General features: G+C 42.3%; 1 protein-coding gene and 1 non-coding gene across 2 annotated transcripts; one reads left to right on the top strand and one right to left on the bottom strand.

Annotated features, from left to right (window-relative positions):
• Positions 1 to 26,081: 26,081 nt before the first annotated feature.
• Positions 26,082 to 48,222, top strand: LOC124722621. The gene is made up of 2 exons (XM_047247756.1): positions 26,082 to 27,389; positions 48,124 to 48,222. Exons 1-2 carry the CDS (start codon positions 26,082 to 26,084, stop codon positions 48,220 to 48,222), a joined length of 1,407 nt encoding a protein of 468 aa, XP_047103712.1.
• Positions 48,223 to 70,804: 22,582 nt separating this feature from the next.
• On the bottom strand, positions 70,805 to 70,878 carry Trnat-ugu. Its single transcript has one exon. It is a non-coding gene; the product is annotated as a tRNA-Thr (tRNA).
• Between the last annotated feature and the right edge of the window lie 1,211 nt (positions 70,879 to 72,089).

Genomic DNA, 72,089 nt, shown 5'->3' with positions numbered 1-72,089 from the left:
ATTCATCCCTTGGTCTCCCTCTACGATTTTTACCCTCCACGCTGCTCTCCAATACTAAATTGGTGATCCCTTGATGCCTCAGAACATGTCCTACCAACCGATCCCTTCTTCTTGTCAAGTTGTGCCACAAACTCCTCTTATCCTCAATTCTATTCAATACCTCCTCATTAGTTATATGATCTACCCATCTAATCTTCAGCATTCTTCTGTAGCACAACATTTCGAAAGCTTATATTCTCTTCTTGTCGAAACGATTTATCGTCCATGTTTCCCTTACATACATGGCTACACTCCATACAAATACTTTCAGAAACGACTTCCTGACACTTAAATCTATACTCGATGTTAACAAATTTCTCTTCTTCAGAAATGCTTTCTTTGCCATTGCCAGTCTACATTTTATATCCTCTCTACTTCGACCATCATCAGTTATTTTGCTCCCCAAATAGCAAAACTCCTTTACTACTTTAAGTGTCTCATTTCCTAATCTAATTCCCTCAGCATCTCCCGAGTTAACTCGACGACATTCCATTATCCTCGTTTTGCTTTTGTTGATGTTCATCCTATATCCTCCTTTCAAGACACTGTCCATTCCGTTCAACTGCTCTTGCAAATCCTTTACTGTCTCTGACAGAATTACAACGTCATCGGCGAACCTCACAGTTTTTATTTCCTCTCCATGGATTTTAATACCTACTCCGAATTTTTCTTTTGTTTCCTTTACTGCTTGCTCAATATACAGATTGAATAACATCGGGGAGAGGCTACAACCCTGTCTCACTCCCTTCCCAACCACCGCTTCCCTTTCGTGCCCCTCGACTCTTATAACTGCCATCTGGTTTCTGTACAAATTGTAAATAGCCTTTCGCTCCCTGTATTTTACTCCTGCCAACTTTTCTTGTTATGTTTCTACAATTTTGGAGGAAAATGTGTGATTTAGGAACATACAAGGCGCGAAATTTCCAGCAGCGACAGTGGCTTGGATTAGATTAGATTAGATTAATTATTCATTCCATAGACCCGCAAAAGAGGGGATCATCCTGGGTGTGGAACATGTCAGATAAACACATTGCAAAAATGTAATTAGAAAAACTTGAATTTCATTATTTTTAATGATCCTCGTGCAATAAACAGTAAAATTATGTACATGAATTAAAATTAAACTTCTAATATTTACAGGTTTAATACTTACATCTGCTTTCATTAAATCTATCATTCACACGGTTGCTAGTTACTTGGCTATTACAAACAAGTATCGTCAAAAAATAAAGTAAATTATTCATATTAATGATCCTCAATTAAGAACAGTCAAATTATGTACAAGGTTTAAAATTAAACTTTCACTATTTACAGACTTAAAACTTACATCTGCTTTCCATACATCCATCATTCTACACCGGCTGGGCATAAAGTAGAACTCAGCGAAGATGTCGTCGTGCAGTGCTGTTTCAGCTCTGTGCCAGAAACCATCAGTCGTAGTGGTCAGTAGCTGGTGGCGCTCCAGACTTTTGGCAACCCATTACCAAAAGCTTTCAGTGGATGAACCTGGCCTGGGCAAGGTCGAGCACTCTCTGTGTCGAGCAAGGTATCTTGTTTACAGATAACGCCACTGAGACCTAGAATATAGAACACAGTCGATGCCGTTAATACATCAGAAATGTGATTCTCAAATTACAGGCTATTCGAATCAGAGATGACTGTCTTGTATCCCAATGGCACCTCATATCAACAGTCCAGGTGCTGGTCCCGTATGATGATGAGTGACGCAGCCTGGCAACCTTGGTTCTCCTCGGAACCTCCACACACAGGTATGTCCATTGTGATGCATCATCTCTGATTCGAATAACCTGTAAATTGAGAATCACATTTGTGATGTATGAACGGCATCGACTGTGTTGTATATTCTAGGCCTCCGTGGCGTTATATGTAAACAAGATAACCTAAGATACCTTGCTCGACAATGCAGAATCAGTATTAGTCCGAGAAAACGACATGCTGCCACCCTCAGCTTTCATTATTGTCGTTGGGAGCACCACCAGCGGCGCGGGTCTCGTTGCTAATTCGTCAAGGAAAGCAGTAACAGTGGTCGCCGTAATGACAGTCTGTGATCCACACGTCGTCGCCCTGTCCGTGTGGATTCCTGTCTGCCGCAAACAAGACGGTTTCCTGACTCAAGGTATGTGAAGTGGCTGTACGATATATCACGATCAAGCGAATAATACAGGGTGCGGCAATATGACCTCCCGTATTTGGAGAGGCCTCTGTGTGAGCTGTGGCGAGGATACAGAGATGGTGGGAGTATCGATCGACAGCGGTGTACATGCCATATTCATTAGTTGTAATGACTTGGTTAGGTGAGCATAGTATTTTTGTTGTGAAGGAGTATATTTATAATGACGGTTCTGTGATTACTACTCAGAGAGAATTTCGCATTCGGTTCGAACTTGGCCGACATGATACTGTTCCTGATAGAAAAACTGGTAGAGTTTGGGTATCAGACTTTAGAGCACTAGGTTCATCTCTATAAAGAAAATCTGTTGACAGAACTCGGACTGTAACAACGTCGGAGAACGTGGCGCTTGTTAGAGCGCCCGTCCAGCAATCTCCAAAGCGTTCAGCACACAAACATCCAGCTGCCCTGGGATCATCTGGTAAGAGTGTAAGAATAATCCTGCACGGAGATCTTCATATAGACCCACAAAAAATTATGGTTACCCAAGAATTAAGTGAGATATATTTTGAATCTCGCAGAGATTTGTGTGAGGAAATACTTCAGAACGTTCCCCTTGACGCAGTATTGATTTCTTCTGATGAGGTCCATTTGCACTTGTCATATACATTCATGGGATAAAAGTCATCGGGTACCACCTAATATCGTGTCAGACCTCTTTCTGCCAGACGTAGTTTAGCAACACGACGTGGCATGGACTCAACAACTCGTTGGAAGTCCCCTGTGGAGCCATGCTGCCTCTGCAGCCGTCAATAATTGTGAAAGTGTTGCCTGTACAGAACGTTATGCACGAACTGAAGTCTCGATTACGTCCCATAAATGTTCGACGGGATTCATGTGCTCGAATTGTCCAGAATGTTCTTCAAACCAGTCGCGAACAATTGTAACCCAGTGACATGATAACGTTGGTTGGCAATATCAAGTCCACGAATGGCTGCAAATGGTCTTCAAGCGGCCTTAATTAACCATTTCCAGTCAGTGATCGGTTCAGTTGGACGAGAGGACCCAGTTAATTTAATGTAAACACCGCTCACACAATTATGGAGCACCCATGAGCTTGCAGTGACTTGTTGACATATTGGGTCCGTGGCTTCGTGGAGTCTCCGCCACACTCGAACCCTACCATCAGCTCTCACCAACTGAAAGCAGGGCTCGTCTGACCATGCCACGGTTTTAAAGTCGTCTAGGGCCCAACCGATATGGTTACGGGCCCAGGAGAGGGGCCCAGGAGAGTCGCTGAAGGTGGTGCCGTACTGTTAGCAAACGTACGCGTGCCGGTCGTCGTCTGCTACCATAGGCCATTATCGCCAAACTTCGCCGCACTGTCCTAACGGATACTTTCGTCGTACATCCCACAGTGATTTCTGCGGTTACTTCATGCAGTGTTGCTTGTCTGTTAGCACTGACAACTCTACGCAAATGCCGCGTCTCTCGGTCGTCAAGAGAAGGCCGTTGGCCACAGCGTTGTCCGTGGTGAAAGGTAATGCCTGAAATTTGGTATTCTTGCCACACTATTGACATTGTGGATCTCGAAATATTGGATTCCCCACCGATTTCCGAAATGGAATTTCCATGCGTCTAGCTCCAGCTACCATTCCAAGTTCAAAGTCTGTTAGTTCCCGTCGTGTCGCCATAATCACGTCGGACGTCTTTTCAATTGAATCACCTGAGTACAAATGACAGTTCCGCCAACTCACTGCTACTTTATACCTTTTGTATGCGATAATACCGCCATCTGTATATGTGCATATCACTAGCCCCTTACTTTTGTCACCTCAGTGAACTGTAAATAAAAAAAAAATCTGCTACTGAGCAGCAGAAAACGTTAGAAACCTCATCAACGACCACTTCACAGGCACCATGTGACAGTTTGGTGTGTCGTTGCTGTATTTGGTGTGTGGGGTCCACATTTTTTCGAGGAAGGTGGCGTAACAGTTAATTATAATCGGTACTGTCGTAATATACAGACCTTCCACGACCTAAAATAAACCAGTTTGTTGGGAATCATGAAGACGGAGAACTGTGGTTCCAACAACACGGAGTCACAGCTCACATTTTTCAGCGTACCCTAGAAATTTTGAGACAGTTGTTTCGTGCATATCTACTCTCTTCCCTAGGAGAAATCTTCCGGTCCCAAGGTCACCCGATTTATCACTTTGTGATTTTTTTCTGTACGGTCACTTCAAGGCTCAAGTGACCAAATATGGCCCTGCAAGCACTTAAGGAGGCGATTGCCAGGAAATGGCTGCCATTTCACGGCAATTATACGAAGAACAATGGACACCTTCCGGAAAAGCTTTGTCAATTTGTCAACATTGGAGGACGCCTTATAACAGACATAATTTTTAAAACCAGGCAATGTAAGATGGCGTAGTACCTGTTGTTCACAAATCAAAGTTTTTCTCTGTACCTTTGTTTGCTTATTTGTTTCTAACTACGTTTTGAAATATGGGAGGTCTTTTTGCCAGACACTGTATAATCGCCCTTCGGACTCTAGTCCCTTAGGGCCACTGATATCCTGCACTGTGTTCAGTATGGCATTCCTCAGCCCATTCCTATTATCGTCGTGGGATACCACCCAACGTGAGCGACAATATATTAACTTCAGTCTCGATAGATCAAGTTATACCCACTGTCCAATTCTGACACGTTTCTCCTTTTTATATGAGGCATAACACTGTCTTCTAACAATCACATCCGAATGCTGTTTCTGAACGAGAAACCCCTGTATAGTTTTTCCTTATATGCAGAATGTTTATCTGCATCAATATCTACATGATTATTCTGTAACTATTCCACCATTCTACTCTAGAATACTTCGCCAAAATAAAGGACTATCTAATTCCAGAATGAGATTTTCACTCTGCAGCGGAGTGTGCGCTGATATGAAACTTCCTGACAGATTAAAACTGTGTGCCGGACTGAGACTCGAACTCGGGACCTTGCCCGCGAAAGGCAAAGGTCCCGAGTTCGAGTCTCGGCCCGGCACACAGTTTTAATCTACCAGGAAGTTAGAATATCTAATTCTTTCTCTGAGAGCTCTGATTTATCTTATCATTTCTTCCTACGTAGGTAGGCATTTAGAACAAACATTGATGACAGAAAGTCATGGAGAGACCTCATCTGCATTGTTTTATTGATTGCCATCGTAACTCTCTTATCGTACCCATAACTCCCTCTCCCTTTTTCGTGATAGTACAAAACGAGCTGTCCTTCTCTGAACTTTCTCCGTCAGTCCTATCTGGAGATGTTTCCATTGCATGCTGAAGAAGAAATGTAGCATTGTCTTTACTACAATTGTTGCACTTTTTGAGTGGTCCACCAATAAAAAATTTGTTGCATGCAGCCTTCAAGTTGTTTCAATTTAATGACCAGCAGTGTAAATTAATATTCACTAGAAAAATTTAGAGGGGAGAGAGAGGATAGATGTAAGGTACTTACGTGGTGCTTGCGGTGAGAAGGAACTGTGACGTGGCGTGATGAAAGAAGTAATGGATGTCCATCAGGAAGACATAGGGCATCCAGTGTTTGAGTCATAGGAAAAAAAATTTAAATGGCTCTGAGTACTATGCGACTTAACGTCTGAGGTCATCAGTCGGCTAGAACTTAGAACTATTAACCCTAACTAACCTAAAGACATCACACACATCCATACCCGAGGTAGGATTCGAACCTGCAACCGTAGCGGTCGCTCGGCTCCAGACTGTAGCGCCTAGAACCGCACGGCCACTCCGGCCGGCTGAGTCATAGGAAGACAAAGCTTTACAGCCTTATAAGTCCTATGATCATAAAAGACAGTAGGCATAAATTACATTCATACTGGCTTTCTAAAGTCAATGGGGAAAGTTGCAACCGAAGGATTATTCATTTAAGCGTATAGAAGCGTAAGAAAGTAAGTTACATGTGTCGTCCTACACAAAGACCTTTGCACATCAACAGTGACGCATTCTCAGAAGAAGGTACATTTTCGAGGTTTCCTGCAGACAAATTTCTGCTGAGGTATGGATAACAAATGCACCACAGTGTGCGAGTGAAATGGCGCACGACTAGAAACATATTACAGAGTTGAAGTACACAAGACAGTACGATTCTTGTGGAAAAAACGTCTAAAGTCCACACAGATTCACGGTGAAATTCTGGTGGTATATGGACCAAATTCAGTGTATTGCCTCGTCGTAGTAAAATGGTTTCAATAATTTGACCAAGACCGCATGTGTGTGGGTGATGCTGACCAAAGACGACAATGTGTATGCAACCTGGAAGAACATCTCAGAGGAAGGAGATTTTCCAACGATGACAAGGTGCAAACAGCCGTTCTCGAATGTCTCCGTGACAAGGAGCGGGTTTCTATCGACGAGGAATTGAGTGACTGGTAAAACATTCCAATTTTTTATACAGTCATGGCGACTATGATGGAAAATACTTTAAAGTCTAACACAACATTCAATACAACTTACTTGGCCTAACATAATAGTGTTTAACTTACTTTTTGAAGTCCACTTGTGTGAGGCAGGAGACATACCATTGGACTTTCGAAAGAATGTCCTTCACACAACGCATGAGTCTGTAACCAATCTCGTGTTTCTTTCTCCTGTTTTCTCTGCACACTTAATCAATCAGTAAGATAGGTCTAATTAATCAATGCACATGCAAAAGATCGGTATTATCTGTGGCAGTTGCTGATGATTGTAGAGGGTTTCCTTTAGCTTCTCTTAATTCTAAAGCGCATGCTGAATTCATTCTGGCAGTTAGTGGGAAGTGAAAACATGGTCCTCACAGTCCCCGCTCGCCATGGCCTGCCTTCAGCGATGCAGCGGACTGCTCGCATGCTGGGGGGTTAACGCAGGCTACCTAGGCTGGTGTGCGGTCACCCGCTGTCGCATTCACCGCGGCAGAGGGTGGCGTACATCTTTGTCAAAATTAGCCACCCTAGGGATAGAATATATCTGTGTCCTGAGTACAGAAAACTCGCCCTGTCCTCGCCGGTAGGCGAATATGAAGACGGAGGTTCCTCCGAGCGACAGACCACCCACGAAAATGGAGTGGCCCATGAGATAACATCACAGTATTGTGAAATAGCCAAGGGGGCACTCCACAGGTGATTCCTTTGTCTAATGCTGACGGGCCACTGACACCTTGAGCATAAGCATTCAGAAGAGAAAGTTACAGAAGGCCTTTTGTGAGACGCCGTTTGATAGGTCGGAATTCGGAATCTTTGGGAAACATACTCGCAAGTTGTTGGAAAGAGGAGTTCGGATAGTTTGGCGTTTGGAATCTTCCAAAAAATTGACGCCGAGCTTTCCCGAACAGAATTGTTAGGGGTTTTTGGATTGCTAAAATAAAATACGTGGTGAAAATCACCGTTTTGGCAGGCTCTCACCAAGGTGGAGCAAGAGAGAAAAGTATCAGACACTTCGTCACAGCGAGCCAGTGTAAACTCCTCTTCGGCAGGAATCACAGAAAACAGTTCCTTGCTGGGAGCCATGCACATTGGTTCAGATTCATCACTCAGTCAATGTGTGGTGACTTTTCATGCATGATTTTACTCTTTGGAGTTCTATTTCTCTATAGTCACTAACCTTCCAATGCAATCATCAACACTTCAGTTTCGCGATTATATTTCGGTTAACACGATTTCACTCTCAACGGGTTGTTATAAGAGGATACCACCAGTTCGAGGACTCTTTGCTCCATCATCTTCAATATTTCATCACATACCTGGTTCTTTTATTCCAATAGAGTCGATGTGGGTTGTACAAAGTATTTGGTAAGACGCTTCACCATAAAATTATTTTGAAAATTGTGCAAGATATCTACCTTGGGTGAAAATGCATACACATTGTAGTTTAGAATATTTTCTAAATCTGTTTTGGTGCACGCACCACCTCCTGTATCAATTTCATGTTTTCTGCGGTTTGTATTTTAATTTCATCCTCTATTTTCCACAGGTGAGGTCAAAAATGCTCTTCTTCCTCTCAACATCATCTGCTGTATCCTATTACACTCCTGGAAATGGAAAAAAGAACACAATGACACCGGTGTGTCAGACCCACCATACTTGCTCCGGACACTGCGAGAGGGCTGTACAAGCAATGATCACACGCACGGCACAGCGGACACACCAGGAACCGCGGTGTTGGCCGTCGAATGGCGCTAGCTGCGCAGCATTTGTGCACCGCCGCCGTCAGTGTCAGCCAGTTTGCCGTGGCATACGGAGCTCCATCGCAGTCTTTAACACTGGTAGCATGCCGCGACAGCATGGACGTGAACCGTATGTGCAGTTGACGGACTTTGAGCGAGGGCGTATAGTGGGCATGCGGGAGGCCGGGTGGACGTACCGCCGAATTGCTCAACACGTGGGGCGTGAGGTCTCCACAGTACATCGATGTTGTCGCCAGTGGTCGGCGGAAGGTGCACGTGCCCATCGACCTGGGACCGGACCGCAGCGACGCACGGATGCACGCGAAGACCGTAGGATCCTACGCAGTGCCGTAGGGGACCGCACCGCCACTTCCCAGCAAATTAGGGACACTGTTGCTCCTGGGGTATCGGCGAGGACCATTCGCAACCGTCTCCATGAAGCTGGGCTACGGTCCCGCACACCGTTAGGCCGTCTTCCGCTCACGCCCCAACATCGTGCAGCCCGCCTCCAGTGGTGTCGCGACAGGCGTGAATGGAGGGACGAATGGAGACGTGTAGTCTTCAGCGATGAGAGTCGCTTCTGCCTTGGTGCCAATGATGGTCGTATGCGTGTTTGGCGCCGTGCAGGCGAGCGCCACAATCAGGACTGCATACGACCGAGGCACACAGGGCCAACACCCGGCATCATGGTGTGGGGAGCGATCTCCTACACTGGCCGTACGCCACTGGTGATCGTCGAGGGGACACTGAATAGTGCACGGTACATCCAAACCGTCATCGAACCCATCGTTCTACCATTCCTAGACCGGCAAGGGAACTTGCTGTTCTAACAGGACAATGCACGTCCGCATGTATCTCGTGCCACCCAACGTGCTCTAGAAGGTGTAAGTCAACTACCCTGGCCAGCAAGATCTCCGGATCTGTCCCTCATTGAGCATGTTTGGGACTGGATGAAGCGGTGTCTCACGCGGTCTGCACGTCCAGCACGAACGCTGGTCCAACTGAGGCGCCAGGTGGAAATGGCATGGCAAGCCGTTCCACAGGACTACATCCAGCATCTCTACGATCGTCTCCATGGGAGAATAGCAGCCTGCATTGCTGCGAAAGGTGGATATACACTGTACTAGTGCCGACATTGTGCATGCTCTGTTGCCTGTGTCTATGTGCCTGTGGTTCTGTCAGTGTGATCATGTGATGTATCTGACCCCAGGAATGTGTCAATAAAGTTTCCCCTTCCTGGGACAATGAATTCACGGTGTTCTTATTTCAATTTCCAGGAGTGTACTTGGTCGTCTAACTCAACATACAGATTCAAACAGTTGAATAGTTGCTCCCATACTGCGTGCTCTTCAAAAGGTATACATATTTTATTATCTTTCTGTAAAATAATCCCACATCTACCTAAGTCCATCACCATGTGACATGTTTGCATAAAGTCCATACTTAAAGCCTTTGGTATGGACAGGTTCAGTACAGTCAAGAAATCCCACTGCAGGGTATCGCTAGAAACTTAAACTCCAACTGAACATGGTACCGCACATCTGTGCTTTTTCCTGTTAACACTCCTTCTACTTTCGTCTTGTGTAATCTTAGCATTTGAAATACGTTTCCTTGCATATATCTTTGAAATACTATCAGAATATTGCTGCTTCTGTTGAGAACACTTCCAAAACCCTATTCATCTACTAATGTATTTCCTACCAGGTGCATATTTGGCGTCTGTGTAGTCTATTTCTCCTCTCATACTATTTCCTTTAAATCTTCGTGATTGATATAGCCGAAAGTTAGGAGTGTGTTCACAGGACTCATATGCCTTCTGCTTGTGAAGATTTGACCTCACTCTTGCTATAACGGCCCCACAATCTGCTTCTTACGCGGGTAAAGGCTTCGTAATTCAATAATTTCTCCCACTTGTCGAGGCTGCTCCTGATGATTCTTCTCTTGTTAATATTCCTGTTACTACTGTGACTACGGTAACCATTCCCTCTCTTGGCCACGTGAATTACTCCTTCCTCCACAGTTCCGTTGGTAAGGCCTGAAATGACGGCGTCTTTTGGGATGTGACTGATTATTCCTCCACTCACAGTAGCTGTATAAAGTAATGTACTTAAGCCACTTGTAGATTCGGTCTGTGATTGCCACAATAAACAAATTCAGTTTACTGCAGCAGGTTCTTAAATTCATTTACGTAATTACTGCAGCATCCAATTAGAATATGTTGTTATTTTTGGAGTATTGTTTTGGAACAAAACCTAACCATCTCCTCTGTGCTGTACGGTATATTCAAGAACTGGTTCTTTCTCAGCATGTTTTAGAAAAAATGTCGCCAAACTATGCAGTCCTGCCCCTTCAAAGTCATGTCTCATAATAATCTCGTTTTTAACTCATGCTTGCTTCTGTTTGGACCAGCAGTCGGCCGAAAACGCCTCCTTGAACTCTCAAATCGATGTGCACTTCAACGCTACCAGCTGCGTCTCTGCGTCTTCACAGCAGGTTCTCCCTCTAATAAACTGCAAACATATTGAAGTTTGTGCATCAGTGACCATGATGGTAAATTTAAATTATCGAACTGCTCAATCCAAGCCTTGGGGTGGAACATGTTCCCTCTCCCATTGAGCACATGGTATTTACATACCGACATGTAGTGCTTTTAATCAAAAGGCTCGAGCCCGCATCGCTCTGTCTGGCTGAATGATTCCATGCTGCACGCTTCACTGTTTACTCGGTACTCCAACACGCTCACTCTTCCCATGTTTTCCAAAGCTTTATCGCAGCTGTCTTCATAATCGGCAGCTCTTGTAAGTGGTACACAGCTGTTGATCCACCCTGTAATGCCACCTGTAGCTTTCAACCCATCATGCTGTTGTGCTAATTGCTCTACTTGTGTCTGTTTTGTCTTGTTAATGCTCTCCTGCTTCTCTTTAAATTCCAGTACCAGCCCTACTTCCTGTGTCTCATCTACTGGAACCAGGGTTGTGTCCTCTGATTCTACATGCTCATTTCATATTTATTGCCGGATAATATTTATATTCTATATACACAAATTATCCATGGTCTTAACAACTGCAGTTCAATATATCCTTTGACTGCCTATTCGGTCGTCTATCATATATGCGTCTTTCTGCCTCTTCTGTCTTCTTTTCCTGTTTGTTCTGCCTTTCCTCTACTGCATTGTGATAGTAAGGATAGTTAGTATCTTAAACAACAGCTCCATCTTACCTACACATTCATTCTGCTTCTTTATTAGATCCTGCATTCCTTCTGCATTTCACTATGCTCTCTTCTAGTTTTTTTATGCCTTGTTTCTGTTTCCTTTTGTCTTTTTCTATCCAACTGTTCCTTTTTCTCTCTTCTTTTGAAACTCGGCTTTCTCCTCATTCATGATCCCCAAGATTCCTCCAATAACAGTCATGAATTCAAACATGACTGGTTCATTTCCGTCTTCCGTCTTTCTGGTTGACATGCCCAGTACGGTCAACTGACTCTCTATTCTTCCATTTACTCTCTCTCCCATGCATTTGTTAATTTCCGAATTAGTAAAATAAACGCTCATGTTGCCGAAATTACTTTCATTTTCCCTCGCATTATCATCTTGTTGAAGACGCCAATTCTCTGTTTCCGTCCTTGCCTCCGTATTCACTTTGTCTCCGATGTTCTTTATGTTTCCTGCAAAAAGATACTATGTTGTATATCTCTGTTTCTACTGTCGTATCTCCCACTACATCCAGTTTTTCTGTTGAATCGTCTATGGCTGCAGTTTTGAACATACACATCTGACGTCTTGTTCTCATTCATCGTATAATTCGTCGCCTGAATTTTATTGACTTTTTCTCACTGTGGCTGTCTAATTCTTATGATATGCCCTCCAGATACTACTGCTTACTCCACACATCTGTTAGTATACCCTTCCCATATACGACAACACTGGTCAACGCCATGTTCAAATCGACAGATGGTGATGCCACCACAACCAGTCATAGATGTAAACACACAATGGAATAAAAGCTGAAAAGAAATACATGAGTTATTCATTTCGCGCTTGCTGTCTTATACTGAAGTTGAAAAAACCTTATTAATTACTCTTAGCCTCTGCTGTCTACATAAACCAAATCCTTGCATATCTATCCACGTTATTTTCTAAATTTTTCACTTGGATCAGAGGGCACAAAATGATATCTAACCCTGAGCAGGGGCCGCCAAAATTCCAAGATTCCACGAGTTTTACACCTGACTAACATGACTAATACAGTTATTGTGACAGATCACATCTCAAGAGACAGTTGTGATTAATTAAGTTACTCAACAGAATTGTTGCACCCTGGAACAGTGCCACAGACTAACACAACAAATTTGTTAAAGTTCTTCACTGGCTCCACCAGAAGTCAATCCACCTCATCAGTAACTGACAAACTGCAAGCTAGGAGTAAATGCTGAGTGGGATGAGATGAAAACAGAATCGACTGCGACACGAGAGATGGGCCGAGCACCCCAGCCTGCAAGTGAACACACAGATATCGTCATACTGGTGAAAGAACACAGTGTCACAAGAAAGCCCAGTTATAACGCAACAGTTACTATTCTACCACTGATTAGGCAGAAAAGAGAGTTGAACAACGAAGTTACGGAAGTCTGAAGCCACTGTAGAATCTGACCACATAAGAGAACTATTACTCGTGATGCCACTGCTGCCCGCGCCTCGGAAGAGTGCACAAAAAGCGCCAGCAAAAATATTATGCCTTTCTTAATCGCATTCTCAACTGTAGCAGTCCCTTGTTAAAGGGCAGGCTATGTCAGTCGACGCTCTGTGCGCCTAACTGCCTGCAGTCATCTGTGGAGCTGCAAATCTCGCTGGAGAGACTCTGTCACTGCAAGCAGCAGCACCAACCTCCGAGTAATGACTGATGGTGTGCAGAGTCCGCCATCAGTCTGCTGGCCTACTGGACGCTTGACCCGCAGGACTGGAAGCTGTACACCATCAGGCATCATGTGGGGGAGTCACTACTGCTGTTCGCCCCATTTCTGGTCGCAACACTAATTCTGCCAGCCTCTGTGTCCTAACAGGAGGCTGCGGACCAGACTCTACACGACGACAGGTACTTCAGGCAGGGATGGAGGAGCAACGCGTAGTTGCTTGTGCTGACTGGGTCCACACTCCATTGGCCTAACGAAGCTGCCAGTGCCTGGGAAAAACGATCCTGTACTTCTGACTAATAAATGTTTTGTTGTCAATAATACTCGTATTTTCTTGGCGCTCTTTAGCACTGTACCGTGTTTCACTGAACTTCCTATTCCTCTTATATACAGACATGGGATTCATTGACTATGAAAGTGGAAGCATTATGTATATTTATAATTTATTTCAAAATTGGCATAGTAAATCTTGAAGGGATTAAACATTCATTGCTAACAGTATAATTTCGAGTGATACATAGATGGTCGCATTATTGATAGTAAATAGCTGCTGGCAACGTTCTGGACAGGGACAGTAATTTGGCTATGATAATCCACTACCACTGACATTAAATCACAAAGTTATATGAGAGGTATACAGTGGCTGCAATGCATGAGAATGACAGCAAATGGAGACAAGCACCTTACTGGGGAAGTGCGACCAACAGAGGGTTCACCACTTCTATGCAAATTAACAAGTTATCACGTTTATCCATCCCTGTCATGCTGGTGCTGCAATGTATACTTAAAGTAAGCTGTGGTGGTCAGCGTCGAAATGTAGTGGCGTAACTTGAGGGGTCCTCCGTCTCTGCCAGTCAAGCGTGCGCTCCTCTGAATTTGTCCATCTCCAAATCTTCAGGTCCGAAAGTGTGACCCCGATTGTATCTTGTTCCGGAAATCGAGATCGAGCATATGCGACTGTCATGTTCTGCACTCTATGTCCGGATGTTCGAGAAAATCCAAAAACGCACTCCTCCATGCCATGCGACAGTTTTTTGCTTGCCTAAAATTTCCGGACAGTCATCCGATTAGCCACCAATATTGATCAATGGTATAGTTTTGTTATATCTTTCATCCTCCCTCCAGCCTGCACGAAGCCCCATTCCGCTTTCCACCAGCTGTTGGTTCACTGTCCAGCTCGTAGAAGGACACCACCTCCTATGTCCCAGGAGAACGACGCCCGTGACGATCCTTCGCTTTCCCTAGCCCTTGCCCGCCCCTGACAGCACAGTGTTTGCCTATACACAACTTTATACGGCATACATGAAATCCCATCAGAATAGAAAGTCACAGAGTTAGTACTGCCCTTAAATCACTGTCATTCCCCCCTTCAGATTCAAAGTGCAATTTTCACATTTCATTCTTATTAACATTCCAATCCGTTCCATCAACGCTTACATCGATGAGATGTGTCTACCAGGAAAAGTTACCCACCTCTGGAAAAAAAAATTCTGCTACCGTGGGAGTATGACGCATGACGGACGAAGCAAGGACGATATAAAAAGTAGACCATCACAGTCGAAGAGGACATTCTTCGTAAAAGAAGTTTCACAGTATCAAATATAAAGCTTAATATGAAGAAATAATTTATAAGAATGAACAACTGTAGCACGGAAATTAATTTTGGACTGGGAAAAAGCGGAAAAGTGATTGTCTGAGTATGAAGTGCGACTTTACGGAAGGGCGCTGCAAATCATGTGGACTGAAAATATTATAAATGTGGAAATCCTATGCAGAATTGGTGAGTAACGGAATATGTGGAAATCACTGATTAGAAGAAGGCACAGCATGACAGGAGTTACATTAAGACATTAGGAGACAACTTCCATGGCACTAGAAGGAGCTGTAGAGGACAAAAACCGTGAGGTGTGACAGAGTTTTCAATATATTCAATAAATACGTGAGAACGTTGGATGTAATTGCAATCCTGAGATGAAAAGGTTGATAAAAAGCGTTGTATAGACACACATTGTCGTGCAGGAGGAGTAACCCGGTGAATTTCGTGGCAATTGTGTTAGTAGTGGTGCATCCAGTGCAAGAACTACATCAGTCGATCAGATCTCAGTGTTTGGTCTACTTGTTGCTCAACCCGATCTGCCTGGATACTAGGACTATCACTCTGCTCTTCCCCGTACACATTTGTACAGTTTCTTTTAAAGGCTCGATAGTGTTGCCTCACGTTTCCTTCACGCATTACTGTAGGTCTGTAAACTAGGCGCACCTCCTGATGAATTTAGGTAGCTTTAAATCTTCGTGCACACATATATCTATTTACAGCAAGCACCTCGTGAGAGCAGCGATTTTCGAAGCCATTGTCATTTGTTTTCATCAAAAGTTAAAGGACGTCTGACTCAAAATGATGACTTCTCTGACACTGTAAAGAATCAATACATGTCGCTGCATTCACGCAACATGGTTCAACATATCAACATCCAAATATAAGCAAATGACCCTTAATTTTCAAATATGCCCCATAGATTGCGATGCGACTTTAAACAGAAGTAACCATGAACTTGTATCGGGGGTGGCGTTAAAGCGTTGACTCTTTGATTCTTTAGCAAGGAAGTAAAAACCATAATTTACATAAACTGCACTGGAACCATGAGTCTTGGCTATGACAAGTCAAATATTCTATTCGCAGTCACATTAACATTGGACTTACAGAGCTACATTGCGGGCACGTGTACGGAACGACTTAAGGTGCAGTGACCACATGAAACAAGTTGTAGGAAAAGCGGAAGTGAGATGCGTTAGAAGAATTCTAGTGAAGTGTAATTCACCCATATAGGAGATAGCTAACAGATTCTTCTTTCAGCTGGTTCTTGAGTACTAGTCGTCATTTGGGGACCCACATCAGGAAAGATAAATATAGGAGATAGGAAAGAGCCAAAGAAGAGACTCCCGTTTTGTAGTGAATTGTATTGTCCGACACGTAGGCGTCACAGACTTTTTTATTCAACCACAGCGATGAACGCTACAACAAAGATATTGCGCATCACTGAGAAGTTTATTGTTAAAATTCTGAAACACACGTTACAAGAATAGTCAAGGAACTTGACTGCAAAATTAGCGAAATTCTAGCTTATGCCGTGGCTTACCGACAGTCATTGTTCCTGTAGAGCAATCGTGAATGTAACAAGAAGGACATCAGTATCCAGTGGTAAGCAATGTGACTTCACTCACACACCGTAACGTAGCAGGACGTATGCGTATATGCCTTCCGTGCAGTCTGAAACATGCCGCACAATTATTTAGACATTTCAGGGTGACCTCTCCCGCTTTGCAAGATCTACTGTGAGTAGCCCAGAAAGGCGCAGGATTTGGGGTAAGCCACTAGACATTATTTAGTTACGTTTTATCATTTCAGCTTACTATAATCTTAGATTTATGGCTGGAAACATTGACTTGAAGGAAATGAAATGGGATAGTTCCAAGTTACTGACAACCTGCGACGCAGGAATTTATCCATTGTTCCCGAGTACCTATTGTTATTTGCGGATTGAGCAGCTAACATCACGGAGTCGTAGCTAAGGTCAAAAAAATTGGTAATTGTCACAGAAGCTCGTCTGCAAAATTTAGCAGCGAGAATTTTGTAAATAGCGCTCATCTGGAACTAGCCAGGACTTGCAAAATTCATCCAACTACCTCATCATGTGACATGAATCGACAATCATGATGCTCCTCCACAGTTCTAGAAGCCAAGGGCAGAAGTGTTTACCTTCCTGCTATATGAATCATTCGCTGCAGTTTGCCTTGGTCAAAAATCCACTGACCAGTCAACGAACGATGAGAGTACTTGCAGCATATTCAACTACCAGGATCGTGACCAAGGATTCTGATTAAACTTGCAGGTTTTACATCAATAAACACAGAAGGCTTCGATGGTGACAATCTGTCAACTATGTCGGATTCTCTAATCGAGGTTGCGTTTTGTTTTGGGACTAAAGTATTCGCAAGAGTATGTAATACACATGTCCGCTAGATTGCTTGACGAGCATCCCATTTCCCTTTGTTAATTTTCGCATATTTCTATACAAAGGGCGAACCCGCATTACAGACAAAACTACGAAGGTTCTTCAGGGATATTTTCTCAGTATTTTTGTACAAGGTACCAGTGGTACGCCGGCCGGTGTGGCCGAGCGGTTCTAGGCGCTTCAGTCCGGAACCGAGCTGCTGCTACGGTCGCAGGTTCGAATCCTGCCTCGAGCATGGATGTTTGTGATGACCTTAGGTTAGTTAGGTTTAATTAGTTCTAAGTTCTAAGGGCCTGATGATCGCAGCTGTTAAGTCCCATAGTGCTCAGAACCACTTGAACCAGTGGTATGCGATCGATAGTAACAGAGTAATTTCGCTTCGTTGGATTTCTTACCCTCATTTACTATTGTATTTGTACTGGCTTGCAAATATTTACACAATAATGCAAAATTCGACAGATTTGTTTGAAAATGAACTTGTTGTATTCACTCATGGTACTTGCTAGCGACAACAGTAATGCCCACTATACTCTTCGTCGTCGATTTTGCATTCAGTACTGCTCGTATCTGTTTAACGTGGCTGGCTCGGTCACCAAACATTACACCAATGGAGTTTATCTTTCTGACGAATGTGGAGAGCCTGTTTTACGACACACTGCTCGATATTCACCTTGATCTGGTTGCGAGTAAAATTTGATAGTCACAGTAGTAGTGCACCGAACTCTCGGGATTCTTGAGCGTGTAATATTGTTGAGAGTGAGTCGCTGTACACTCTGCCGTGACAATGGCGGTCAATATTTTGAATAACACTCAATATACCACGCTGAGACGCCATATTTGCCTGGAACACTGGCGAAACACAGCAACAGTAATGACCCATGATGTCGTAGTCCAGCTGAAATAATAATGTACTGAGCATGAAAACTCCGCATCATGTGTATATGAGTTGCAGGAAAAGGAGTCATTGGTTTCAATCGTGGTTCTTAACTTAATAATCTGAATAGATATGACACGACGAAATTCGCCAAATCACCTGGATTTCAATGAAGCCGAGCGCTTGGGAGTCTCGAAGTCTCGATTCTCCCTCTGGAGAAGTGCGCAGCATGTTGGACACGTTTTGCCGGTGGTCCAAGGGAGTTTCGCATACTCTCCATTCTAGTTCCGGCCTGTGAAGGCACACACCTTCACACGGCTGCGTCAGACGAGCAGGTGTTTCTCATACGATCACAGCTCCAATCAGACGTAATGAGGCACCCAGAGGATGAACTGGGACCATCAGAAACTGTTCGCTGGGTGCTCAGCTACGACCACTTTTGCTAGTCGCCAAGTTCTTCATTGTGCAGCGCTCTTTTGCTGGCGTAGTGAATGAGAAATTTTGACACAAACGGCGTTGTGCTGTATTGAGACATGGGATGGCCGACACTTGCACTACTTAGTGTAATTCATAGCAGATCTGTTTAAATGTTGATGAATGTGAGATAATACCTATAATAAGGAGAAAGGGCCTTATAGTACCAGCTTACAAGATAAGACGTGAAAACCTTGAAGACGTTACATTGTATGAGAATTAAGGGCAATACTAAAAAGCGATATGAAATGAGAGAGACCAGTTCAAATCCGTATTAAAGAAGAAACTTACAAGGTAATGGTCCAATCCGACGTGTCGACACCCGCCCTGGAATTTTTCACACGGTAAGAACACACCAAACGAAATCCACTATCAAAAGCTAAGGAGCACTGCAAGCATGTTTTAAAAATGTTAAAGTTACTCACTTTTGCCGAACGAACGCTTATAATAGCGGTTTTACGTGGTCTGCGCGGCCGGTCCACATGTTTTCAAAACAGTCGTGAAACACGTGTTGTATGTTGATTATTCGATAAACTGGCTTGGAGTGGTTTATCCCACGACTCACGCTGCTAAAGATAGTGTCTGTTTCATGAAGAAAACCGGTGAGGTGAATTCGATGTAGACAGGCTTGAAGCGAGAAACAGAGAGAAAGTGGAACAGTTTGTTTAGAATGCTACAGTACGTAGTAAGGCAATGCGAAAAAATCATGGAACAGCTTCCGGAGAGAGGCATCTCTGAAAAACTTACTGGTTACGACAGCAACACTGCAAAAGAACTCATGACATTTTTAGAGCCATTCGAAGATGCGATGAGAATGCTGGAAGTCGACAAGTTTTCAACTGTTCAGTTTGTTTTGTTATGGGTACACAAACTGAAAAGTCATTGTAATACAGAGACCAAAGATACAGGGGTACATGCGTTTAAATTACTGTCGTTGTCTCCGTCTCGCAAATGAGAAAGTCGAAATTCTTTTTGCACAGAATAATAGCCGGCCGCTGTGGCCGAGCGGTTCTAGGCTCTTCAGTCGGTAAACGCGCTGCTGCTACGGTCACAGGTTCGAATCCTGCCTCGGGCATGCATGTGTGTGATGTCCTTAAGTTAGGTTTAAGTAATTCTAAGTGTAGGGGACTGATGACCTCCGATGCGAAGTCCCATAGTGCTTAGAGCCATTTGAACCATTTGAACAGAATAGTAATAATTATGTGGTCGTCCTTCTGATTACTGGAATTGATATCTGCATCTGATAGAGATGAGACGTTAAACACCGTGCGTCAAATCTGTGATGATATATCAGTTTCTGATAAGCTACAACAAAATTATAATGTAAACGTCATAGCTGGAAATATTTATTTGTGACCGTTGAGAGAATGTCAGCCACACACAGCTGCCAAAATATTAAGTTTCTGTTTTCGGATTGACTACACTGTGGGCCACGTCACACTCAATCTACAGACGACATTGACCACTATTTAACCCGAGTGCATAATCGTGACGACGAAGATCCGCTTGAGAGGCGAAAGCGTAACCTTAGCCCCTTTGCCATATCAAATTTAGCGAGAAGAATATTTTGCGTTCCAGCCTCAAATGTGAATAGCGAAAGAAACTTCAGTCCGGTTTGGAACGTTATTTCGGATGGACAAAGCAAACTTGATCCGAAACGAGTTGATACATCATAATTACCCCACCAAGATCGTTAGACTTCTAATTTTGTTAGGTGGTCATGTTCACACATGTACATTTGAATCAATAAAGCAGGCGGTGTTATAAAAGAACAGCAATGAGATTTTCATTATGAGACCGACGAAACTGGTAGTTACATAATTTTCCTGTGAAACTCTACAAATTGTGAACAAATTTTTGTTATTTTCTCTTATGGATCGTAACGGTGTCGCTATTAGACACTATCACTCGGGAATATACGCCTACAGAACAACTAAAGTGATATGAGTGTAAGTCCATCAGATGGTGGGAGTACGTCAGAAGCGACACCAGCCCGCAGGCACACAGAGCTGCTAATGACGGCGGCTACAGCAGCCAGACCAGGCGGCCTCTGCCCTACCCTGCCCTCCCCACGCTCCTCCTTCGACCACAACCTGCCCGCTTCGAGCGTTCGTAATCGGGCAAGCCGCAACCGAGCGCGGTGGGCTTGAGCCATTATGAACGAGCGAAATGCCCCATTTGCAGATCTTTTTGTACAGCCCTTCTTCCTTAGCGTGGAATCGGCCGCGTATTGTGAAGTTCAAAGTGCACACATGCGAATTTTAAGAACGTTAAACACACCAAAGAAAAGCTCATATCATTAATTTTTGAAGACTTGCAGTTCATATCGACAGCAAAACTATTGCAGATGTAATTGTAACACAATTAACTAGCGGAGGAAAGAAAATCACTTGGCCGTTGTGGCCGAGCGATTCTAGGCGCTTCAGTCTGGAACCACGCGACCGCTACGGTCGCAGGTTCGAATCCTGCCTCGGGTATGGATGTGTGTGATGTCCTTAGGTTAGTTAGGTTTAAGTAGTTCTAAGTTCTAGGGGACTGATAACCTCAAATCTTAAGTTCCACAGTGCTCAGAGACTTTTTTTTTTTTTTTAAAGAAAATCGGGACATGCACGACGTTACACGACAGACGACCACCACAATCAGGACTTATCATTTGTTGACGATAGACATTTTATAACGATTCCTGTAGCAACGTTCTCACGGCAACTTTCGTATAATGGATATTTTGCTGACTTCTTTATTCCATAGTCTTCAGAGAAATGTGAAGTGGCTGTTCGACGATGAAAAGTAACATTTTTCCACGTCAACAAATTAAAAATCCTGACTGTGGTGGTCGTCTGTCGTGCAATGTCGTGCACTGCCCCGATTTTCTTTCAAAAGAAAGAAAAAGGCTCTGAGCAGTTTGGGACTTAACATCTGAGGTCATCAGTCCCCTAGAACTTAGAACTACTTAAACCTAACTAACCTAAGGGCATCACAAACATTCATGCCCGAGGCAGGATTCCAGCCTGCGCCGTAGCGGTCGCGCGGTTCCAGACTGAAGCGCCTAGAACCTCTGGGCCACGACGGCCAGCTGATTTTCTTTCCTCTGCTAGTTAATTGTGTAACAATTACATCTGCAATAGTTTAGCTGTACACCAAGTACACCTGTTACAGGAAAAATTAGTGCATTCAGATACTTAAACAGTAATTACTAGTTTTATTTAGACAGAATTGGGATGGGGTAAGAAATGTTGCTCTGCGTGCTGTGCTTCGTACCAGGCATACTTGATCAAATTCATAAAATATTGTGATGGAAACTGACAATACATAAATGACTGAAGTTTAACACTACTGTCCTGCTGATAAACATTCAGCGAAAAATAGCTATCAGAAATTATACAGACAGTTTTCTGGATAATGTTTTACACTACTGAAAAGTTTTTTCTATAAAGAAGCTGAACTACACTACTAGTTCCGGTTGGTATCTGAATTATATTATCAGTCTTTTCGTCGTTCTCTTAAAGACAGGGGTGTCGGGTGTCGTTATGTCCAGATCAAGAGTCCAGCAAAAGCAATGAATTAATTAGTGCACCTGATAATAAGCCGTATCGAATGTAGTACATAAAATTACTTTCTCCAATTTTCCCAGATTTTTCTACGTCGATTACAAGATTTTTGCAATTAAACGTCTCTTTTTTTTTGACCTAATTTACCTCGAGGTTCCTGAAGATATATATAAAGCTCGCTTGTGCTTCAAACTCACTTGAAATGATAAAGTTCGGTTTGCATGCAGTTCTTGAGCGAAACCTGACTGACTTGCTTCATGCACAGCATTTTAGGGGATAACAAGGAACTTAGTCTACACATCAGCTACAAGTTTATCTATAGTATTACGTATTAAAGACGTGTTCTGTATACGTTTACTGCAAGTAAACTTCGTAATTTTGCGGCTGCCTTTTCCGTGTAGATTTCCAAATCGGTTTAACCAGGTCTAAGAAGCATGGAAATCAGTAATGTTCATCTTGCTTACCATTCAGAGGGCCCTGTCTCCCTTCATAACGGTGCACTGAGTCTCACGAGCAGTTGTAAATCATTCGAGTTACGAATTTCATTTTGGGGCATATTTCATTCTTTGTGAATATCTTTCTTCCGTTCATACAACTTACGTTCAGATTTTACGAAATGAAACCTGTTTTGCACATTGTTTAACTTTAAGCGTTTTCTCCCTCCTTTGTTTAACCAAAAACTTTTTAGCCTCTTCTTTGTTACTGAAAACTAATTCTGTACATAATTTCTTCTGGCTGGGAACGCGCTGTATTTTTGTTTCTGGACTCAAAGTAGAGCACCAATCATCGTTTGAAACACAATTTACGGAATTATTTCCTGTTTCTTCTAATCCTTATTCCAGAATTTCTAAAGAAAAGTGTTTGTTATGACTCGATTGAATGTCAAAGAAAAAAATAACACATTTGTAGGGCTTTAGGATTAGTAGGTGATTTCGGTTACATACCACATTTTTCATACTTCATCTTTGCAATGTTGAAAACGTTAACTGGATTCCATATTACTGCGAAACTCTGTAACTTCCACAAAGACAGTTGCTATTATCAAGAATTTACGAAAGAAACACACAGAAAATTGTGTTTTATCACCATTGTTAACATTTAGCAATAAAGCGAAGGCCACTGCATATTATTATGGATATTAAATGAGTTGCATATTCAAGCAAATACATTTTGTCAGAGAAACCGTAAACAGAAACTGAGAATCACTTTACAAATTACGATTGCATTGTGCTATGTAGTCTGTCTACTAGTACACCATCAACCAAAGCTAGGTGCCTGCCGTGTTTCTTGTGCACTGTCTGCTACAGCTACGGCAGGGATGTATATTTCACAAGACATCTGGAGAGCTATGAATTTGACAATTTTCAACATTTTTTTTTAATTACATGTCGTACGTCTTAGCAGCTAAAATTCTGGCATTGTGGTTCTTTCGGTGTATTCAACACGAATTTAAAAAATCGGAGCAAGTTTACACATGTAGGATTGGACCATTCCCTAGTTACATTTGTTGGAAGGATTCTGGAAATGCAGAGCATCTGTAAAGAGAATCGTTAGCAAGATACTAGTACGACGAATTCTAGAGTATCGTTTCAGTGTTTGGGGACCTGATGAGGTACCAATGGCAACAGGCATCGAACACACTCAGAAACATACTGACAGGAAAGTAACAGATTGGTAAAGCCCACATAAAAGTTTAAAAAATGCTAGGGGAACTTGAATATGAATTTTTAGAAGAAAGACGACATTGTCCTTTTAAGTTCTGTTGGGTGAATTTGGAAAATCGTCATTCAAGTAAGGCTGTGACAGTTTTCCTGTAACCATAGTACAGTATGCATAGAGGATTGAAAATAGATTAAGAGGTTACGATGGGTGCAGAGACACATAATAAATTTGCTCTCTAAGTATGCAGATGGAACACAACAAAAAAGTCATTAATACTGATGCACCGTACAGTAGCTTTCAGAGAATTGTCTAGATGTAGATAAACACTTTTCTGGATCACTGAAGGAACTAGACAGTACACATTCGTAATATAATTCAGCCAATTCTGTTACCATACCAGAGAGACATTCTTTTGTTGTGCACGCAAATTTTGCATTACCTAATGCTCCATTCAACGTTATGGTCATCTTCCTAGGCAGCACCTTCACCTCACCTTGTCTTTACTGAGCACTGTGTGTGTGTGTGTGTGTGTGTGTGTGTGTGTGTGTGTGTGTATGTGCGTGTGCGTGTGTGCGTGTTGCATATGATAGAAGAGAGTTTGGTCTAGCATGCGTTGCCGGCGACACCCTCGTATCAAATGTGACAGCTGTTGGATGCAGCCATCTCTATACACCATTGTAAAAATGAGGCAGGGCCAATTTCTCGTCCTGCTCTCCAACGTTACCCAAAATGAAGTCTGTAGCACTCATTTGCAAGTGCATTAAATTTTCATAGCTAGTGTACCTCATCTGTCAGATGCAATTAATATTGTATCATTGATATTCAGATTTGAACTATCTGTCTGCAACAGAATAAATACAATATTTATTGTGTCGGATTATTTTATCACAGTTTATTAGGGCATCATTGGTGTCCTGAAACACATACATATTTTTACATTTATGCATCACTTTCAACTTATATGCTGTCGTACATGTAAGTTACAAACAGTCCTGAACTAGGTACCTTTTATTAAATATATTGTTTTTATTACTTACTATATGTGTTAATATTTTTCACATTTGTCCCTGCTGAATTGTTGGTGTTGGTGCTGTTCTACCTGTAGAACTCGTCCGCAGGGGGCTCCCGTCTTGGGAGTATGTGGGTGGCAACCACACGGGCCCTTAGCTAAGCCTGGCATTACTTCCACTTACTTGTGTCAGGCTTCTCCTGTTTCCTTTCCTATCCGGCCCCCCTCGGCCAACTCTTGGTTTCTTCGACCACAACGGTATTAGGTTTCCGAGGCCCAAGGGTGTCTTTCACTTTCCTCTCTAGTATCTATTATCTACCCTTCGACCCAACGGCGAAGCGAGCGGAAGAAGAATCTTATATCCCAGGTTCTCAAAGATCGTGGAGGCGGAAGAGGTCATGCCAGACGAACTGGCTGTAAAGGCACCGCTCAGCCATCATTGAGCTCGCGGCAGATCGTTGCAGTTCTGGTACCTGAAGTCACATGTCACATACATATGTGCCGTGATGAATTGTTCCAGAATTATAGTGTGTGGGTCACTTCCTCGTAAGCTGTAATCCACCTTAAAGAAATTCACACAAATGGCAATTTCTCCTGTCATTTTCTCTAAAGACCAATGGCGATGGGATAAGGACGATGGTAGCAGGCTCTGAGTGAGGCTGGAAGCTACTAGTCTGGACCTGCACACTGGCGGCAGGTGTGTGATGGTCACCTTCCTGAGAACCCGTGTGACTACTCGGGAATCCGGTCCTGCATCTACGACTGGGCAGGCCTATTTAGGATGACCGCTTCCCACCCTGAATGGGGAAGGACCTAGAAAATGTGGGCTAAACATCGGAAGTCACACTTGAACCGGGCTGGGAATCCGCACCCAGTAGGTCACTCCTTATACTGCGGACGTATACAAAAGAAGAATGAAATGATTATGACAATAGGGACATGGAATGTCAGGACCCTCCTGGACGTGAACAATTACAGACCAGAGAGAAGAACCGCTCTTATCACCCAAGAACTAGCCTGTCTAGATATAGACATAGCTGCCTTGAGTGAGACAAGACTCTCAGGTGAGGGACACATTAGTGAGGTACGTTCAGGGTACGCCATCTTCTGGAAGGGAAAGGATGCAGGAGAACCACGCATCCATGGTGCAGGATTTGCCGTAAAAACGAAAATAGTGAAAGATCTTCGACTTACACCTGTCTCAATTAATGAAAGACTGATGACTCTTAGAGTACCCATTGGTTCAGACAGATTCATCACCTTCGTCTCTGTATATGCTCCTACTTTAGACAGTGATGAAGACACAAAGAATCAGTTCTACCACCAACTGAACAGTACTCTCTCTAAAATACCCATTCAAGATAAATTAATTTTACTTGGTGATTTCAATGCCAGAGTGGGAAGGGACAACCGTTTTTGGAGAGATGTCATGGGTAAACAAGGGGTGGGAAACTGCAATGCAAATGGGTTGCTACTTCTTGGTCTATGTGCTGAGCACGAGCTTTTCATCTCCAATACCCAATTCCGTTTGCGTAACCGCTATAAGACCACATGGATGCACCCACGCTCCAAACATTGGCATCTTATAGACTACGTTATTACGCGACAGCGTGACAAGAAAGACATTCTCATCACAAAAGCAGCACTAAACATCGATGAGTGCTGGACGGACCATAGACTTTTAGTCAGCCGTTTGAGAGTACCAAAGTATCGCAAGCCACGATCCCACTTTTCAAACCCACCACGCAGAAAATTCAACATAAGCAACCTGAACAACAAAAACGTTCGCTCACACTTCCAAGACATACTGTCTGAACAACTTAACAAAGCTCCAGCAACCACAGATGACGTCGAACAAGAATGGACCACATTAAAGAACATCATCAAAGAAACTGCTGAGAATGTTGTTGGTTGTAGTGCACGGAAAAGAAGTGACTGGTTTGATGACAACCACGGAGAAATCCAAGCCATCATCAATGCAAAGCGGGATGCTTATCTATCCCTTGCTCAAGATCCATCCTGCGCAGAAAAGAAAGCACACTTTCAAGAACTCAAGCAGAAATGTCAAAGTGAAATACGAGTAATCAAGAACAAATGGTGGCAACAGAAAGCCACAGAACTCCAAAATCTTTCTGATGCAAGGAACCTGCGTGGCTTTTACGCTGGTATTAAAGAGCTGTATGGACCTATCCGCTCCTCATCAGGAGCACTGAAAGCTGCTGACAACTCCACCATTCTTACTGAAAGTCAGGACATCTTAAATCGTTGGAAAGAGCACTTCAGCTCACTGTTAAACAGCCCTTCTACTGCCGCTGGAGATTTTCTCAAAAATGTCCCACAGCACCCTCCAAAACCCTGGCTGGCTGATCCTCCAACTTTTCAAGAATTTTGCAAGGCACTCAAGAGTGTGAAACCTGGGAAGGCTCCTGGACCTGACAGCATCCCGATGGAGCTTATTGAGGGTGGCGGCTTGCCTCTAAAAACTAGACTCTTCTCACTTCTTATATTAATGTGGGAAACCCGCAAGGTACCAGCTGACTTGAAGAACTCCACAATTGTCACCATCTTCAAAAAGGGCGACAGAAGCGTCTGTGGTAACTACCGGGGAATATCTCTACTCTCTGTCACTGGAAAAATTTTTGCAAGAATCCTTTTAAATCGCCTCCAGACACTTTCAGAGACTATACTACCTGAGTCTCAATACGGGTTTCAACCTTCAAGAGGGACAATTGACATGATCTTCTGTGCACGACAACTACAGGAGAAGTGCAGAGAACAGCAAAAGCCTTTACTACTTGTTTTCTACGATCTAGAAAAGGCCTTTGATACAGTTCCCAGAGAAGCCATGTGGATGGTCTTAAAACGCTTCGGCTGCCCTGAACATTTTGTTGACCTGATTGAAGCTCTCCACGTTGATATGACTGGACAGGTCCTCTGCCAGAATGAAATGACTGGTGAATTCCCAATAACAAGTGGGCTTAAACAAGGATGCGTTCTTGCACCTACATTATTTGCATTGTATCTGGCAGCTATGCTTTACGAGACAACCGTAAACAATTCAGGAATAGAACTAAAGTACAGGTTTGATGGAGGATTATTCAACCAGTCCAGACTCCATTCAAAAAGGTTCACCAGTACCACTCGTGTGACAGAGCTGCAGTATGCTGATGACAATGCCTCTCCAGCTCATTCACCTGCAGAGTTGCAGCTGTCAGTTGATTCCTTCAGCAGGGCGTACGAACGATTTGGTCTCTCCATCAATATTCCAAAGACAAAGGTGATGGCGCAGCCAACTCCTGGCTCCTCCGTTCCTGACTTCAGCATATCCATCTATGATACACTCTTGGAACAAGTGGACCATTTCCTCTACCTGGGAAGCATACTGTCATCCAACTGCTCATCTGGAAAAGATGTGGAGAGTAGATAACGTGCTGCACATGTAGCATTTGGTCGTCTTACAAAGCGTGTCTTCCTGAATAAAGACCTAACACTGTACACCAAACTGATGGTGTACAAAGCTGTAGTCATTTCCACCCTGCTATATGGTTGCGAAACCTGGACGTTATATCGCTGCGATCTGAAGAAACTAGAACGCTTCAACCAACAGAAGCTAAGATATATCATGAACCTGAAATGGGATGACTTCATATCCAACACGGCTGTTCTAGAGAAAGCAAAAATGCATAGCATGGAAGCTCTTATCATTGGGCATCAACTCAGATGGGTCGGACATGTCCAGCGGATGAAAAATGACAGACTTCCACGCCAAATGCTGTACAGCGAAGTGAGCACAGGTAAAAGGCCACGAGGTGCCCCTCTCAAACGTTATAAGGATCAGTACAAGAAAAATCTGAAAAACTTGAACATCGATCCGAGTAACTGGTCCACAATAGCAGAAGACCGAAGTCGCTGGCGCTCAGTTACCTCAAATGCTCTTCAAAACTTTGAGCTGGAACGTCGAAGAATGGAGAATGACGTAAACTCCTCCAGGCTCAGCCACGTCCTCCACCTTCCATCAGCTGTAATGTCTGTGGCCGCCTGTTCCACGCTAGGATTGGATTGCTAAGCCATCAACGACACTTCCACGCCTGAACCGTGACAAAGGAAATCTCAGGAGAGAAATGAAAACTCGGATACGAGTATCAGCCGATGACGACGACCTGTAGAACTAAACACCATTTTCAGCACCGCACAAATACCCTTGCATCATGTTAACTTTCTTGTTATGAATGTTGCCATCTATTGGATGTATTTTTTGTCTGTAGTGAAAGGTTCTATTTGTGTTTGTGTGTGTTAACTTCTTGGTATGGTTTAGTAGTAAGTTGTTGTTTGTGTGTCTGGTCGTTTATCAATTTCTTGTTCTCTGCTATGCTTATTTGTTGTTATAATTTTCATGTCTTTCTCTGTATTTGTGTGGTAAAGGGTATATTGTTTTATATCAGATAGAGCTACACAATTTCAAACAAATGTAAAAAGAACTCTTATAAACATTTAAGACATACTCAGCTAGAAACAGAAATACAATAAAGCACATAAAAATACAAAATTACCGACATTCCGCAGCAAACCAAAATCACACAAACACAATACACCAATGAGACAATTTTTGAAGAGTTCCAACATATTACATACAAAAATACTTCCGAAATATTCCTAATTATCAATTATGTAACACAAAATGACCACAGTACACCTGACAGAAAACAGGGAGGACATAGATATATGACACATATCATCGCTGGTGTCGTGACATCAATAACACATGCACATGTTCTCCTAGCACGTAGACCATAGAAGTAATGAAAAAAGCTTAGATCACACAGTAAACTGAGTTCAGAAGTAATAATATAAATTATCAGCATTGTCAAACTGTTAACAGAAGAGAATTACTTCCAGTTTGAGAATGAATGTTATCTACAAAATGAGATCAGGAACACAAGTCATCATCTTTATAAGCTATTTACAAAATCAAACCTTCGAAAAAAAGTAGCCACACAAGGAAAATATGAAATCATATATTGGTACCGATATGTTGACATAGTTTGTCTACTTTTTTTTTGTTTTTTGTCATCAGTCTACTGACTGGTTTGATGCGGCCCGCCACGAATTCCTTTCCTGTGCTAACCTCTTCATCTCAGAGTAGCACTTGCAACCTACGTCCTCGATTATTTGCTTGACGTATTCCAATCTCTGTCTTCCTCTACAGTTTTTGCCCTCTACAGCTCCCTCTAGTACCATGGAAGTCATTCCCTCATGTCTTAGCAGGTGTCCTATCATCCTGTCCCTTCTCCTTATCAGTGTTTTCCACATATTCCTTTCCTCTCTACTACATGATACTGGATGATACAAAAGCATGAACAGACAAATTTAATATGAAATATGTACAAAACACAAATTTTATATTAGGAAAGGAAATGGAAAAGTAGATAAACTTTCTTGAGACAACAATAAAAAGGAAGATGGTAAACCCTCTTTCAATGTGTACAGAAAGACTACTGCCACAGAGACAATTTACGCCACACATCTAATCATCCCCACAACCAAAAACAAGCTGCACTAAGACACATGTTACACAGAGTAAAGAAGATCCTAATAAACAAGGAAAATTAAGAAAAATAAATACAGAAGTAAAATAAATAGCAATAGACAGTGAGTATGACGTAGCCTACAGACAATAGAGAAGCTGAATTAGAAAATCAAAACTAAAATACCTAATAGAAACCACATGTAGTACAAGAAAATACAAAAATCAAGAGACCACATACAGAGACAATGCATACTAAAGCACCTGCTGACCACACCACACAAGTGAAAAGGACAAACTAACACACAAGGTTGCAAACATTCTAAAGAAAAGAAGGCCTCTCCATAGCATATAAAACAATAGATACCCCATCAAACGTACTTAAATACTTCAAAACCCAAGAAAGAAAAAATCTGGGACTTAACTGTATACCAGTTCAAGCTGCAGTGCAGTGTATATTGGAATGACAAGCTGGAATTTTAGCACAAGATATGAGGAACATAACAGATGTTGGAATTATGGTACTAAACACTCCACATTTGCAGAACATTTAAAATAATATAGCTATCTCCTCACAAATTTAGAGCAAGGCATGAAACTTACCAGAATAAATAATCACAATAAATATCTCATCGCAATACAGAAAAACTATTACATTAAAAATGTCACAGCAGAGAGCAAGCAGATGATAAATGATCAGACACGATAGTGAAATGTGCAGTAAAAATTGTTCGTTCATGGCCTTGTGCTTCAATGATCATTGATAATGAATTTAGTATGATAACTTACACCCACATTCACCATACAGGAACCATGTGAACACATCATCGATGAAACTGTGTGCCAACTCGGAGCTCAGACAGTAGTCATCACTTGTGTGCCATGTATATGAGCCGTCAGCAACATAAGATTACCTACCGAGGACTTGTAGAATACACGTGCTTTGCGTGCCAGAGGTGGTTAAACACACTGTTAAATGGGATGTCATAATGTTAGCAGTAGGATGTTGTAGTCATTATAGTTCCTGTGATTTGTCTAATGTTAGGAAGATTTCTCCTACAATGCCTAGGTCTGGTCAGCATTTGCCTGATCTTAGTAAAATCAGAGTATGTGTATCGTCTAAAATCACCTCGCAGGCAATGGAATATTCACTGTACATATGAAGAGAAAAGATCATAGGTAAATTTACTATGAAAAAATCTGCATAGTAGTTCACTGTTTCATTTGTCAGTTTTCATAGCGTTGTGCTGGAAACCAATATATAGGTTTTATCAGGAGACAGGACCATATTTCTGGAGGAGACGGAAATTGTCATTTGACACAAATGTTTCATATAGGTATATCTTCTATTCCTGATGTTTTCGATGCTAATACACATTTTGTGTGTTTGTCGGTCGATACTGTTATTTAGGAGGGATGGATGAGAGGACATTGTTTTTTGCATGTTTCCGTTTTGACGTTCTGTTGGGTGCACAGAACGAGGTAGAGCCCCTTCCTATTCTACAAGAAAATTGACATAACATCTAAATCGCACTTTCACAACTGGCTAATAGGTTGTGTGGCACCATTACTGTCCTTCACAATCGCCAGACCTAACACTGCCAGATTTTTATACTTAAGATTAGCTGAGTACAGAAGAGAAGTCGATATGTGAGACGAACTGCTAGGTGATATCGTTGCCATCGTTGATTTCGCAAAGGAATCTAGAAAAGTTCTACGAAAAAGATGCACTGTTCTATTCTGATAGTGTAAAAGTTCATTGGTGTTGATGGTGATCTATTTAAGAACTACTGTAAACGGTTTAACATTAACTGTGAAGTGAAACGAATTTAAGGTGAGTGAATATGCACTTTATAAAGTATTATTGATCACATTTTATGCTGGCTTACTACGACTTTCTGCAGACTGAAGAACTCTAATGTACGAATCAGCACGGGTACCGTAAACATTGATCATGTGAAACTGACTTCTTATCTTCGTTCACGAGATCCAGGAAGTTGTAAATAGCGGAGTACCAGTTGAAACTGCGTGTCTTAACTTCCGGAAAGTCTTCAATGCAGTTCAGCACCGTTGCTTAGTACAGAACAGAAATGAAAATGTGCTTGGACATAAAAGGATAGGTATGTAATAGGCACGTAGTAACAGCACCCAGTTCGTCATTCTCAATAGGGAATATCGCCAGAAGCGATGTAATACCTGATCAAAGTATGAGAGACAAGTTACTTTTCAGTATAATAATTTATAAACGATCAGTAAGAGATCGTTTTTAATTACTCGTATTAATCCATTAGTACAGGAGTAAACTGGTGCTCTGTGCCAGTTGGGGCATTACTCCATAAAATTACAAAACTCATGTTACGGTATCCGTGCTGATTCGTACACTAGAGTTCTTCAGTCTGCAGAAAGTCGTAGTAAGCCAGCATCAAATGTGATCAAAAATACTTTATCAAGTGCATGTTACGACGGAGCTATGACAAGTACTACCTCAGAATTTTTATGTGAAAACTCTAAGCTTTTTTTAAAATAAATCAAACGTCATCAACGTTCTACATCTGGACTCTCCATGTATACATACTTACTTCTCAACATTGTCACCCTGACGATGAACACATTTATTCCCACGAAAGACCTGTTTGTTGATACTGTTACTGTAAAACGTTCTACTTTGTTGTTGGAGTCACAACGTCACCTCTGTCTGCACCGCTTTATCACTATCAAAGCGAACTCCTCGAAGGTGTTCTTTAAGTTTTGGAAACAGATAAAAATCGGATGTGAACAAGTCGGGACTGTGTGGAGGATAATCGATGACAATGAATCCAAGGTGTCGGATGGTTGTAAATGTCGCAGCGCTCGTGTGTGGTGTTGCATTGTCATTCTGAATGCGAGGGTATTCCATGTCTGAACGATCTCTTCGAATTTGCAACTCGATTGCACCAAACTGTTAATAACATGCGTTTTATTTAAAAAGCTTGAAGAGTTTTCACATAAAAATTCGGAGGCATTTCTTTTCAGCACGCCTACGTATAATACGAGACGCAAAAATTATCACTTTCCCCAAGTTATACCTCTCCACTTCGCGTAATGAGAAATGGAATAATAATTTTTCCCCCACGTAATCAGCAAATGGGACAGAAAAAGGATGGGTGGCAGTTGGTGAATCCGGCGGGCCAGGTACTCTCTGCCACACAACACACTACACCACACCATGGATTTCGAAGTTACTGCGTATCTGTCAGCTTAATACATTTACAACACTTCACAAAATTTACTAGAAAATCTAAGAAATGAAGCAAAGTAACGTAAAGTCAAGTAAAACCTCATAATGAGAATGCGGTAGTGTAATCCTGTGACGATTTGATCCAAACGACCATGATCTTTTAGCAACATACCATAGCAATTTCAAAAAACATCAGCATCACATTGCCCGATAATGCTAGAGTTTTCGTCTATTTCATCTGTGGTGAATCCACGTGCTTCCATTGCCTGCTTTGCTCCTTTGTCTCGGGTTTGTAGTGATGCATCCAGCACTCGTCCACGGTGATCAAAAGATTAAGGAAGTCATCTCTGGCACAGCTGTAAAATTTCTGCTGCTCTCTGGGTTCGATGGTCTTTTTGAATGTGTGTGAGCAGTTGCGAAACCTGTTGGGATATGACGTTTTTCATGTTTAAAATGGTGCAAGACATTGAAAACTGATCCATAACTGATGTTATAATTCTTCATTGACACTTAAATTGTGATACGATAGTTTTCATGCACCAGGCCCTCTTTCGATTCGCGGTTCCACACAGAGAGATGGTCCGACACTTCATACTTCGTTACTGAGGCTTGCTTGACCACAATGGCAGCGTCTGCGTCTATTAACGATAATAGTGTGTTGTTGCTGGGCACTTCTTCCAACTCAGCATGGATTTATTACAGTTTTGTTCCCCTTTAAATGCAGAATAATAATTACCGCACAATACTCTCCTTTGTCAATGGGCTGTGCCATTTCGTTTTGGATCTCCTAACAAGTGCTACGGTATTTTGGTGCAGGCAATTCATTGTGTGCCACCGCTGCAGACATGTATGTACAAACAAACAAGAAATTATTCAGATAACTTTATTTTTTCGAGGAAATAATTAAAACTTCATGACTACTCATCGTAAATTTCGTGAAAGCGTTTACTTCGGAAACCATTCCAAACGGATCATATATCTATCAGAACGATTTGCTTTCTTGTCATCTTCTCGATGTGTTGAAGTTTCCCCCTACGACAGCGAGTATTTAGTGCTATCAATTTAATAACACCTGTGTGTTGTTTAATCGAACAATTTTTGTTCGTTGTACGGAATGAGAGCTACACAAAGCCCTCTGTCACCGTCGAGAGAAGCTGTCATGTCGATATCTACACAACGGATGTCTTCCGGCGAGCACTTAATCACCGCCGTTAATGGCAGACGACAGACCGTGACAGGTAAACGAGAAGATATTTCAGGCTTGTCACACGGACCAGTGCTTCGTCTCTCGCTGTCCGCCGGCATTGCTCTTGTAGATATCGCCGTACATTGTACATACTCATAATAAAGGTTCGGACACAAAACGGTGCCTGCTCTAGCGGAAACAGGTTGGAGTCGCCGGTCCCATGGGGATGCGTTGTGATCTCACGATCAAGAGAGGTCCAGTTGCTGCCCAAATGTGCATTATTCACTCTTTTCTACGCTCATCTTACGGCGTGAACCTAGTAACTCACTTAGTAATGTTATTATGACATCATTATAGCAAAGTATATGTTGTCGCAGTCAACACTTACAGCTACACTTCGTGTTGGTATAATGAAAAGGCAGGAAAATGTCCAGCTTTACATTTCAGGATTTGTAAATAATGGAAGTGGTGACGCTCTTGAGTAATTTGCAAGTTACATTTGTTAATACTGTCTTTTGCGACTGCAATAAAAGCGCGTTTTGCTTCCTTTTGAAGCATCTGCGATGGCCACTGTAACAGTATGGATTTTTTTACAATTTTGTTTGCTACGATCATTAACAGTTCTCATGCTTTAATTTACGAATGAAAATAGCAATAAATCATGATCGTTACTCACGATCCTTTTTTGTTTCTTACGTCATTCTTCGCGTTCTTCCACACATCTGTGGTAGATCTTAACGCACTGCACTTTTACTAACACTAAATATATTCACGTTTTTATGTTGTGCAGGTCCACTGCCATCTCCCTATTTTGTGTACTTTTTTTGCTGTAGCGAGATGTTTACGTCTTGTGTTTTGTTTTAGTGGTAATGGGAGTGTTTGCTGTTGCTTTTGTGTGTACCCATATTTTTCAGCTTTACTGCTTTCGTGTGTGTGTGTGTGTGTGTGTGTGTGTGTGTGTGTGTGTGTGTGTGTGTGCATATATAATTTGTAAGTGGCGTAATATGCCATCGTTTGTGTGTGTGTGTGTGTGTGTGTGTGTGTGTGTGTGTGTGTAAAGAGAGCTAACATGTCCTAGCTTCTGTGGTATAATTACTGCTTTACTATAGCTCACTGGTGGATGGTCTATGCTGAGTATAGTGACTAGTTTATGTGATACTATTTTATGGTGCCTAGGGTGGTTTTTCTATATATCACACTTTTTATTTGTTTAAATAACGTTTGGTTGCTGATGTTTGTTTGGTCATTGATTACGTGTTTTCTTTCTATTAATGCCATTTGAGTTTGGAAGATCTGTTCTAGGTTTAGGAGATGTTTCTTGTTGCTGATCCGACTATTTTGATGTGTATTTCTATTGTAGCAGGACGGTGGTTTTCTTGCCAGAGGTGTTCTGCAAATGTTGAATGCCTCGTGATATCTATCCTTGCTCTTTATGTTCCTTTTACCTTATTTCAAATATTTCTGATGGTCTGCCCTAAATATAGAGCAGGGTCAGCGACGGCGTGCCAAATTTCACGCAGGCCGAGTACGCCGTCGGTCCGTGTGCGGGAGATGCCGCGGCCTGTCTCGTCTTTCCTCTTTCCTTTCCGGAAGTACTTGCTGCAGCGCGACATTTCATTTAGAAGTGCGGCGTGGCATCTTTCGGTCGGCACAACTCTCTTCAGTTCGGCAGAATCGTGGTGTCAGCGCTGTTTACCCTTCGCTATTTGTTCGTGATTTGAAAGAAGTTCACAGGTCCAGTAGCTGTTTGCACAAAATGAGGCTGTCTAGCGCTCTATCGGCAAAAGCCTTTAAAAATGAATGGAAATGAAAACAGAGAGGGATGAGAATTCCCAGCATATATTACGCAATCGCATAAGCGATGGATTTTGCAAATTTGCTATGAAGCGATGATACTATGCAAAAAGAATTGGAAGATTTAAATGACAATGAAAGGGCAAAAAATTACGATCGACAGATGAGATTCATTGTTCTTCTGTAGAGCAAGATGCATTTTGCGCTAAATTTTCAGGCACGTATCATGTGCAGAAACTGGTGTATGAAAAGTAAAATTTCTGAAGTTGCACCCATTATTCAACTGTCAGTTTCAATAATTTTCAATGGAACTGAAGGAAGAACGTGGAGTCTTTATATATTACTGTAAAGTACCGGGTGATCAAAAAGTCAGTATAAATTTGAAAACTTAATAAACCACGGAATAATGTAGATAGAGAGGTAAAAATTGACGCACATGCTTGGAATGACATGGGGTTTTATTAGAACCAAAAAAATAAAGTTCACAAAATGTCCGACAGATGGCGCTGGACAGCAAATAACTGCTACCGTGACGGGTGAGAGGTACGTCGATATGTTACAGAATCGCATCATCCCCAGCCTGGCTAATAAACACCTTGCTGGAACGTACGATGTTTATGCAGGATGGCGCTCCACCCCATATTGCTAGACGCGTGAAAGATCTCCTGCGCGCGTCGTTTGGTGATGATCGTGTGCTCAGCCGCCACTTTCGTCATGCTTGGCCTCCCAGGTCCCCAGACCTCTGTCCGTGCGATTATTGGCTTTGGGGTTACCTGAAGTCGCAAGTGTATCGTCATCGACCGACATCTCTAGGGATGCTGAAAGACAACATCCGACGCCAATGCCTCACCATAACTCCGGACATGCTTTACAGTGCTGTTCACAACATTATTCCTCGATTACAGCTATTGTTCAGGAATGATGGTGGACATATTGAGCATTTCCTGTAAAGAACATCATCTTTGCTTTGTCTCACATTGTTATGATAATTAGTGCTATTCTGATCAGATGAAGCGCCATCTGTCGGACATTTTTTGAACTTTTGTATTTTTTTGGTTCTAATAAAACCCCATGTCATTCCAAGCATGTCTGTCAATTTGTACCTCTCTATCTACATTATTCCGTGATTTATTCAGTTTTCAAATTTATACTGACATTTTGATCACCCGGTACATTGGTTAAGTCTATGAGCAAGCCTGGAACGCTATTGTTGAATTCATGAAGGTAAAAGGAGAGCAGTAATGAAAATTAAAACATCCGGGATGGATTGCAAACCTTGCGTTTTAGGTGGACTTGACTGCATACTGCCCACAGTAAGACACTGCAAGATGAGAAACAACTTTCTGATTTGATGGGAATGCATTTAAAAAGAAAATCACATTACAAAATGGCTCTGAGCACTATTGGACTCAACTGCTGTGGTCATGAGTCCCCTAGAACTTAGAACTAATTAAACCTAACTAACCTAAGGACATCACACACATCCATGCCCGAGGCAGGATTCGAACCTGCGACCGTAGCAGCAGCGCGGCTCCGGACTGGAGTGCCTAGAACCGCACGACCACCGAGGCCGGCAAAATCACATTACAGCTGGGACATATTCTGACACACACAGTCCAGTTCCCTAAACTAACTACCGTTAAAGAAAACACGAGGTATGAAGAATTCACTGTGACCTTGAAAGAAATGTAAAGATTGTTTCCCAAACGTTTTGTGGTCACTGCCAATCTTACACGTGTTTTCGAGCTGTTTTCGAGGCTGTTTGTCGTTTCAGTTGAAAGCGTCCCTGAGCATATGCAGTTGTAACTGACTGACTTGCAGAGTATTTCCTGTTTTAAGGACAAATCCCTTCACGTTAAAACTCTCCAGGAGTTGTACATTGTTCTCCTCAGACACAGTTTCCACGTCCCCGTAATAAGGTTGTAGAAGTGCTTCAGTATTTCCTTCGATGTATTTGATTTGTGTGAAAGACCTGTTTTCGTTTATGAAACCAAATACGCCATGACTACGTGGCAACCTAAGTGCCAAAATCTGTGAAGTTACCTGTGTCTGTGAATATGCCTATAGTTTGTACCAGATAAAAATTATAGTTTCTTCAGCACGCAAAAAAGTATTGAGAAGTTATTTTTCTATCTATGTTGTTGAGAATTATGAAATACAGAACCAAGTCATATGCAGCGCGACTGCGGTGGGGAAAGTGTATGGCGACGCTGAGCGCTATGGAACTCATGCCAAGACTTAATCAGCTTGCGAGTCAAATTCTTTGCCGCCCTGGTATAGAGCATCACTGTTGTTGCACTGAAGCTGATAAATGTCACATTTTTATATGTATCATTTTCATCTTCCTTCTTTAGGCTTTTCTTTACTGAGTTATTCTTTGGTATGTTATTTTTATTCCTTGTTTCTCGAGAACGTTCCTAATTCTGTGTATGTGAATGTTATTAAGCATTGCAAGCAAAACTCTTCTAGAGAATAACCATAATACAGTAGTTTAGAAAATACATAGCGTGTATAACAAATGACAGTGAAAGCTGACACGCGTGAAGATATGCGACAACCGAAGCAAAAACATTTCACTTAAGATGGGGACCTCAAATGAGCAGTTTGCGAGGTAATTGCAAATCTTTGGTTACGAGGCACCATTCTTTTCAGTGTGAAATACTGTCCTAGTTAGTACAAACGCATCTCAGACTCAATTTTTTTAACTGTGTTCTCAGTACTGGGTTTACCACACGAAGTCATTTCATTAGCCAAGATAGATAAATTGAACCTCTTGATTCTGTAAGTATTTGAAAATTATCAACAGGGTTTCGTGCAGGAAGAATCTATGGTGTTTTTAAAACGCGCTTCTAGTAGTAGTGGTCAAAATGTTTCGCATAAATTTGCCCTGATTAAAACTCTTTACTAAGGGAACAAAGCCCAAAACATAATATTATTGCGCGATCTGACTGATCTTCAAGTATGATTCGATACAGACACTCATACTTAACACAACGGATATTCTTCGGCATCTGAAATGATTTACTGTCGTTAACTGAAAAAATTTCTTATTACTAAATCTAACCTTGGATCCCATAAGCATCGTCTATAATTCTAGATTATCCATAGTAGGAAAGACATGCATCATAACTGTGGATTCATTTATGGATGTTAGTAACTAATAATAAACGGTTCCCACAAAATATTGTATCAGTGCCGCGAACAGATGCCGATCTAGAATTGTCAAGGCTAACTTACCTTCTGGAACCTGAAAACAAATTATTTCTTTTCGTATAATCTGTACGACTTGAGAAGTGGTTATCAACGAACTAATGATTGAGCTGAAGGCACAATATCATTTCTCTAATTACTCCTGTGCAAGGCATTGGTGCAAGGCTTTATGGTTACTCACTACCAAAATCACGGAAATGTACATTTTAGTTTATTTAATTGATTATGTTACGAAATGTTAATAATTATATGATATTCTCTTTTGAATTTTGATTATTAAAACCCAAAGAATACCAGTACATAATTCACATGGTACACACACCACTATGAGACAAAGACAAAGAATCGTAAAAACACGAAGTGCAAAAAGCCCTTTAGAAATGAAATAACATTACCTTGCTAAAATCCATTGAACAGCCAATATCACATAAAATATTTCTTTCTTTGAAACAGCCAGTTTCAACAGACTTCGCTGAAACCGGTTGTCTTGAATAAAGAAATATTTATACGATGTTGTCTGTTGAATGGTTTTTAACAACTGAAATAGATCGCCCTTCAGAACTCTAAAAATGAGACAGTTCAATCACATTACCTTGCCTTCCAGAACAGGTGCACGGAGAAATTTTGTGTACAATTCTCAGTATTACTTCATGAATATAAACTGTAGGCTGCTCTCCATCCTCCTCAGTGTATTTCAACGCAACCACTCTTGTTATCATTCGATATCACATACAAGCAAGAGCACACCATCACTCCAGAACACAGTCGAACGGTATGGAAGGAAGATGAAGGCTTTGTTTACGTCTCATAATTGTAAGCCATGAGGGCCGTCACAGCCCTCTCAATCCTCATTGGATGCGGAGCCTCCCGCCATAAGAATCTTGACCAAGATAAACTAGTGTAGCAGAAGCAGTAGTGAGCATACGAAAATCGATCAGAATGTACAGATATGACAGCAAAGATTGCTCGTGAATAGTAGACACGTAAAATGTAATTTATGGACGTTGGTAAATTATAACAAATAACTTCCAATATCAAGTATGTCTCAAATGCTTTCCATAAGACAAATCTTCGAGAAGTTTTAAAGGTACAACAGATCAATTCTGCCAGCATTTATACATTATTCCAAGGGACACACTGATGTCCATGGGCTGAGGCTGAGTAACATACTGAAGGAATACAGTTTACTAAAGAAATAAGTGTGCAGAACCAAGTGCAAAGGTGAAATACCAGGGAGAGGTCCAACAAATTTAACATAAACGCAGTTTTGTGACAATGAGCTGCACTTCGTCCATAATGTTTAACATGATACTCGAGAAAGTCATCTGAAAATGAACATCAATGAGAATGGCACCAATCGTAATGAAAAACTGAGAAGTCGATATGGTGGGGATAATGAGTGACCTAGCCCAAAATGCGAGCAAAATAGAAACAGTGAAGAGACCGAAGTCTTGGAGCAGTCCAGAGGAGCAGTGGAGAGAGTCCCGTTGCAAGCATGAGATATATGTTTCGCTGAGAAGAAAACATAAATATGTGCGTCGCCGGTTTAATAACAGCAGCAAGTTAAAGTTGACATAAAATAACGAATTATTAGTGTAACTCGGACATACTTCTGCGTGAAAAAGAAAATGACATCACACACACTTTGCACCAAAATGAAACTCAAGGTATATAATCCAATAATAGTTAAAAAATGGTTCAAATGGCTCTGAGCACTATGAGACTTAACAGCTGTGGTCATCAGTCCCCTAGAACTTCGAACTACTTAAACCTAACTAACCTAAGGACACCACACAACACCCAGTCATCACGAGGCAGAGAAAATCCCTGACCCCGCCGGCAATCGAACCCGGGAACCCGGGCGCGGAAAGCGAGAACGCTACCCCACGACCACGAGCTGCGGACAATAATAGTTCCAACGGCGTTGTCTGGAACATACACTCTCTGCAAAAAAGTGGAACACCCAGAAGACGTGATCGGATGAAAATTTAACTTCGCACATGTACACACCATCGGCGAATACATACACTGAAGAGCCAACGAAACTGGTACACTTGCCTAATACCGTGTAGGGCCCTCGCGAGCACGCTGAAGTGGCGCAACACGAATGGCATGAGCTCGACTAATGTCTGAAGTAGTGCTGGATGGAATTGACACCATGAATTCTGTAGGGATGTCCATAAATCCGTAAGGGCACGAGGGCGTGGAGGTATCCTCTGAACCGCACGATGTAAGGCATCCCAGATATATTCAGTAATGTTCACGTCTGAGGAGTCTCGTGGGCAGCAAAAGTGTTTAAACTCAGAAGAGTGCTTCTGGAGCCACTCTGTAGTTGGTGTCACATTGTCCTGCTTGAAATGCCCAAGTCTGTCGGAATTAATAGTGTACATGAATGGATGCAGATGATCAGACAGGATGCTTACGTACGTGTCACCTGTCAGAGTCGTATTTAGACGTCTCACGGGTCCCATATCAATGCAACTGCACACGTCCCACACCATTACTGAGCCTCCACTAGCTTGAACAGTCGCCTGCTGCCACGCAGGGTCCATGGATTCATGAGGTTGTCTCCATACCCGTACACATCCATCCGCTCGATTCAATTTGAAACGAGACTTGTCCGACCAGGTAACATGTATCCAGTCATCAACAGTCCAATGTCAGTGTAAAGGCGAGGCGTAAAGCTTTGTGACGTGCAATCATCAAGGGTACACGAGTGGGCGTTCGGCTCCGAAATCGATTATCGACGATGTTTGAATGGTTCGCACTCTAGTACTTGTTGATGGCCCTGCATTGAAATCTGCATAATCTGCGGAAGGGTTGCACTTCTGTCACGTTGAACGATTCTCTTCAGTCGTTGTTGGTACCGTTCTTACAGGATCTCCTTCCGGCCGCAGCGATATCTGAGATTTGATGTTTTAACAGATTCCTGATACTCTAGCTACACTCGTGAAACGGTCGTACGGGAAAATCCCCACTTCATCGCTACCACGGAGATGCTGTGTCCTATCGCTCTTGCGCCGACTGTAACATCACGTTCAAACTCACTTCAATCTTGATAACATGCAACTGTAGCAGCGAAAACCGATCTAACAATTGCGCCAGACACTTGTTGTCTTATATAGGCGTTGCCGACTGCAGCGCCATATTCTGTCTGTTTACATCTCTCTGTAATTGAATATGCATGCCTGTACCAGTTTCTTTGGCGCTTCACTGTAAATGGTAGAGTTGAAACATTCTGGGACAGGTAGAACGGCAACCAGAGTATATTAGCATATTTCGCGATTCGGGTTGTTACCAGGCATGGTAGCGTACACAAGGGACGCAAACAGCGTCAGATGTTGAGTGATCATTGTGAAGGACACGGAGTGCTACGTACTCGTCTGAGACAGCGTTATCAGCACCTGGCAGAGGGTGTTCCCATTTGACTTGCTGATCGAATTGTGCAATATCCTGAGTTGTTGGGCCTTCGGATGTGACAATGTCGGACTGCATCTGAACCTGAGGGCAGGCGTACTCGTCGACAAGATCCCGGTCGACCACGTCTGACCTCCACAAGGGAGGATCACTGTGTTGTGCACCAAGTACATCCGCATTTGCTATCCGAGAAAGAGTATCGGACTCCTTGCAATATTCTTTGTCTTGCCGCAGAGTCGGCTGGACACTAGCAGCAGCCGGAATAGGGAATTACTGCCTATGCGTACGCCGCCGTTAACACCTCAACACAAACGATTACTTTCGAAGTGGCGGCGTGGCAAGAAAGTATACACTTATGATTAGTGGTGTCGCACTGCATTAAGAGTATAATTAGTGTATAAAACACGAACTGGAGAAAAGAACTGAATACACAGAATTTTGACATTGCCCAGGAGATCAACACATATGGAAACATGTAAATTTTTAAACCAGCACCACTGTTAGGTGTCTGAACGACGTATTGTGGTTCAGACCCCTAACAATTCTGGTAATAAAACAATTTACAAGTCTGCAGAGCTTAGACGTAGTGTGCTATTACGAGGGATAATCGGAAAGTAAGTTTCGATCGGTCAAGAAATGGAAACCACTGTGAAAATATAATAAAGCTTTGCACATAGGTGTTCGATAGTGTCTCTAGCATGCCTGTTGGTTGCATCATTTCGCTCTTTTCAGTTCAGAGCGCATAGTGAGCACATAAAGATGCATAGAAAATAGTGTCTCCCGCCAGGTATGAAGTCCTGGTGAGAGTTTTCGCCTAGTGTTATCCAGCCCAGATTACAGAACTGTCATACGGTTCCTACTTCTTGACAGTTCTCGGTCGCAATCTGCAGGGGCAATGAAAATGCTCCTGCAGTGTTTTTGATGGGAGATGTTTGATCACCCGCACTACAGCTCTTAATTGGCTCCCTCTGTGTTTCATCTCTGCTCAAATTAACTACTGGCTATGAAGACAACATTTTCGCACAGACAACTAGCTATAGATGAGCGTAGAGGATTGGCGGGAAGCACAGGCGGCTGCCTTCTATGACGAGGGTATTGGAAAGTAGGTACAACGCTACCACAAATGTCTAAGACGGAGTGGTGTCTATGTAGATCAGTGGTTGGAAGCTGTAGCTAACTGTTGCAGATAAAATATTTCTGATTATCACAGTGGTTTCCATTTCGCGATCAGTCGGAACTTACTTTCGGAATAGCCCTAGTATATTTATGGCACGTTGAATCTCTTGATGAAGGAAGTCATTTTCCGGCGTAGGCTAATGTTTTGTTTTCAATTTTTATGGGGTCTTTGTCACTGTGCATTAAAGTATGTTAATTTCGCTGGGCACGCTACGTGTGATTTCACTTGTTTTCAATTCTTTTGTCCAGTTCGTGTTTCTAAGTTTATGTAGTGTGAAACGGAAGGCCACTTACATCTACGCAGATGCTGTGATTAAAATCTTCTTGTACCTGATCCTGATTATTAACAATCGAAATAAGTAGCAATAATAAAGCTTTTCGGAGAACCTAGTGGACTGCAACATGATGATTTATTGAAGGACAGTGAACCCCTTTCCTATGTGCAGCAAGTACAGGGAAATCTCTCCTTCAACAGTGGCCACACTGCAGCTCAGGTCAATTGGTGTCCCAATATTTCGAAATTCTAGCATGCCGAGAACACGAAACACAGACTAGTTTTATCACTGCATGTGATGAGTGTTTGTAACAGGATATGTTTCAAAAGCTATTGTTTATTTGTAATTTTCGTGCTTTTATTTGCTGAATGAAACTTTCTTATTAAGAATCGATACTACCTCTACTACTGGTCGAGGCTCATTACTTATGTGTATTAACAATTCTTTTATAGCCTTGAAATCATATACATAAATTGAATGAACAGATAATTTACGCAACAGACTCATCTTGTGCACCTGTCCCGCATCTCGCAGACTCATGGAGGGACAAATTTACCTCTTATGTTGAAATAAAGTAGATTTATATACCAGGTGTGCAGGTGTGTTCAACGGTACATTCCAGTAATTGAGTCTAATAGAAATAGATGAAATCGTAACAATGGGAGAAGGTAGACCGATAATTACGAAATTATGAAGTGGGTGTGCGAAACCACTAACCAAAATTTCAAATTGATCCATACTGAGACGGGTAATAAGGCAATGTAGGTTCCAGTCACAAGGCGAGCATACACGTGGCCGACAATTAAATGCCGAAAATGCGTGACCACGCGTTACAAAAATGAAAGCCTTACGAACTCTTATAAAGATTAAAATTACAAAAAGGCATTAAGAACACATTGAGAATGGGTATCAGAAAATATATAGAAGGAATAGCGGAAGCAAGAACGTCCACGTGGACCAGAAAACGTGTCGACGTACCGATCGGTCGCTAGGCACGTTAAAATTCACGAAAATCAATTAATCTAAATTCTGTTACTGTATTACGTCCATAACGTGGCTTCAGTATTGACATAGGCAGCCGGAATGATCTAAAGTCTTTGGTGAAACATGTATAGACCGTAATGAATGTTTTGTTATCCAGATGTTGGAGGGCAGCTCACCAGCAGTAGGTGCTCTCGGTCTCGCGGTCACTCGGAAACTCGTAAGGTGCCTGTTCACACAAGTTGATACCCGCGTTCACGAGTAGCTGGAAGTCAGCGTTACCTACTCTCTACAACTTAACAAAGAATTGTGTCTTTCTTGTGCCCAAAGAGTTTCCTGCTTCACTATTATCGAAACTGCCACTGTATCTTTGCTTCAGCAGGTATTTCGTCTACTAAAAGCTAACAAAGTACTAGAAGAGTAATGAAAGTCAGTGTGGTTAGTGATTATTGTTGTTCACACAGGCAACACAGCCAACTTCCGTACTTCTCGGGTATGAAGAGTTTTATAAGCTTCACGTTGAGACCATCTGTTTATTTATAATTTGTTTCGGCGTTCAGGGTGTAAGAAATTTGCATGACAGGAAGGTTCCTTGTACGTTGTCCAGAATGGTTTCAGTACTGACAATACAGACATTGTATAATTTCCATATTTCACTTTGTATTCTAAATAAACCGCTTTGTCTTAGGGAAACGCTTAAACATTTATAGAAAACTGATCAACCATGTGACAGGTCAGAACGATACTTTTGTTTCGATAATTTTCGTATTTTCTCTTCTACTCCAAATAAGTGGTCCTGTGTTAAGGATAAGCTTAAAAAGACATACAAAAGAAATTATACGTACTGATGATGTCGATATCGATATTTTTGTTTCGATATTATCGTACTATCTATACAATTTTAGACCCTGACATTGACACTAAATGCGATATTATATATTGTACTGAAATGTCCCTCTTCAGGTCCCGCAAGTAAGTGTGCTTCTCGTGGAGATATGCAAGCAGGTCTTGTTGCATGCACGAAGCTTGCTAGGTGCATTGCTGCATGGCGTTAGAGTCACTGTGTTGACCTCATTACCTTTTACTTAATATGAGAGGCTGCGGTTCGCTAAACTATCAGTGAATGTGTAATTAACAAATACGGGAAACAATGAACGTTCCGCGAGTAGGCACGACATTTTATAGAGAAAACAGTTACATTTTCGTTGTTTTCATTCTCCAATAGATGCTCTATTTCAAACGTGATATAGCGTAATACTAAGTGATAGCAGGTCCAGTAAAAGCGTGAAACGTTATGTGTACTTTTGTCGAAAATCTTTCATGTTTTGATGCCTATGACACTAACAATGATCATGATAACACATGAATAGAAAATGATCATGATGAGGGGGAGATGGTTAATATAGACATAGTGAGAAGATAAGATTCGAGCAACAATAAGGCTGCAGTGAAATTTAGTACATCCATGTTACTCATGAGGCATTCCACATTGCATTATCTATCAAGTAAGTGCAGTTCCTGAGAGAACCTGAAGGCGGAGGTAAATAGTGAGAAAAAATAAGAGACATCAGGGCACGCACTAATCCATACAAAGGCTGATCAAGAAATTCAGTGGTTTTGTTTCAGGATATTTAATAAGTATTTTGGTATAAGGGACGCACTGTCTCTGTTGGCTTATTTCAGAGTAACTGAATTTCGTTTGATTTCTTACCCCCTGTCAGGGTCTCAGGAAATCGTTCGTGGTCCACCCTGACGCTCATCTCCTCTCTGAATCCAAAAGGTTGTTGTTGGTGGATGTCCTGGAGAGGTGCATCTCGGTATCATGATGTATGGCCTCTTCTTGATTGTCTCTCGGCCATGTAGGCTTGCAGTTCATGAGTTGATATTTTAGCTGCCAGCGATTTCAGCTAATTCCACAGTTCGTCATTCCCTATTATATTATATACTGTTTCATTACCTAATGCATTCCTGTCCTTGTCTGTAACATCTTGTCTACTGGCACACTGCCAGAGAATATGATCGTGGGCGCTGATTGCCTTTCTACCCATTGGTAGCGCTCATAGTAGCTGTGTGTATGTTGACAAACAGCATCAGGGATGATCATACTACTTGTACAGGAAGAATCAGAACAGCAACACACCTGCAGGACGTAATGGGGTGCTCCAAAACTTTTGTTGACATGCGAATATATTCCTATCTAGTGAATTACGAAATGACTAGTCTTTCTAGAAGTGACAAAGTCCTCGTTTACACGATGCGGGAAAATTCTAACAGAATTTAGTGCTTGTGAGCGTAGTGCTCGCTATACCTCAGCTCACAGCTTGGCTGAGGAGGTCCGGTCCGCGGCCGCTAAGCCCTGAGGCTGTCGGGCTGGGCGTGTTAGGACGCATCGCAGCCGCTTATTAAGTAACAGCAGGAAGGGATCGCGCCGGCATTTCCGGCAGTGACATTACGCTTGATGGCGCTCTTTTGTTTGTCCAGCGCTCCGCCTACAACCTGTGCGCCTCGCGCCACCCACGCATCACAGCGGGGCCTTACCAATCTGCCAGCCATTCATCGCCCCACGACCGGACACGATAATGCATGCGTACCAAACGATTGTCCATTTTGTTCTTCTCATCTATTGTGTCTTCTTATTGTTGAAGCTTCACTGACAAGTCGCATTAAGCCGTCCTCGCGCGGGACATATTTCTGACGGTGAAGCATGCCAAATTTCGTTTCAAAGGTGTTTGATGCACGCTCAGAAACAAGCAGGTACATCGCACTTGCTCCTCAACGTGAATAGAGACCGGAGCAATCTCCAGCAGCAGTTGACGCCTATATATGGCTCGTAACCAAAACAGTCTCTACACGAAAGGGCACGCACATGAAATAGCCTCGTTAGCTCTTTTAGCGATAGTCGAAGACGAGTAGAGAAAATAGAGAAGAGTATGGTGGATATGTCGACTGACTGAACTACAAACTGTTATGTCGTCCTTTCACGGTACGTGTTTCTCGTCGCGAAACACGCAGGACGTTGTGCCCCCCTCCCCTCCCCCTCCCCTCCCATGGTTGTCGCACGCTCTGTAACGACCTGTTACATCTCCTCAACGTGATTTGCCAACGTTGCCCTCTCCAGCGGCAATTCTTGGCTGTATCTATCGTTAAAATCACACATTTCCTTTACGAAAATGGACGTGCGTGAAATGGTTGCATTAACTCTGTTGAAGACGTGCGGAAAAAATTGCATAGAAGATTTTGGACTAGGCGATGGATTCAACAGCGAATTGCTGATTAGAGGAACACTACAAAATCTTGGACAACGGCCTGAGATACATACTAGTATTTGTTATTCGTTAACTCAATTAAACCTCCGTCTCATTTTCAATTTTAAACTGAATAGAGTTCAAGCATAGAGCCTGATGACAGTTTACGCATATATAATATTTATCTTCTCGGTGTTGTATTGGCTACCGTCACTCTGATGTAACGTACTTCATATAGTTGTCAAGACTGGGATTTGTTTCATAATTTTATTCGAATGGTAAAGGACATTTTTCGAAGCTGCTTGCCAGCAATTAAAAGATATTTAACGGGACGATATAAACATGAGGCAGTTCATAAAACCAAGAGGTAAGTCGTATATTTTACACAACGTTTCATAGAAGCAAAACGTTCCAGTGTGTAACTTGTGTTTACTTCTGTCATACATTAGCAGTTACGTTAAGTTTTCTGACCACTGGAAAAACATCCCAGTCGTTAGCCTATGCAACAAGAATTGTCACAGATTTCTTATTTACAAAAAATAACGTCGACTATTGGAGATAATACTTCTGTTAAATACTAAGAAAGACTCAGAATCTTTCAGAAAACAAAGCGTGGAAAAAAATTTTCAAATGGATACACAGGAACCTCTATCTCGCTTTTTAAAGTTCACAATGCAATCGCCTACGCTACGGCTTCAGCATGACACTTGCACCTCAGTTGAGTGACACCTACGTAGTGTAACGGCTGTATCAACGGATGTCATTATTTGATATTTAAGTATGACAAACTGTAGCCAAAACGACACTTTCTTATACATCATCAATTTGCTGTAGCACAGCTCACGGGGAGTCATAACACTAAAAGCACCAAGTACAGGAAGCCTTTACAAAGCGAAATGTAGTTTTCTATCATTTTATTATAACAAATAAACGCGTTTTCGTGATGCTTTTAAACAGTTTATATTCATACCATGTACTCTGTAATAAAAGAAGACACCAACTTCATTTTAGCTCCATGCAGTATGACGGCTCTTAAGTTTTGCCTATGACGTAAAGCCGATTCCGCATCTCACTGGCCACGTTCCTCTCCACGTAGCAAAAATCTAAGATGTCACACACTTCGTTTCTCGCTTAGCAATATAGTGAAATGTGAAATTCTATGCTGTGACGTCACCAGATCCTCGTCTACGTACGTTGTCACATTTTGTGATAGGACAGCTTACATACATTTAAAATTTTGCTTTCATATTCCTTTGGAGTCATAAATGCTTAACGTATTTCTTTCTGGAATACTTGGGAAAGCGCCAAGGTTCGTCAGTGTTTATTGTGAAAATTGCTTCTTTTTAATAAATTTAAAATTATAAAAATGCTCTCAATTTTTACATTTGCTTCCTTGTTTACAAGTCAACTATGTTGTGAGTATACATTGTACTCATTTGCGAGACCGAGCGAGGTGGCGCAGTGGTTAGCAAACTGGACTCGCATTCGGGAGGACGACGGTTCAATCCCGTCTCCGGCCATCCTGATTTAGGTTTTCCGTGATTTTCCTAAATCGTTTCAGGCGAATGCCGAGATGGTTCCTTTGAAAGGGCACGGCCGATTTCCTTCCCAATCCTTCCCTAACCCGACCCTGCGCTCCGTCTCTAATGACCTCGTTGTCGACGGGAAGTTAAACACTAACAACCACCACCACCATTTGCGAGAGATCAGCTAATGAGGTACTCAACGATCTTGCAGTTTACTGCTCCATGTTCCCTAGGACATTCACTTTAGCGAACAAACTCACTCCTGAACGGAGACGTCGCTTATTCATACATAACATCGAATTTACCAGGACAAATTTCTATTAAATAACTAAGAAAGTGATGCGTTGGGTCTTAGCGATGGTATTTCAAACACCTACGAGGGCTGGCAGTCAGTACCTCTTTACTCTGTTCATTCGTAGATCTAACAATATTTGTTTGTTCTTAGGACGTGTGTATCTGCTTTATGTATTTCCGATCACTTATTGGTTTACCTAAGCTTAGGTTGGGTTGGGAACAGGAATAACTGAATCATACACTGAAAATACTGAAAATAAGACTACTGCACTTGGGAAGAAATGATAAAGCCATCGCACGATGTGATACTATTTGTCCAAGATGGATGTTGCCGAAAATCTTAGATACAATAACACTGATGCAGGAAACTCCATCACAGAAAATCTATACATTGAGGAAGAGGAAGATGGCGGAGGAGAAGAGGAGAACTTGAGAGGAAATCAGTGCAGCCACTACCAGCACTTACCAAAAGCTATAAATGTCCTTGGCATATTCCAAAACGGCTACTGAAGGAAAGAGTGGATGGTCGGACAGCGGAGTGAGTCGTTCAAGCCTTACACTTACGGAATTTTCAGAATTTAAGTTGAATTTTCGCGATACTTCAACAATACATTATTTTAAGACGTTTTACATTTCATAATATATTATTTGCAATGCAGTTTTTGTAGTATTTTAGATTGTCAACATTTTTGTCTCAGTACATAATAGTATATAAGAACATTCGCCAATATTGAGCACTATACAAAATGAAAAGAGGTAGGAAGATTACGTTATTCGTGTGCCAGTTTCTCACGATAAGACCCATCGAATCACGTTACACTTACCTCGTTACCTTATAGAAATGTAAAAAAATTCTTCATTATTTGTTTAAAGACATATTGCTGTGCATCATGAGCTGCACATAAGAAAATTTAATTGACAGACTTGTATTCAAGCACAAAGCCCATCATTAGCGGCATCTGATACAGAGGACAAGGAAATAAATGTATATCTATCAGTTTCTGTAAGATTATCACATTCTTCAATGTATTCACGTCAGTCGTGCGACCAGTTCATTAAATATTCTTTGCAGTTACATGTTTCATCAACTTTTTCAAGATCTCTGGAGACTACAGTTCGATGAATGGTTTTAAAAATTTTATTTTATAAAAAATACGTGCCCATTTTTCTCAGAAACTGTTCAAGAGATTTCTACAAAATTTTCTCTGATTAATCTCTTTGCATATAGCAAGTTTTTCTAATTAGATTTTGTGAGTATATCAAGCAGGTGAAGTTTAATAATTTTTGACTTTAATTCTGTAAGTATGACACAAAAGTCACGCAAAATTGCAAGCGACTTGCCTCACATCTTAGCGTACACTCGGAACTTCAAAATTTGTTTTTGAGACAACATTTATTGGATTTATAGAAAAAAAGTGTACCAAATTTCATTATTATAGCTTTCATAGATTCTGAGAAAAAGGTACATAAACTTTAATTTTCAGGAAATGCAATTTAAATTTCACCTAACGTTTTTTGTTATATCACATCTTCAGAAGTCCCCAGATTTGTGTTCAGGGTCCTTTTTCCCTTCAAGGCTTCTCTTCTGGTTTCTTGTTCTTTCTAATCTTTCCTTTACCATGTCTTCAACTGACTTTTCTGCTGCGGAGAGGCGATGTAAATCTATTTTCTTAAAGCCTATACCCCTAATACCTTCACCATAATTACATACAAGAACTGCATCATATGTTGCAATTCTGACTACTGCATCAGATGAAAATGTAGTATTTTGGGGCATCGTTTCCATATGCGTGAATTTAGAGCCTCATTTGGTTTCTGAGTTTTGCCATGAACACACTTTTTTTAGAAGTTCAGAATCGGCCAGAAACCTGTAAGTTAAATATCCCGTGAAAGTTTTCTTGAAAGTAATCCACGGGGTGAATATTAAAGTGTTGGTTCAAAAAGTGGTCGTGGCAGGAAGGTCGCGTCACTCATTTAATTATTTTTTAGGCACTTCGGATGCGATTTCATCATTGAAACTTTGGGAACTTACTGTCAATTACATGAACGTCTTCCCTTAATCGATTTAAGGAAATCGCGGCAAACTTAAATATGGATATAATTCGAATTTCCTTCCTGCAGAATACTAGTCCCGTGCCTTGACTGCTGTATCATCTCACTCGATTATGTAAATAGAGTATGTTATAACTGTAATGTCGTATATTACTTTGATACACAGAAATGGCTTAGTGCTAACATACTTAAATACTGATTTAAACATACCCAAACAATATTAATTCGAATCCTGAGTCTTCATAAGAGGCCTTGAATACCATATCAATCATACACATTATTCCCGTATAGCTGCAAATGAATCCTCTTGTTCTGTGTAGTCTGGCCAGTTTATTCAATGAAGCGTGAACTTGTTCGTTACTGAAGGTAATTGTTTTGTATGGGCGGCGGTTTGTAGTCACAATGAAGTTTAGTTCGCGGGCGCCGTTCGCAACGACCCATTCTCTGGTATTCATAATTGCATGTCTCTGTGTCCCTGTTATCGTTGAATTGTCGATGGTTTTGTTACCTTTCCACTATCCCAGCAAGGCAACACATTTTTAACGCAGCAGGAGCGGGATGCAAATCCTCTTCTGGGTATCCTGATTTAGGGTTTCCGTGATTTCTTTATATACATTAAAGTGAATGGCAGATGTGTTCCTTTAGGATGAACGGAACCGGATTCCTTACACGTTCTTCCCTATCCGAGTTGCGTTGTATCACTATCTACTTCGTCGTGGACAATACGTTAACGCCTAACCTTCGTTCGTTCTTGTTCTTCTCATCACACTTATCACGAAGATACTGTCGGGGCTCTATGGTAATGTGGACAGCATTAGCTAAGGCCTGAGTCAGAAAGCACAGTACACCACACGGAAGACGGGCAAACAGATCTGTCGCACAGCTGGGCTCGAAGGAGCGAGCATTCGCTAAGCGACCACTAGCCTTGTCGATTATATCTAAGTGGAGTTCTTAGACTTATGTTCTAAGAACAAGGTGGAATCAGTCACCCAGATGGAGCGTTATAACTACCAGCTGTGTGCCAAAACTATATTCCGAGAAAAACTGTGCCGCATTAATCTGCCTGAACTGTGCTTAGACCGTCACGATGCTATGGAAACCTAACATTCCAGAACTCTCCAAGCAAGCAGATGGGCTAAATAAGACTTTCAAAGCTCATACGTCGTCTTAATATCCATCACTGAAATCCCAAGGCAAAACATCTGCAGTCACTAATCATGAGAAACGAAAAGGTACAATCTTTCCATTGTGAAATACCGTGTAAATTTAAGTGCTCCAGCATACTTTTCTTCCTTGCCTCTCCTTCGGCGGTAAGTTTTAAGATGTTATGATGGCTGGGTACGACAGATGTATTATGACAGCACATTTAAAATGTAAACACGAACCCAGTTAAAGCAATGAAAATTTGTAAATACATTATACGATTCCAACAATTAATCATCCTTTCAACACTGGCGGAAGTTTTAAATGGAGAGAAATAGTACGCTTCTGGTAAAAACAGAGTCGTTCGTCGAGAAGATGAAGTACTGCAACGTCGTCGTCGTGGTTTGAATCGTGGTTCCAGTAATTCCCGAGCAATTTATAACAATTTATTTCTCATCACTTGGAGGGGCGCTATGAAGAGATGGGGAGAGGTCTTCTGCAGAGAAAACTGAGTGAGCTCAGCTTGCGTTAACTGGCTGCGAGGGCTACTACCAACTTTTTACTCTGATTTTCAATGATTCTCTATGTAAGACCTACATAATCAGTCAGGTAAAATCGGTGAGCATGACGTGCTTCAGAAGAATTTAATTCCCAGTTAAATCATTACATTCACTGCCGCGCGTGAGTATCAGAACACACAGAAAAAATGACGCGACTGGGCTCAGTGCATAAACAGAACATTGCACTAACAGCACAGCTCCATAAGAAATGTTTATTGTTATCCGCTCTCTCAGAAGTAAATGCTCAAACGATTGTGATGAAATAAATAGCAAGATAATCAGATTAATCAGATGATGTTCATACGAGATATGGTATTTCACTGATGACCGAATTTTTTAACTACAGGAATTTCCCAAACAGACTTGTATGCTATTATCAAACCACTTCAGAGTTAATAGCAGAGAACTATCGCCACGTCTCATTACTGCCAGCGCTTCAAAATTTGTCGAGAAGATTACGCGCAATACTGTTTATGAACACTTGTCACATAAAAACCTACTCAGCGCGAAACAGACTGGATTTAAAATAGGGCTGCCAACTGAACGCGTTATATTTACTTTGTTAGTATCAAGGAATCAGGTAGCATTACCAAACGCAAAATTTTAGACTTAACTAAAGTTTTTGACTGTGTAGAAGATAGGAGCATCATACAAAATTAAAAATATCATGGAATAGTAGAGTCACGGTTGTTATCTTATCTACACGACCGAAATCAATGGATATCACTGCTTTTAGACTTGCAGTGTTTGTAGATGCAAATTTTGCCAGTCCTGAAGATGAAATGAATGTAGGAGTCCTTTGAATAGGCAACTGATAAAGGAATTGGAAAAAAGCAGAAGATGATTCAAGATAAACAGAATATCACTAAATTTTGATTACATTTTGATCTTAGATGCAATTCAATACGTCTGACAGACCAACGAAGATAACAACAAAAATAATCAGCGCAAACAATGAATTACAAGAACTCAGTGACAGTTATATATAAATTAAAATTAAAGAAATGAGTTTATTTTGGATGTTTCCATTTATTACTGAACTACTGATCATTTTTCAGGAGAAATTCATCTTACCAGGATAACATTTTAAAATCCATTGACGCATTCCAAAACTAATAGCAAGTGTTAATTCCAGAAAATCCTGAAGATTTTTTAAAAAACTCGGAATTTTTTAGATATTTCACATTACATATGTTCATTAACGTCTTTTGTCGAAAAAAATACTTGTCTTTTAAAAACTAGTGCATAGCATGAATTTAATACAGGAACAAAACACAACCTCTACGAAGACTTCAAGCATTTTCGTGAATATACAGAGGAATCAGATACGGGGATATGCATGTGTTAAATAAGTTGCCACTGAATTGAAGCCCTTTCTTTTGCACAATTCCTTACGATTCACTGAAGAGTATCTTCACAGATACTCTTAAAATAATATATTAGGTTATAATACGTATAATATTAGTATTGTAATGCGATAACTGTTCATGAAGTAAAAATAAATGTCATGTGACTAGGGCCTCCCGTCGGGTAGACCGTTCGCCGGGTGCAAGTCTTTCGATTTGGCGCCACTTCGGCGACTTGCGAGTCGATGGAGATGAAATGATGATGATTAGGACAACACAGCACCCAGTCCCTGAGCGGAGAAAATCCCCGATCCATCCGGGAATGGAACCCGGGCCCTTAGGATTGACAGCCTGTCACGCTGACCACTGTTTCTTTATCTCATTTTGTTCGCTTTCGTGCGTTGCATCTGCTCGGGGTGGACGTCGTAAGACACCCATTTAAGTTCGTTGTTGATCGATTAACGCAGTTTTTTTGTTACAGAGGGCAGATAATCCTCTGACGGATTCCTGACAGAACCAGACAAACGTACATTATTGACTTCTTTCCACATCCCACAGATCTCTCTCTGCGAGATTCATGGAGCACAATTTATCTAAAATTAATGAAAAAGTAAGGCAAAAGGATTACAGAGAGACGAATGAGCAAAACTGTCAGTGTCATGCAAAAGTCAGGCATCTAAAAGTCATAAAATGAAGTTGTGCCTCATTACACGCCGTTAACGAAGGTACGAGCTTATGGAATAAGTTCACATATATGTGAGTGGCTCAAAGACGTCTTAAGTAATAAAACCCAGTATGTTGTCTTCGACGGCAAATCCTCGTCAGAGACAAGGGTATCGTCAGGAGTGCCCCATGGAGTTGTGATAGGACCGCTGTTGTTCTTTGTATACACAAATGATTTGGCGGACAGAGCTGTTTGCTGATGATGCTGTGGTGTACGGTAAGGTGTCGAAGTTGAGTGAGTGTAAGAAGATACAAAACGTTTCAGACAAAATTTCTAGTTGGTGTGATGAATGACAGCTAGCTTTAAATACGTTATATTCGATTACAGTATTACTGTTGTCCTGCTTGACATAGTCAAATCGCTTAAATATCTGGTCGTAACGCTGAAAGCCATATGAAATGGAACGACCGTGTGAGAATTGTGGTAGGGAAGGCGAATGGTCGACTTCGGTTTATTGGGAGACTCTTAGGAAAGAATGCTTCACTTGTAAAGGAGACCACATATAGCACGCTGGTGCGACCTATTCTTGAGTACTGCTCAAATGTTTGGGAACCGCACCAGGTTGGTTTGAAGGAAGACATCGAAGCAATTCAGAGGTGCGCTGCTAGATTTGTTACCGGTAGGGTCGAACAACACCTAAGTGTTACAGAGATCCTTCGGGAACTCAAATCGGAATCCCTTGAGAGAAGGCAAGGTTCTTTTCGAGGAACACTATTGAGAAAATTTAGAGAACCAGCATTTGCAGCTGACTACCGAATTATTCTATTTCCATCAACACACATTGCGCGTAGGTCCGCGAAGATAAGATTCGAGAAATTAGGACTCATACGAAGGCATATAGATAATCGGTTTTCCCGCTCTCTATTTGCGAGTGGAACGAAAAAGAAAATTACTAGTAGTGGTACAGGGTAACCTCTGCCACGCATCATACGGTGGCTTGCGAAGTTTCTATGTAGATGCAGATGTAGAAAGCAATAGCTACAATACTACGTTTAAGTAAAATGAGAAAGTATGAGCTAGTGAGTAACTTGGAATGAAAGAGAGCGATCGGTCTTCGAGAAATGGGTTTCACGTGCCGTGAAATTTCTACTCGTACGTAACATACTGTCATGACAGTGGTTACACGCGAGGATAGAAAAGGATCCAGCGCAACGTCATAAGATTATCACCACCTTGTCCGTCGGCCGAAAGCGACCGTCCAGCCACACACAGGTTTGGCGTGATGGTGGGAGACAGGTTTGTCTGCGTCGACAGTTGGGCTCCGTCTGTTGGGGTCTGGACTGCTGTCACATAGGCATCCAGTGTCGCCTCAGACAGTCATGGCACGTGAACGCAGCCGCTGATATGCTGTGTCAAAATGTAATGTTTGCACACTGTTACCGCTCCGCCTCCCTGCAGATATGACGGCACAATTGTTAGACGGTGTAGGGGTGGTCGGCTGACCACAGTCCGGCAGCCTGCATAGTCGAGACGTAGCGGAGAAACGATCGGTTTTTAGTTTGGCCATGGCTCCGGCAGCAACATCTAAGCAGGAAGGATAGCCAAAGTTGTATCACGCTTTCAGGCAACAAAAAATTCTATATTCCGGGAGAACAACGTCCGACCAAATGTGGAAGCGAACCTGGAAGTTTCCTTCGAAGGCTGAAAGGTATCACTACTTCCCAGCCTGCACGTTATGCCTCGCATATTATCCATCAGTCATGAGTTTTGCGTTGTGATACCAGCCTGAAGAAGGAAAAAATGGCAGGGAAAGCCGTAGAAAAATATTTGTCTAGATGTCAAGGAACAATACGCGTTAACAACTTATTTAATTATTGTGTTATTTAGTGTGATAAGGCTGGGATCTTCAGGCCTTCCATTACATCGGACCAGGAACTACACTTATTAAAAATTATTACAAATCAGTCTCAGTTTCTACGAATACTTGTGGTTCATTTATGTACGTCTGAAATATTATTATTAGTAAAGTTATAATTATCAACATAAATAACTGTAATGGATGTTGATGATGATAATAGTAATAACAGTGATAATAATAATAATAATAACAGTAGTAGACATTGACCGAGCGACGTAGCGCATTGGCTAGCATACTGGACTCGCATTCGGGAAGACGACAGTTCTAATTCCAGCACGACCATTCAAATTTAGGTTTTCCGGGATTTCCCTAAATTAATTATGGCGAATGCCACGGTAATTCCTTTGAAAGGACAAGGCCGATTTCCTTCCTAACCTTTCCTTAATCCGAGCTTGTACTCCAACTCTAATGTCGACGGGACTTTAAACATTAATCTTCCTTTCTTCAGTAGTAGACACTGAGAACAACAATAATATTAATCAGTTTATCACTTATGAAGGCGTGTTTAGTATAATCTGAAACAGACGTGACAAAGAGAGAAGAGAAGATGGAAATGACAGAGGCAGACTGTTTCAATGGCAATTTTTTCAGACGGGAGGGGAGAGTGAGGGGTGGTATGTGAGTGGGAGAGTGGTTAAATGAAGACAAGAATGTGTAGATATTTATTTTGATGAAAGATATTCCATATACTGTCTTGCTTGAGTAGTACCTGCTACGTTCAAATATAAATTACTATCTGAAATTAATATGGTCAACTTCACTGTGGCCCGGGAGAAAATCAGGCATTCTTCCTACCTAGCGCTGTACGTTTTACTCGTACAAAGGATCAGAATACCACAGAATGGACACAGTTATGACAAAGGTATTGGTAAACAACGATAATAGATACAGATGCTGCAATAAATGATGATATTGGTACAAAGTATCTCCGCACTACAGTAGCGTGAGGTGTACATTTGTTAGAATAATGTAGATGAACTTCAGGGGAAATCTCAGTATCCGGCTTGGTACCTACTATATATATAAATTGATATTTTCATGTGAAACAGAAACGTTCATTTTTCACACGACTTAGATTTCGAGCTATGAGCTGATTTACTGCTGTAACAATAATGAATATAATGATATACACACAGACTTTCTCTATGTTTTGCTACCTGGATCAAGTTTATGAACGTGCAGCAGAGTACCGAATAGGATTGAAAACGCATTTTGTGAAAAAATGGCGCATAGAACGTTTTCCATTTATACTATTCAAAAAGCACACTAAAAACAGTTACATCCATTTTCATTGTCGGGGAATTCGTTTTTATATTTACTTTCGGTCAGGCTGTGGCTTAGTCCTGTCTTCGCAATATCCTTTCTTCCAGGAGTCTTAGTTCTGCAAGTTTCGCAGGAGAGCTTCTGTGAAGTTTGGAAGGTAGGAGACGAGGAACTGGCGGAAGTATAGCTGCCAGGGCAGGTTGTGAGTCGTGCTTGGATAGCTTAGTTGGTAGAGCACTTGCCCGCGAAGGGCAAAGGTCCTAAGTGGTTTTTGTTGACTACAGCTCTAGCAGTATTGTTGTATTTCTGTACATGTATTATCACAAACAAAACGTTGTTGCTCGGTATTAACGGTACTTTGAACAAAATCTTTCTTCCTGCTGTTTTATCGGAAACTGAAATTTTGGACGTTGGCTGTGTACGAAGTATACGTACATTCTTGGAAAGAAGAAAACAGCAACAGCCACCCTTAGTAAAGCTATATTGTATACACAAATAGCACAAATTCCACAAGGATAATTCTTGTGGTGAATAAAAAAGTATCAAGATATCCCTAAAATAATTATTTCAGTACACAATGTCAATATCCAAGCAGTCTGTGTGTACCCTGGTACGCATTCCACAAGCATAGTTCTGTGGTGAATAAAAAAGTATCAAGGTATCACGAAAAAATTTATTTCAGTTCACAATGTCAATAGCCAAGCAGTCTGTGTGCAGAACGCAAGAAGAGTGATATCAACATACGTAAGGGACACGACTATAGAAGACGTAAAGTGAGTGAAAGGAACATTCACAACCTCTTCCTGAAATGTACATGGCCACCAACACCATCCGCGTAAATGTCCGGCTGTTACAGCCAGTCGACATGATCAATAATTTTTAGAAATAATGATGGGTGAAGCTAATGCAATTTGCTAAAGACAACATGTGTTCCCATAACAGTAGGTGCTTGCTTAGCCTCTGATGTCACTTAATACGAACATTTTTCCAACGCCTGCAACTTTGTTTTGTAGGAGCGTTACTCCTTCCTCGCAGGGCCGCAGAAAGCGCTCTGGAAGTATTTTCATGTGCTCGTTTTGTAATCTCCCTCATCCGAGGAGTCTTGTGATTCTCATTGAGTGCTAAGATGTATTAACTAGCTGAGTTGTTCACGTAGATGCCCCAACGACCTTTCATTTAAAGAAAGGAATGCCTTGCATACTGTTAGTCTGCGAATCTAGTTAACACTCTGGTATATGAAATTTACTGGCGGATTAGAGCTGTGTGCCGGATCGCGACTTGTACAGGGGACCTCGGTAGGAGAGAGGCGGTGCAAGAAGTGAAGCTGTGAGCGTGGGTCGTGAGGCGCGCCTGGATAGCTTAGTCGCTGAAGTATTGTCTGCGAAAGGCAAGGTTCAGGGCTGGAATATCAGTGCAGCAAAAAGTTTTAGTCTGCCAGAGGGCTTTAAAACAACACACACTCCACTGCAGATTTAAGGATTCATTCTCTAGTGCATTTTTCGCTGTTTCTGTGTTGTGTTTCTGAAGCAGAAAATAGAAATAATTGCATCATGTGTTTCAAATGTTGTGGGGACTCCACTAAATGCCATATTCAGCTTGATAGGTTTACTCAGTCAACGGTAATCGACGAAGGTCGGTCTCACGTGATGTTGTGTAAACAACACCCGTAAACTTGGAAACGTTGGTAAAAGTCTTCGTACGTAATAAATGCAAATACTTCATTTCTCCACATGCTAAGACGGACGGTTTGCTACAATAAATCTTGAAAAGTGAGGTGGGTATATGGACTAGCCCTGGCTTCGTTTCAGTGCTCAGAAGTTATCCTTCGACTTTTCTTACGAACTCAAAAGCTGCTTTACGCTCGCTGCTCGATTTGTTGTTAGTGTAGTGAATTGAACTTTGACAACAGTCTTACACGTGTATTAGCGATATTTTATTTACATATGCATAATTAAACTATAGGTCTCCGGGCTATGAACACTGTTCGCAAAGGAATTTTCAGCTTATAAAAGAATGACATGTGCATATATCGTATTTTCCCGTGAGTCCCCTTCTGGGGAGTTCGGCCGCCTAGTGCAAATCTGTTTATTTGATGCCACATCGGCGAGCTACGAGTCGATGACGATCAAATGATGATGAGAGCCTCGACCGGGAATCGAATCCGGGGCCCCGTGATTGCTAACACAAGACCACAAGCTGCTGACCTTTTGACATAGATTTTCAATATGTCTTCTTTCTGTCATATGAAAACACAGCAATCCATCAACTCTTAAGAGCAACATACTTTTCTCAAAGATCCTTGGAAATATACCTAATTTACATTAAATGTATTCACAATTGCGAATATCGACAACCATCAGCTGTAGAATGGAACGATCGCAATGAAAATTTGTACCGGATCTGTACCCGAAGTCGGATTTCACGGTTATCGCGATGCATATATGTCCAAAGATACATTGCATCATTGCTCGGAATAACACAGACAGTGCAATATCTATATACCTAATTTAGTTCTGTATGTAATATGTACATGGTGATTATGATTGAACTTTCGCTACTTAAGCCAGGGCAAACAGGAAGCTATTTATCTCACGGTACCCAACTATATAGTATTGATGTTCAGATGTCCGCTGCAGGATTTGTGCTTTTAGTAGTGCTATTGTCATGCATTGCTGTCGGTGCCGGTACTGGTACGGTGAGGTAACATTAAAACAAAAGCATCAGTGTGCAAAGCGGTTGCAGACAGCCAACATGGGTGAGCAGACCTTTACTCGTAAAGCTGATTTATCGAAACAGGGATAATGCTGCTGCTCTTGTCAAGTATCGCGTATTAAAGGAATACGGAGAGGTCTCCTTTCCACACCTGGTTGGAAAACATGATTCGGAAGTTCGAATTAACGGGCGATATGGGAATTGATCCTGGGATAGACCGACTGCCAACTGTACCACCAATGAAGACTGTCGCGTGGCTGAGAATGCTGGGCGCAATGCGTGAGGTTCACGCAGTGTACGAGCAGTGTTGCGACAGCTGAACAATCCATGGTCCACCGGTTGAGAAGTGCTGCGAACAACTGAGAAATTGTATCTGTACAAACTTCACATCACTCACCAACTTTTACCACGTGGCGTTCACATTCGCGTACGCTTTGCTCTTACGTTTCTTGCTATGGTTGAAGTTGACAACATGTGGCCTTGGAAGAATTTGTGGATTCATGAAGCACACTTTACACTCACTGTGTCAGTGAATAATCGAACTTGATACATGTAGAGATCGTCACCGCAAAGTAACGCTCGCAAAAATAAAGCTCCCCTCCCCTACACAGTGAACGCGTCACTATGCGGTTTGGCTTCACGGCACAGTTCATGATAGGTCCATTTTTCTTTGAGGACCTCGGACCCCAAAGAACAAGGACTTGCAGCGTAACATGAAGAGTCACACTCAGCAATGTTTCTAACCTGGGACGTAAACATGGTAGGCAGTTAACACGTTACCGCGTGTTTCTTTCAATGTTTTATTCGTTATTTCCGTTCTGCATGTCCTTACAAATGTTCCCACAAAGTTTCATTGTCCTACGATAATTTGTTTTTGATGGGGACCCTATCAAGTAGCCGAAGTCTAATTAAGGTAATAGTTTCTCAGACACACTTCGCATGATCGTCTGCGTACGCTACACTCAACTAGCAATTCATTACGTAACATAGTTTTCTGAGCTACTAACTACGCATAGCCGGCCAGGGTGGCCGAGCGGTTCTAGGCGCTACAATCTGGAACTGCGTGACCGCTTCGGTCGCAGGTTCGAATTCTGCCTCGGGCATGGATGTGTGTGATGTCCTTAGGTTAGTTAGGTTTAACTAGTTCTAAGTTCTAGGGGACTGATGACCTTAGAAGTTAAGTCCCATAGCGCTCAGAGCCATTTTAACTACGCGTATAAAAGCGCTCACGCAAGCACTCACTCACTCACTCACTCTCTCTCTCTCTCTCTCTCTCTCTCACACACACACACACACACACACACACACATGTATCCATATACACTGTCCAGTCACATTAATGTGACCACCGCCTATGTTACACGTCAACGTCCAGTAACCACCCACAGAGGGCGGGTGGCAGCCCTAGCAGTGGAAGGTGTATAAAGCTTGTCGTAGGACACGGAAAACAGTGCAGTTGTTATCGTAATGCAGAAACGGAGTGATTTATCTGACTTTCAAAAGGACATGCGCATTGGGTTTCGGGCCAAGGGTGGAATCATTTCGAAAACGGCTAAGTTCGTAAACAGTTTGCTTGGCACCGTGGCTAAAGTATACTGTGCATGACAGAATGGCGCCATCCAAAACCCCAGGACCGAAGCAACTGTGGTGCGCCACGAACCATTGATGACAGGGCTGAACGACAGCTGCGGAGATGCGGATGGGCTAATAGACGTGCAGCTTTTGAGCCACTGACCGCCCAGGTGAACCAAAGGACTACTAACAGTGTTTCCTCAACGACCGTTCAACAGACGTTGCTGCATATAGTCCTCCGCAGCAGGCGCTTGGTCCTTGCAACAACGCTGACTGATGGTCATCGGCAATACCGCAACTAAACGTCCACTGAGTTGCGAGCGGTGGCCTTTTCAGGTCAATCACGTTTTATGCTCTATCGAACAGACGGCAACACTCTGCAACAATCGTCCGAAAGGTCCAGGCTGCAGCAGGGAGTGTCATGGTCCTCGGAATGTTTTCGAGCGTTCCTGGGTGATCTTGTCATTCTGGAGGACAAAATGGATCAATACAAGCTTGCATTCATCCTTGACGACCATCTCCGCACCTACAGGCAGTTCGGTTTTCCTCGGCGCGATGACATATACCAGCAGGCCAATACAACGTGTCACACAGCTGGCAGTATACGTGCGTGTTTTGTAGAGCACCAGAATGAGTTGACCGTACTCCCTTGGCCACCAGACTCCACGGATTTAAACCTTATCGAGAATCTGTGGGAGCTCGATCGGATAGTTGGCACCATGGATGCTCAACTACGAAACCTAGTGCAGATAGCCAAGACACTGGAGTCGGCTTGGCTCCACATCCCTGCCGGTACCTTCCAGAACCTCACTAGCTGTCTTCCTGCAGGTATCGCAGTAGTCCGCACTGCAAAAGGTGGCTATTCAGGTTTCTGACAGGTGGTCACATTAACGTGACTGGACAGCGTATATTATACACTAAATTAAAGTCTGTATGTGAAGGCTAATCTCAGAACCTGCTACAGGGATATTGATCTGGTTTACGCTAATAGATAGACTGATTGAGGAGGTAGGTTTGTGGATATATTCTATAACCACAGAAATGATGAGTGTGTCAAACTCGTTTTGTTATCTGCTCCATATTTAATTTACTTCTGGAGTAACATCTCGTGGCAACTCCAAAAATCATCGAAGCTTGAGCAGAATCAGTACATCTACACATATCTCCTAGACGTATTACAAACCTCCCACGGTGTTTTTCTGTAAATAATTGAAAGTTGACCTCCGGAACTACTGTAGAGATTTTTACAGACTGATTGACAAGGAAATTTATGTGCAATTTATTACCGCTACGCCAGACAAGTCGCGAGGCCGTAGATACTTAGTGCTATCCGTGCGAAGCTGGGGCGAGTTTACTCTTAACTCTTCTATCAACCGAGATATTGAAGCACGTAGGTTTTCTTAATTGAACGATGTACTTTTGTGAATGATATTCGAAAGGCGTTGAAAAAATTACTTATGTTATATAGTCTTTATTATCACAGTAATATGCTAAGGTTGAAAGGCAATGTGGACGGAATCGGCAGTTGTGTAAACAACGCCAGGCTTCACCGTTTCATCGACAATTTGGATTGTTTACACGTTCGATAAGAGCTGTTCACTTAAATATGAGTATGTACACACACAAACACATACACACACAAACACATACACACACACACACACACACACACACACACACACACACACACACATCATCTGATCAAATGTATCAGGACACCCCCAAAAACATACGTTTTTCATATTAGGTGCAATGTGCTGCCACCTAATGCCAGTTACTCCATATCAGCGACCTCAGTAGTCATTAACCATCGTGAGAGAGCAGAATGGGGTGCTCCGCGGAACTCACGGACTTCGAACGTGGTCGGGTGATTGGGTGTCATTTGTATCATACGCCTGTGAGCCAGATTTCCACACTCCTAAACATCCTTAGGACCGCTGTTTCCGATGTGATAGGGAATTGGAAACGTGGACACGTACAGCACAAAAGAGTACAGGCCGACCTCGTCTGTTGAGTGACAGAGACCGCCGACAGTTGAAGAGGGTCGTAATGTGTAATAGTCAGACATCTATCCAGACCATCACACAGTAGTTCCAAACTGCATCAGGATCCACTGCAAGTACTATGACAGTTACGAGGGAGGTGAGAAAACTTGGATGTCATGGTCGAACGGCTGCTTACAAGCCACAAATCACGCCGGTAAATGCCAAACGACGCCTCGCTTGGTGTAATGAGCGTAAACATTGGACGACTGAACAGAGGAAATACGTTGTGTGGAATGACGAATCACGGTACACAATGTGGCAATCCGATGTCAGGGTGTGGGTACGGCGAATGCGCGGTGAACGTCATCTACCAGCTTGTGTAGTGCCAACAGTAAAATTCGGAGGCGGTGGTGTTATGCTGTGGTGGTGTTTTCATGGAGGGGCTTGCACCCATTGTTGTTTTGCGTGGCATTATCACAGCACAGACCTACATTGATGTTTTAAGCACCTTCTTGCTTCCCACTGTTGAAGAGCAATTCGGGGCTGGCGATTGCATCTTTCAACACGATCGAGCACCTGTTCATAATGCACGACCTGTAGCTGAGTGATTACACGACAACATCATTGACCGCGTGGAGTGGCCGTAGGAGTTTGAGGCGCCATGTCACGGATTGCGAGGCCCCTCCCGCGGGAGGTTCGAGTTCTCCCTCGGGCATGGGTGTCTGTGTTGTTCTTAGCATAAGTTAGTTTAAACTAGTTTAGCTAGTGTGTAAGTTTAGGGAACGATGACCTCAGCAATTTGGTCCCTTAGGAATTCGCACACATTTGAACATTTTTGACTCATCCGTGTAATGGACTGTCCTGCACAGAGTTCTGACCTGAATTCTATAGAACACCTTTGGGATGTTTTGGAACGCCGACTTCGTGACAGGCCTCACCGACCGACATCGATACCTCTCGTCAGTGCAGCACTCCGTGAACAATGGGCTACCATTCCCTAAGTAACCTTCCAGCACCTGATTGAACGTATACCTGCGAGAGAGGAAGTTGTCATCAGGCCTAGTGTGGGCCAACACCATATTGAATTCCAGCATTACCGACGGAGGGCGCTATGAACTTGTAAGTCGTTTGCAGCCAGGCTTTCGAATACTTTTGATCACATAGTGTATGAAACAAATTTCCTACGACCACGAAAGATGCCTACGCAATGTCCTCCAAATATTCCAAGAGTCAGTCGTGGTCAAAACAGTGTTCCGTCTAGTAGTAAGTGCATTATGTCGCAGCTAAGTGTATTCGAACGCGAGCAAATTATTGGTGATTGTATGATGCGTGTTTCTGTAACCAAGGGATCAGAAATGATCGGTTTTTCAAGATGAATACTTCCTTTCCATATCATGAACACTTCACGAAAGAAAAGTGGTGCAAAATTTAAGTGATACTCCTTGTCCCCTATAGACAAGGAGACAGAAGAAGTGATGATAGTTGCTGGAAAAGTAAGGAAACACATGTCTCTCTGGATGTCTTTCGTTATTTATTTATATGTTTATCGTCATCTGACTCCCTACCACTTTCTATTAAGCGCGACTGAATGCTTACGTACATAACCTTCTCTGCCTCAACACCCTCCCTATCCACACACAACTACATTACTACACACTCAGGAGACGGACGAGAGAGTACAGACACACATACGCACACACATACACACGCACACGCACACACACGCACGCACACACACACACACACACACACACACACACACACACACACACACACACACAGAGAGAGAGAGAGAGAGAGAGAGAGAGAGAGAGAGAGAGAGAGAGAGAGACAAGGAGAGGGACGCGAGATCTGCAAGAGCAGCTATCTCTCTATTTCGCTCTTTCTCTCTCTCTCTTTTTCTCTCTCTTTCTATCGTTCCCTGTCTATCCACATGCATCTGCAACTATGTGTCTCCCTTATTCGTTCAAGGGCGCTTGAATACACACATCCCTGACTTTGACAACACTCCGAGCGCGAGTCTATTGTGTAGGAGTTTATCAGATGCAAATCCACGCGAGAGAGACGCCGGCCAGCAGTACCAAAACGGCGGCTGGCAGGTGTCCTCGCATGCTTCTAAAGCTTCTAAAGGTGAAGCTCCTACCAGACTCGTACCGTTTCGCCAGCTCGGCCGCGGCGCGCGTAACAATCGTTTCTCACGAGTGTTGTGAAAGTGTCCGCGACATTTGCTCCGAAAGCCCCGGCCGCCCGGATCCACTGGGTAATGAAGGCCGGCGCGCTCGGGGAATGTTATTTTAATGGCTACGCGGAGTGACAGGGATGGGAAGAGGAAGAAGACTGATTGCCCAATCTGTGGAGCCTAGTTCCCCTCCACCGACCCAGCTGCCAGATTTCCATTTAGTGATATCCTCGCCCGCCTAGTTACCCGGCCTGCTTTCCATATAATGTGTCATTACCTCTTATCTTTGCTCATGCTGGGACCCTACTAATAAGTTTCCACGTAGTCAGTGCTACATATTTCCGAGCACTTCCGCAAATCAGTTCTTATCGTCTGGGCGACAGGTGGATGAAAGCCAATTGTCAGCTGCAACTCTCGTCACGGAATGTGTACGTCGCACGTATTGAAACGTGAAACACAGATGTGTTTCCCGAGATGCTGTAATTATTGTGCAGAGAAAAAAGTTGTTATATTTTGATCCTCTCTCACGTACGATTTCGCTCATTAAAATGTGTGGTTGCATGGCCATCTTTCGGAGCAGGTGTCATATGTATAATTATTATTCTGTTCCCGCCTTAGCTTACCGAAATTTAAGAATATTTTTCACCAGACGCTTTTGGCACAGCATCTTCCGTGGTCATTCTAGAAACACAGTAACATAACATCTTTTTCCCTATAAATTTGGCGTGTAGTTAACTTACGGTGATATTCGTCTTTTTACATGTGATGGAGTCCATTGTTTTTTCCTTGTTGTTAGTAAAGATTTAGTCGAAAAAAACTTTCTTGCACGTCTACATTTCACGATTTTTCGGCTGTTACGGGCCTGCTTTCTTCTACTCCATTTGCGCTGTTTGCTTTTCATTGCACTTTTGTAAACTTCACAAAAGTTGTCTCCATAGAAAGGCGAGTAGTACTCTAGTCTAAACTTTTCCGCACTCAGCAGAGTTTTTTTAATAATAACAACAACAAAAATAGAGTTTCGAATATTGCCAACCTTGTGAACAAAACTCGTATCCTTTATGTCGCAGTACCAAAACGGCTGCTGGCAGGTGTCCTCTCTCTCTCTCTCTCCACCCTCCCTTCCTCTTTACCAAACACACACACACACACACACACACACACACACACACACACACACACACACACATGCTCAATACTATCAAGTAGGGATTATCTTCTTCTTCGTCTTCGGCGTTTGTCCCTCCGCTTCAGGACAGGCTGATTATAAAAAATTGTTGTTCCGTGATTTGGCAATTTCTGTAGCCGGATGACTTTTTGTCACCAGTAACGATATGGGAGGATAGTCGTTTGCACCACTTGTCTGGCCGAGCGAGGTGGCACTGTAAGTGAAACACAGAGAAACGGCCTTAGTATCCCCTTCTCGCCATTCAACTGAGCTCGTGCATCGTTTACCAAAATCCCTTAAGGCAAAAGCCAAGACGTTTCCTTTGCTGAGGTGGTGCCCGATTTCTTGCACAATCCTTGTCCGGTTGTGTCTCTTACTCCGTTTCTTATGCCCATGTCGTTTACATGTTGTTAACCCTTAATATTCCCACTTCTATGACGCATACCTGTACGAGTGTCTTTGTATGCTAATTTTACGGTTTTAAAACGACATTTTTAAATCCAACCAAGCTACCGATACTTTTTTTTTTATTGCAACGAGTTTCAGTCTTTGATAATTCTCAAGCGAAGTAAAATGGAGACACATAATGTAACAGATATCATTTTGGTACTATAATTGCCTGTAAGCGGAGTCCAGTACACTCACATACATAGACGTTCTCGTGACGTAACCATGATAGTATGTACTATACAATCTTACATTACCCGCAGGGTAACGTCACGCAAAAGGTACGAGTAGCTAAGTATACATGGGGAACATGACATTGAACGTGTTATCGTGACAGGTTTTCAGTTAGGCAACTCAGTGTACGGTGTGTGTAGCGAGGTGTACGATAGACCACCAAGCTTCCACTCATGTGATCACTCGCAAAATATTCAGTAGGATAATTGTATTCAGATCGATTTTCATCTTCAAATTTCCAGTAACTGCAAAATCCTGTTAGTATAGAACACAATACTAAATTTTTCTCAGTTGGACAGGAATAGACAATGAAATACATCGTGCCAAACCACACCGGCATTCGCCTTTAGTGACATGCGATAAAGATGGAAAACACAAATTTGGATTACCCGCAAGTCCCTTCTGTTAACCAGTGTGACAGCTCGCTCGGTGGATTATTGAGGAGTCTGAGGAGCACGAAACGACACGGAAATCTGTTCAACATCATAATCCAGACTCGAACAATCTCGAATACGAGTGATGGATTTTACGAAAACGTCAACTCGATATCTACAGCCACATTAATCGTAATAAATATTCATTTGCAATAGACTCCTACGTAAATTTGATGTCTGCATTTATGGAAATATTTGACAAATGTTTTTAGCTTTAAATTCTTCTCAAAAGATATTGTGCGTGTGGATTCGAACCTGCGACCGTAGCAGTCGCGCGGTTCCGGACTGCGCGCCTAGAACCGCTAGACCACCGCGGCCGGCGAACTTCCGACACTATCTACTAGAATAAATGATGACTAACTGAAACCCTCAGCTGCCGACAGGTGGTGTTGATATACATCGATGTGGACAGCTGAAAATGTGTGCCCCGACCGGGACTCGAACCCGGGATCTCCTGCTTACAGGGCAGACGCTCTATCCATCTGAGCCACCGAGGACACAGATGAATAGCGCGACTGCAGGGACTTATCCCTTGCACGCTTCCCGTGAGACTCACATTCCCAACTGTCCACAATATTACCTATGTAATGTACCTTACAGACATTTGCCCATTCACTCATTACTCGCGCACGCTTTGGCGATTCCCGTAAGAGTTTGGGCAACCTGTGTGCATTCGCACAGACGAAGGTCAATGGCTGGGTAGCCAGAATGCGGTACCCAAAGTGCTCCTCCAGGATATCAAACACTCTCCCGCGTCAATGGGGTCGAGCTCCGTCTTTCATAAACCCCATCTTGTCGAAATCAGAGTCACTTTGGAAAATGGGAATTAAATCATCTTCCAAAACATTCACGTTCCGTTCGGTAGTCACCGTGCTAAGGAATATCGCACCGATTATTCCGTGACTGGACATTTCACACCACACAGTTACCCGTTAATAGTGAAGAGACTTCTCGATCGCGAAATGCGGATTCTCAGTCCTTCAAATGTGACAATTTTCTTACTGATGAACCCATCCAAATGAAAGTAGGCTTCGTCAATAAACCTAACCATACACAGCATACTAATTCCCAACATGCCCCGCGGCCAACCGTGCAGTTTGAACGTCCTAACGCAACCCGTTCAGAAGTTATAACGATTTGATTTCATATAGTTCAATAACTGTCACCCTGTATGTTCAAACATACATTTTTCGCGGTGTTTTCATATTTTCGTCCAACCCCTGTAGGTTTTACGGTGCGGCTGCTAAATGTGCAGGTGCGCAAAAGAGCATGTAGTCCATCTCTCAGTAGACTGCTACTCGTATGTTCTTCACGTAATAAGGCAAAACGTTGCTCAACAAGTATTCATGGTTCATTTCTGTAAGATTGTTTGACACTGTGTGTGATCACAACGTTTTATTTCTTATTACTCGGAAACTAAACGTTTCTGAACCCACGTTATTGAGGTTTCGTTTGCCACAACAATAAATAAGGCTCACGGTCAGAGAGAGGGGAAAAGAGGAGACAGGTAGAGGTAAGGGTGAGGACGAGATGGACTCAGGGAGAGGGGGCAAGGAGTTCAGGATGTACATCCAGTTCCCATACCTATTTAGCAGTTGCAAAGCATTGCCTGGTTCGCTAGTTATAAATAAAATAAAGATATATGAAACTGAGAGTGTTGATTTACATTACTGACGTACCACCCAGTATCTCCGTAATTGTACAAACT

This window comes from Schistocerca piceifrons, chromosome X (genome assembly GCF_021461385.2).
Source record: "Schistocerca piceifrons isolate TAMUIC-IGC-003096 chromosome X, iqSchPice1.1, whole genome shotgun sequence".
NCBI lineage: Eukaryota > Metazoa > Arthropoda > Insecta > Orthoptera > Acrididae > Schistocerca > Schistocerca piceifrons.
Note: the sequence above shows the minus strand (reverse complement) of the source record. Positions and strands in the feature narration are given on the sequence as shown.

What these genes read in the sequence shown, in the direction of transcription:
- LOC124722621 (XM_047247756.1), top strand. Translation starts at nt 26,082, where the DNA reads ATGACTCTTAGAGTACCCATTGGTTCAGACAGATTCATCACCTTCGTC. An exon ending in TAATGTGGGAAACCCGCAAG is followed by an intron (nt 27,390 to 48,123) that starts GTACCAGCTGAC and finishes TTGTTTGTCCAG; the next exon opens with CGCTCCGCCTACAACCTGTG.